Source organism: Pipistrellus kuhlii, unplaced genomic scaffold (genome assembly GCF_014108245.1).
Source record: "Pipistrellus kuhlii isolate mPipKuh1 unplaced genomic scaffold, mPipKuh1.p scaffold_m20_p_1, whole genome shotgun sequence".
Classification (NCBI taxonomy): domain Eukaryota; kingdom Metazoa; phylum Chordata; class Mammalia; order Chiroptera; family Vespertilionidae; genus Pipistrellus; species Pipistrellus kuhlii.
This window is the reverse complement of record NW_023425404.1, coordinates 23,966,939-24,039,027: the sequence shown is the minus strand read 5'-3', so window position 1 is coordinate 24,039,027 and position 72,089 is coordinate 23,966,939. Positions and strand designations below refer to the sequence as shown.

Sequence of the window (72,089 nt, the reverse complement as noted above, 5' to 3'; positions counted from 1 at the left end):
CATCTTTTCCATTTTTTCAAAAAACACTATTGAGATTTTGATAAGGATTTTTTTCAAACCTGTAGAGATAGCTTTGTATAGCATTACCATCTTAACAATGTCAAGTCTTCCAATCCATGCATAGGAAATGTCTTTCCATTTATTTGGTATTTATTTCAGTAATGTTTTTCAGTTTTCAGTTCAAGTAGGTTCTTAAGCTAACATTTTTCTTCCCTTCAATATGACACACTTGGATCATATAAGAGAGAAATTCAACTCATAAGAAGACAATCAGTATTCATTCATTTTTTTGGTACCAACTCTTGAAAATAAAAGACTTATATATTCCTCAGCATTAAACAAGCATTCATTGACTGTGATTTTTTTTATCTAAGTTCTGGACTAGGTGCTAGAGGGCACCTGATTTATGTAAGCTTAAATAGTATAACTATCAGATAGAACTCTAAACAGTGATGGTATAATGGGGATGTTAAAACAAAACAAAACAAAAAAACAGCCTTGTGTAGAAAGCTGAGGGCACACAAACAAAGCAAAACTCAGAGCCCATGAGGGGGTTGAGTTGGGGAAGGTGTCAAATAGGAGACTTTGAAGATAGAGCGAGATTTTGCCAGTCAGAAGAGAATAGGAAGAGAATGGCATTTGGGGAAAAGGATGAGATACATACAAGTGTCAACCAATGTAAGCATAAATGAGACTACAAAATTGGTCTTTCTCTCAATCTAGCTATCTATCTATCTCAAATCAATTTCAAAAAAGAACTTACAAGTTGTGTCATATAGACTTAAAAAAAAACAATAGAGGAACACCTTTCTATTGGAGAAGAGTTGGTAAGAAAAGATACTTTTTAGATAAAGAAAAATACATACTTTACATATATACATAAAGATCAACAAATATATGTCAATATGCAAACAACAGTTGGCATTTAATGAGAATAATATTTTTATGTCCATGAGAAGCTATTTTTTTTCTTTTTTCTTTTTTTCCAGAAACTGAGAGCCTGAAAATCTTACCACATTGTTCTCCCAGCCTAATACTACACTGGTAAGGAAAATCAAAGAAACTCTTAACTAATTAAACAAAAAGCCCACATCTTCACCTTAATCACTGCCTACATTTTGCCACAGGTAAGGTTGTTTCTGTTCAGAATGACTTCTGTGGGCTACATAAATAAAACCACAGGCTGTTATAGTTTCCTGAGCCCACCCACATGCATGACCAAACTGAACTAAGCACTCATTACAATCATGTACTTAAAAAGAGAGAGGAAAGAAGTCCCATTTATTGTGTGTTTGGATGAAAGGGGAAACATAAAAATGACACCAATCAGAACCCAATTTCCTATCCATGGTCCCAGAAGAGAAAATCACCGAGTCACGCTCTCTCCAGGGTAAAATATGGGCGAGAACAGACGTGATGTGGAAGCATCTGAACCACAGCATGGATGCCCCTCCATCCTCCCAGTTCAGGACAGGGCCAAAGGAGTCAGAGGGGAGTATCTGATGCCAACCTCAGAAACTGCAGCTGATCAGGGCTTGGACCTTTTACACTGTTTTATACTGTTATCTTCCAACTTACTCATCTCACTTCTGTGCACTACTGACACGGTCCCTCTGCCTCGAGGATCTAGGTACAGAAGCAGAGCCTTATCTGTTAACTCCCAAGACGCAGCAAAGGGGGCAGCCGGCTTGACTAATCTATCCTACTTAGGATCCTTTTAATAAATGAAAACATTCTTCTGGTTGGATTCTTTTTTAAAAAAATATATTTTATTGATTTTTTTTAACAGAGAGAAAGGGAAAGAGATAGAGAGTTAGAAACATCGATGAGAGAGAATCATTAATCAGCTGCCTCTTGCACACCCCCTACTGAGGATATGCCCGCAACCAAAGTACATGCCCTTGACCGGAATCGAACCGGGGACCTTTCAGTCCCCAAGCCGACGCTCTATCCATTGAGCCAAACTGGTTTCGGCTGGTTGGATTCTTTTGTATCCAAGTACAATATTATCTTTTGACTCCTGATATATTTTGCACTAAAATATGCTCAGTATAAACTCTGGGCATGATATGACCTATGTTTCTTTTTCTTAACAAAAGAAGAAGAAAAAACTAATAAAAAATATCTCAAATCACAGGTTGAAACCTACTTCACTTCTTAAAAATTCTAAATCCCAAATTTTAATGATTACAAATATGCCTGTTAAAATATATAGTCTACAGTGTGACATGCATCTAGTTGTTAAAAAATTATTTTTTGTCTCACGATGATGTTAAAGTATACTCCCTGCCTTTAAGACTGGTATACTCCAGGAAACTTCTTTTTTTAATTTTTAAAAAGAGGGTAATATAAAAGGACCTGAATAAATCATATTACTCTACCAGTTAGATGATAGATTCTTTGGGAAAGTTTGCTGACTGATGCAAAATTAACAGAAACTTGTTCTCAAAGAATTGTCTTGTGTTGGTGATAAAGTCCACTTCAGGTTGAACTACACTGTAAGTATATATATGGCCATTTTTGTATGTTGTTCTCCTGTGGCATCACTTTATCTTAGCAGCATTTAATTTGTGTTAAGGTGTTTTCTGAACCAGAATAAATACTGAAAAAGGAGTGTCTTCCCGAATAGCCACAGCAATCCTGAGAAAGAAGAGTAAAGTAGGAGGGATCTCAATACCAGACTTCAAACTGTATTACAAAGCCACTGTTCTCAAAAGAGCCTGGTACTGGCACAAAAACAGACATATAGATCAATGGAATTGAATCGAGAACCCAGATATCAATCCAAATCACTATGCTCAATTAATATTGGACAAAGGAGGCACGAATATACAATGGAATCAAGACAGTCTCTTCAATAAATGGTGTTGGGAAAATTGGTCAGATACATGCAAAAGAATGAAACTAGATCACCAACTTACACCATGCACAAAAATAAACTCAAAATGGATACAGGACTTAAACATCAGACGGGAAACCATGAAAATACTAGAAGCATCCACAGGCAACAAAATCTCAAACGTATGCCAAAAGAACTTCTTCACTGATACTGCCCCTAGGGCAATGGAAGCTAAAGAGAAAATAAACAAATGGGACTACATCAAAATAAAAAGCTTTTTTACAGCAAAAGAAACCATCAGCAAAACAACAAGAAAGCCCACTGTGTGGGAGAACATATTTGCAAATGTTACCACTGATAAAGGTTTAATCTCCAACATCTACAAACAGCTTATACAACTAAATAAAGGGAAGATGAATGATCCAATTAAAAAATGGGCAATGGACCTAAATAGAATATTTTCAAAAGAAGACAGAAGGAAGGCCAAAAGGCACATGAAAACATGTTCAAAGTCACTAATTATCCGAGAGATGCAAATCAAAACAACAATGCGGTACCATCTCACACCTGTCAGAATGGCCAACATCAACAAATCAACAAACGACAAGTGTTGGCGAGGTTGTGGAGAAAAAGGAACCCTCGTACACTGCTGGTGGGAATGCAGACTGGTGCAACCATTGTGGAGAACAGTGTGGAGTTTCCTCAAAAAACTGAAAATGGAACTCCCATTTGACCCAGTAATCCCACTCCTAGGAATATAGCCCAAGAAACTAAAAACACCAATCAGAAAGGATATATGCGCCCCTATGTTCATAGCAGCACAATCTACAATAGCTAGAATCTGGAAACAGCCTAGATGCCCGTCAGCAGATGATTGGATCCAAAAACTATGGTACATCTACACAATGGAATACTATGCTGCCATAAAAAAGAAGGAATTCTCATCATTTGCAGCAACCTGGATAGAACTAGAGAACATTATGCTGAGTGAAATAAGCCAGTCAATAAAAGAGAAATACCACATGGCCTCACTCATTTATGGACATTAAAAAACATTATAAACTGACAAACCAAAAGATAGATATAAAGACAGTAAAGCAACAAGCAGACTGTAAAATTACACCAGGGAGAGTAGGGAGATCTGGGGGAGATAAGAGATCAACCAAAGGACTTGTATACATGCATATAAGTACAACTAATGGACACAAAACTCTGGGGAGGGAGGGTATGTGGGGGGGGCAATGTTAAAATATGTACACAGATAATAATTTAATAAATAAAAAAAATTAAAAAAAAGAAAAAAAAAGAAAAAGGAGTGTCTTCATTGACAGGTTGTCAAGCAACAAAAACAAGTTCTGAGTAATTACAATGAAAGGAAGTTCATGTGTTTATTTCTCTAATTAGATTGTTAGAATATAAGAAGGAACTTTTTAAAAATATATTTTATTGATTTTTTTTACAGATAAGAAGGGAGAGGGATAGAGAGTTAGAAACATCAATGAGAGAGAAACATCGATTAGCTGCCTCTTGCACACCTCCCACTGGGGATGTGCCTGAAACCAAGGTACATGCCCTTGACCAGAATTGAACCTGGGACCCTTCAGTCCACAGGCCAATGCTCTATCCACTGAGCCAAACCAGCTAGGGCAGAAGAAATTTTTTTAAAAATTGTAAACTATATGGGACAACCAGATAACCATATTTTATAAAGCTGGACTTCTGCCCAGCCTGTGTGGCTCAGAACCCATGAACCAGGAGGTTAAGGTTTGATTCCCAGTCAGGGCAAAACTCAGGTTGTGGTCTTTTTCCCCAGTGTGGGGTGTGCAGGAAGCAGCCGATCAGTGATTCTCACTCATAATTGATGTTTTTATTTCTCTCTCCCTATCTCTTCCTCTCTCTGAAATCAGTAAAAACATTTTTTAAAGTTTTTAAAAAATAAAATAAGTAAAAAAAAAAAAAAAAGCTGGATTTCTGTCTTTGCTGCTGAAAAATATATTCCTGGTGGATCAGAAATTTAAACATAAATATATGACATCATAAATGTATGAGAAAAAATGGGCAAAAAAATTATAGTCTTTTATTATGGAAGCATTTTCTATATATGGCAGCTATTCCACAAGCCATAAAAATGATTAAATAGTTCATATAAAAAATTAAAATTTTAAAGGGTAAAAATTACTTTACACCGAGTTGAAAAAAGAACCAGGAAAAACATTTGCAACAAACATGACATAAAAAGGACTGATTGATTTAATAAAGGAAGAGCTCTTATAAAAATAAAAGCTGTGTTAAAATCAGGAGGGACTGGAGATGGGGACTTCCATCCCCTGCCCGCCATTCTCTGATAAGGACAACTGATGTTTTCTTAGACTTCTGTAAAGCACTATGCAATCACAATTTCAAGGCAAAGTCTTTAACCTTTCCAACAATGTTGCTTATTTTTAACATTTTTAACAAAGATTGCTTATCTTAAACTCTTTCTATATAGAAATTCTGGTGTTGCTGCTAATAAGATGACATTATCTCAATGGAATAATGGGCAAAGAACATAAAGAAGCAATTTTAAATACCCACATGAAAAGGTATTTAACCCCTGCCATAGTTATAGAAAGTTACATTAAAATAATAATGTGATACCATTTCAATACAGGGTAGAGCAAAAGTAGGTTTACAGTTGTGAGTATGTGTGAAACACAGAGTTCATCCTTATATTTTTATTGATTGATTATTGTATTATTTTCCATACCAACAACTGTAAATTTACTTTTGCCCCACTTTGTAGATAAAATGAGCAAAAATTAAAAAGACTGTTGATACCCTGTGCTCAAGAACATGAAACAATGGGCACTTGTATTTATACTTTATTTATAAACAGGTATAACTTTGGGGGCTGCATTACAGATATATAAAAGATATATACATACATTTGTATCCTTTGACCTAGCAATTCTATTTATTTTTTTTTCTGTTTTTTTCTTTTTTATTGATTTTTTAGAGAGGAAGAGAAAGGGACAGAGAGTCAGAAATATTGATGAGAGAGAAACATTGATCAGCTGCTTCCTGCACACCCCCCTCCCCCACTGGGGACATGCCCACAACCAAGATACATGCCCCTGACTGGAACTGAACCCACTCGGTACCCTTCAGTCCGCAGGCCGATGCTCTATCCACTGAGCCAAACTGGTTTCGGCACAATTCTATTTCTAAGAATTTATACAAGCCCTAGCCTGTTTGGCTCAGTGGATAAAGCAACAGCCTGTGGACTGAAGGGTCCTGGGTTTGATTCCAGTCAAGGGCGCATACCTTGATTGCAGGGTTGTAAACTCAATCCCCAGCCCTGGTCTTGTGAGAGGCAACCAATTGATGTCCCATCCATGTTTCTCTCTCTCTCTGTCTCTCCCCCTCCCTTCCATTCTCTCTAAAAATCAATGGGAAAATATCTGAGGGTGAGGACTAACAAAAAAACAAAATAATTTATCCGACAGATATGCTTGCCCAAGTATCCTATAGATATACTTACACAAAGATTTCACGTATTTTTTCAAGGATGTTCATTGTAGCTTCAGACAATAATGTAAGCGTATATGTACAGACTTAATTGGATTTCTAAAATATATCAAGTGAAAAAAAATAAATTTCAGAATATTTCTATCACCCCAATAAAATCCCAATGCCCTAGCGGTTGCAGGGCTTGGAGCGGCCAGGCCCGGAGCAGCTGGGCCCAAAGCAGCCGGGTCGGGTGCGGCCAGGCCCGGAGCAGCAGCAGCCAGGTCCAGAGCAACTAGGTCAGGAGCGGCGGTGACCAGATCTGGAGCAGCTGGTTGTGGAACGAACCAGAGCAACAGAGGCCAGGCCCGGAGCAGCCAGGCCCGGAACAGCTCGCTTCTCGCCTGCCCCTGCCCCACGGCTGCCTCTCAGACATGGCTGGAAACTTTTGCGGGAACTTGAGGGTCTGCTGAATAAAGTGATGAAGGCTTAGATCTGGATGTGTTGAGTTAGTATAGGGCTGGGGTGTTGATCTGGGAGTGCCTTGGGTGGGGCCTGGATGAGGCTGGTTGACCTATTTGGAAATGTCTTTTGTGTGAAATGTATCATTGGGCATGTGGTGGTATTATTGATATGAGAAAATGCTAAGTAACTGATTTACTATCTGAAAAGGGATTTACTATCGGGGAAAGGGAGGGAGGAAGAGACTGAACATAAACTGCACCTATGGATGAGGACAATGGGGGATGGGGAGGGGGCTGAGGGTGGGGTGGGAACCTGGTGGAGGGGGAAAGAAATGAGGAACCTTTGTAACAATATGAACAATAAAGATTGATAAAAAAAAAAAAATCCCAATGCCCATTTACATTTAATCCTGCTTGTTATCTCAAGCCCCAGGAAACTACTAATCTTTCCTTTTTTTTAATCTCTGTATATTTGCTCCTTCTGGATATTTAATATCAAATAAAACATACAATATGTGGTTTTTGCTTCCACCTTTGCCCCTGAGTGAGAGCACAGACTGACCAGTCCTCGCTTCTTTTTAATGTGTCTATTGACAACTTTTAACAAGGTGGCACATCATGAAGTGAGGCTTTGCCAAAATTGTTATAGATTGATGAAGACAGACAGAATGATTAAACCCAATCATTATATCAGTGCCTCTCAAATATTTCCAAGCTACAGACAGCTTCATATACCGGCCACCTCCACAGGATTATACCTCACACACTCCCAAATTGTTGCCCCTACAAAACAAAATATCAAAAAACAATAGAAACAATGACAATGGTGACCACTGCCATAAAACCTCCCAGGAAATAATGAGAAGAATGATGCTACTTTGGGTGACCCCCAATGAGAAAAATAACATCAAAATGTCTTGTTAAACATGGACGAGACATCAATTGGTTGCCTCCCACATGGTCAGGGTGGCTCAGATGGTCGTGTATCTTCCTGAAAGATTGCTGGTTTGATTCCCCATCAGGGCATATACCTGGGTTTCCAGCTCAGTCTCTGGTAAGGGGCATGCAGGATGGAAGGCGACCCATGTTTTTCTTGCTCTCTTTGAAAATCAATTTTTTAAAAATGTCTTATGCCGCCAAAACCAGTTTGGCTCAGCGGTAGAGTGTCGGTCTGCGGACTGAAAGGTCCCAGGTTCGATTCCGGTCAAGGGCATGTACATTGGTTGCGGGCACATCCTCGGTAGGGGGTGTGCAAGAGGCAGCTGGTCAATGTTTCTCTCTCATTGATGATGTTTCTATCTCATTGATGTTTCTAGCTCTCTATCTCTCTCTCTTCCTCTCTGTAAAAAATCAATAAAATATTTTTTTAAAAAGAGAGTTAAAATAAAATAAAATAATAATAATAATAAAATGTCTTATGCCAAAATAGCAATAAAAATGTTCTGAGCCCAGCTGGTGTGGCTCAATAGTTGAGCATCAACCTATGAACCAGGAGGTTCAGGGCACATGTCACACATGTCGGGTTGCAGGCTTGATACCCAGTGTGGGGTGTGCAGGAGGCAGTCAATTCTCTCTCATCATTGATGTTTCTGTCTCTCTCTCTCTGTCCCTTCCTCTCTGAAATAATGAAAACATATATAAAAAATAAAAATATGCTGAAATAGCCAAGACCGGTTTAGCTCAATGGATAGAGCGTCGGCTTGGGGACTGACAGGACCCGGGTTCGATTCCGGTATAGGGCATGTACCTTGGTTGCGGGCATATCCCCAGTAGGGGGTGTGCAAGAGGCAGCTGATCGATGGTTCTCTCATCAATGTTTCTAACTCTCTATCTCTCTCCCTTCCTCTCTGTACAAAATCAATAAAATATATTTTTAAAAAAAAATATATATATATATATATATATATATATATATATATATATATAAAAATATGCTGAAATATTGTCCTAGATGCACTGCTGCCATGGATAATAAGCAACACTCTCAGAACAGACTTTGAGAACTCTATGGTGGACTTAAAGGTAAGAATTATCATTAAATGAATATATATATCCCAAGAAGTGATTCAACCTTGGATTTTAAATTTCTTAGTGTTTGTTTGCTTGTTTTTTAACTTTTACTTTTTTGTTGTTGTTAACCCTCACCCAAGTCCCAGGCTTCTTGTTCCTGCATTAAGAGGATTCAGCAATCTGGAGAAGGCTGTATGTAACCGAAGTAAGAGTCCAGAAATGAAAGATAATTTTGAAAGGCATTTGGGGGGCGGGAGGGGGTCAGAGAAGCCTAGCTGAAGAAACCAAGTTCTCCTTGTCTCAGGACCCCTTGCTTTTTATTAACACAAATTGTCCTAAGGCAAGTTGGAGATACACACTTCAAAGGGTGTATCATACAGAAGCATTGTCAGAATGGGGAATTGCCTGCAGTTGTTCAGGTGTTTGGCCAGTAGGAGGCAATGCCATGTAGATTAAAATGCCCTGAGCTGTCTGGCAGCAAACAATCAATTTAATACATCATTTTCAGGTTTGGGAAAATGACTTTAGCCATTCCCAAGAGGTGATAAAATATGTGACTCAGCCCTTGTTGAATCCCCTATTTCCATCAACCTTTCGATGAAACTCTTGCAATTATGACATACTGAAACAGGCTTCCAGCACCTGAGGATATTTTTCAACTGATTTTTAGCGAGAGTGAAGGGGAGAGGGAGAGACAGAGGGAGAGAAACATGGATGTGAGAGAGACAGGTTGGTTCTTACTGCACATGTCTGGTCCAAGGCCAGGATTGAGCCTACAACCAAGGTACATGCCTTTGTCCAGAATTGAACCCAGGTTCCTTCAATCTGCAGGCTGACGCTCTATCCACTGAGCCAAACCAGGTAGAGATAACTTTTACTTTTTAATAGATAAAAGTATACAAGCGAGTGTAACCTCTAGCCCCCTCTTCCAAGTAGCTATCACCCAGGCCCAACAACCATAAAGGCATGGCCAGTCTGTTCCATCCACAAATTAAATCTGTCCCTCCACATTTTTGGAACAATCTTCAGACATCACATAATTTTATCCATCACATAATTTCATCATGAAATTCTACTATATAATGATTTTATAATAAAAATACCACAATACCACAATCACATCTAAGATATTTAAGTTATAATAGCTTAATATAAAATTTCTAGTGATTGTTTCTGTTATTTGAATTTACAACAAAGCAATAAGTCCCGGTGGCAAGTCCTGTCAGATAGAGGACTTGGAGAAGAGGGGCTTCATGCTCAACCTGATAGAATACACGTGGGTCCTAACTGGTTTGGCTCAGTGGATAGAGTGTTGGCCTGTGGACTCAAGGGTCCCAGGTTCGATTCTGGTCAAGGGCATGTACCTTGGTTGCAGGAACATACCCAGTAGGGAGTGTGCAGGAGACAGCTGATTGATGTTTCTCTCTCATTGATGTTTCTAACTCTCTATCCCTCTCCCTTCCTCTCTGTAAAAAAATCAATAAAATAAAAAATAAAAAGAATACATATGGTAATATTTCTTCACATTGCCAAGTGATGTTGTCAGGCTGGGAGTCAAAGGACCGAAAAGAATGCAGAAATAAGCTCAAAAAAGTATGCCATCTGGGAATCCCCTTTTGGTTATGAAATGATGAATTAACTACTAGCAGCTAAAATGTGTGGGATTTTTCCCCCCAGAAAATGGAATATCTTCCCCTTACTGAGCACATTGATTAGACACATAATCTAGACTGTCTGGAAATAGTTTCTCTGTAGATGAACAAATCACACCCTTCAATGCACTGTTTAATTTTAGATATATCTTGTCACATTTATTTAAATGCTTCGGGTCTGCATTTTTTTCTTTTAGGCATTTATAATTTAGCTATCATTTTTCTCCCAAGGCAGTGTGGGGCAAGAGCAAAAGCAATTCTAAGCTTTGTCACATACAAACAGTATGACCTTATACAAGTGACTTAACCTCTCTGAACAAGATTTTTTTCATTTGTTGACTAATGAGGTTTTTTGAGGATTAAATAAGATAATAGATTTAGTACTGTGTCTGCATGTATTAGATAATCACGAAATCATACCAGGTTTCCCCGAAAATAAGACTGTGTCTTATATTAATTTTTGCTCCCAAAGATGTGCTAGGTCTTATTTTCAGGGGATGTCTTATTTTTCCATGAAGAAGAATACGGTACATATTTATTGTTAAATGAAATTAAAGGAAATTTATTACCTGTATACGTACGGTACGGTAGTACGGTAGTTGTCAACACAAACCAGACAAACTGTGAATCCTACAGTATCAAGAATTGATTTATTCAATGACAATCATGTCATCATCTTCTGGAACATCATCATAACAATCCAATTCCTGAATTTCCTGGTGAATTTCTTGTGACTCCATTTCTTTCATAATCAGTGAACCAAATCTCTCATGTTTAGCAATAGCATTCTGAGACAGACCTAGGGGGGGGCTTATTTTCGGGCGGATGCCTTATATTTCACTCAGAAGGAAACCTGTAAATAGGTCTTATTTTCGGAGGATGTCTTATTTTCGGGGAAACATGGTAGTTATTGTTGCCCTGACTGGAGTGCTCAGTGGTTTGATTCCTGGTACCTGGGTTGCAGGTTTGATCCCTGCCCCAGTCTAGTTGCAACCAATCCATGTATCTTTCTCATCTCATATCTCTCTCTTTCTCTTTCTCTCTCTCTCTCTCTCTTTCTCTCTCTCTCTCTCTTTCTCTCTCTCTCTCCCCCTCCCTCCTTCCCTTCCACCCTATCTAAAAAAAATCAGTGGAAAACATATCCTCAGGTGAGGATTGGGGGGAAAAAATCATAGCTATTGTTAATACAAGAAAAAGAAAATTTTTCTATAATTAAAAATGTATAATTTATTAAAATTCCACCCAGAATGACTTTTTCTTTAGCGTTATTATTTCTAACTGATGCTTAAACAAAGCCATAATGCTACCACACATGGATGGGATATCTAAGGAATAATGTTCCTCCCCTCATTGCCTTAGATGTAAACAAGAGCTTAGAGTAAATGAACTGTAACTGATAAGACACTCAAACCATTTTATTTTTAATCTGTTTTTTCAATCAGATCAACCCAACCATTTTTATTGATTTTATGAGCTCAGAAAAAAAATATCAAACTATTGTGTTTAAAATTAACAGGAGAAAATAATGGGAAAAGGTCAAAAGACAAACAAATTAAAAAAGCCTCATTTCCTCCTTAGCGATAATACCAATAAATAAATAAATAAATTAATTAATTAATTAAATCAATAAAAATCCAAGTCTTTGGGTTCTATTCCAAATCTGACCTTGGCCTGAGGTACAAATGTGAAGAAACCAGAAAACATATTTTTCCATCCACATATACAATAGCATGAAAATCATTTATAGTGTAATATATGAAATAGGATGCCAGTTCAGCAAATACTTTGATGTTCAAAATATGGTTTATTAAAGCTTTGTTAAGTATTTTAGCCAATTTTCTTTGTCTTTAAATAAGTGGGTAACTGATTCTGTGATTGATGGTTCAGGTTCTTGCCATACCTCATAGTTAGCAATAAATTTTCATTATGGATTTCTACAGAAATGAAGAATGTAATAAATCAGCCCAAATCTGTCCTGACATTAACACAGTTCCTGGTACAATTCTCTGGTGAATTGCTTCACTTTCCAAAAGGGGACACTCCATCATAATCCCAGTACACTGTGAGTTCTGATGCATTATTTAAAGCTTCATTACATTGTCACATGAACATTCATGAAATGTGGCATGAAATATTCTTTGCGAGATCAGCTTGAAAAGCACTATTGTGGTCAGACACGCAGATGTCTAGCTACATGCTAAGTCTAAAGCAGTTTTCTATTGTCCCTGACCAACTGGCTGCAGGGGGAGCTGGGAGCAGTTCAGCTGACCCCCTTTCCATGCCACTGTCATCCATTCCAAAAATGACTCTGCCTGCCCCTTCTCACTCCTAAACCAGGTGCTGGTCTACAAAGTCCCTGCTCTCAGGGTGAAGGACTGTAAACAAGACACTACTTTGTATTAATATGTGTTAGTCACTCATCAAATACTTTCCCAGAACCTACTCCATATGAGGTGCTCTCTAGAGACACAACAGTAAGTTGAACAGACAAAAATATTTTTAAATATATCTTTATTGATTTCAAAGAGGAAGGAAGAGGGAGCAAGAGATAGAAACATCAATGTTGAGAATCATTGATTGGCTGCCTCCTGCATGGCCCCTACTGGGGATGGAGCCTGGACGTAGGCATGTGCCCGCCCAAGAATCAAACCATGACCTCCTGGTTCATAGGTCAACACTCAATCACTGAGCCACACCAGCCAGGTGTCAAAAATATTTTGTAATGTGCTGTAATGTACACAGGATGCCACTGGAGGCCAGATAAAGAAGATTTAAATAGACTAATAGACCAGTGGTCAGGGAAAGCTTTTCGGAGGTGATACTTTAACAGAGTTTGGGAAGACAAAGAGAAAAGATACTAAAAAAGGCGTTCTCAGCACAATGAGGGAGGTGTGAAGCTGCAGCTGACATTTGGGAAACTACAGGCAGATTACCGTAACCCCTGCTTTATCTGAACATTGCAGCACGTCATTGAAAGGTTTTAAACAAATGCCATGATTGAATTTGCATTTTCGAGTGCTCACTCTGCCTGCAATACAGATAATGGGCTGTGCAGAAGGCAGAGAAAACAATTAAGTAGCTGTTGTCATAATCCTGATTGCATAAGATAAGGTTAACACAAAACATGCTACAGGCCTTTGCAACTGATTAGGATAATGAGAGGGACCTAGAAGACTTCCAGGTTTCTGGCTAGAAAGACTACTATTTGGGTCCTTTAATGCTGATGAAAAGTACATCAGCCAAACACGGGGAAACTTTTACAGTGCATTCATGAAATCTAAGATTAGGTTACCTTCTCAGCCAAATGGACTCAACATTGACCTCCAAATTAAAGAAGGTGAGCCCTAACTGGTTTGGCTCGGTGGATAGAGCATCGGCCTGCGGACTGAAAGGTCCCAGGTTCGATTCCGGTCAAGGGCATGTACCTTGGTTGTGGGCACATCCCCAGTACAGGTTATGCAAGAAGCAGCCAATTGATGACTCTCTCATCACTGATGTTTCTATCTCTCTCTCCCTTCCTCTCTGAAATCAATAAATTTATATTAAAAAATAAGATAAGTTTAAAAAAAAGAAGTTGAAAAATAAGACTACATTATGAAAGCTGGAATTCTGATTAAATCTTGTACTTTACAAAGGATTAATTAGGAGGCACTAATATAACTGAAACTATAATACTCCTCAGAGCATGTATTTGAGTTGATTAAATCAGAATATTAAATATTTTTCTAACATAGTGCTCGAGAAAACAGCTCTAAACTGTGATAAAAAAAAAAATACTAAAAAGGCAGGGGGGAAAAACCTATGATCAATGCTATTGCAATTTTATTGTTTTAAATACAAATTTGTGTCTTCTCCCATATGGATGATATTTAAAAGATAACTTGTCACATATACATAATTATTCCCTAATTAAGGGTAATCATTTCTCTTATGGATTCTTGCAATAGCTTGCAAATTGGCTTCTTGCTACCTGTCTCAGTCCCCTCCCCTTTACTCTGGTCTGTTCTGCTTCAAAATCAGTGAACACAGACTGATCAAACTAAACACAAACATGACATTGTCTATCTCTTATTTAACATATTTTGAATGGTGACTACAACTAAAGGATAAAGTCCAAACTCCCCAGGACACCAGTTAGGACTTAATGATTTGAACCCATCACTTCCTACACATGACAGCATCTTACCACTCCCTCTAGTCTTACCAAGTTTCTTTCTTTTTAAAAAAATATATTTTATTGATTTTTTACAGAGAGGAAGGGAGAGGGATAGTTAGAAACATCGATTAAAGAGAAACATCAATCAACTGCCTCCTGCACACCCCCTCCTGGGGATGTGCCTGCAATCAAGGTACTTGCCCTTGACCAGAATTGAACCTGGGACCCTTTAGTCAGAAGGCCGACACTCTGTCCACTGAGCCAAACCAGTTAGTAGGGCCTTACCAAGTTTCTTATGTCTCAACCTGGAAATCCTTCCCTGTGGCTCTACTTTGGAAAACTGGCACTAAGCTTCTAGACAGAGTCCATGCATTGTGTCCTCTGTTATGTATTCCCATTCTCACCTGCCCTGGAAAAATCTCAAGTTGCACCCTGTCTCTGCCTCTAGAGCACCATGTTCATTCAAGCATTAGCTTTTTTTTTTTTAATATACATTTTTATTGATTTTTTACAGAGAGGAGGGATAGAGAGTAGAAACATAGATGAGAAACATCAATCAGCTGCCTCCTGCCCGCCCCCTACTGGGGATCCAGCCTGCAGCCAAGGTACATGTCCTCGACTGGAATCAAACCCGGGACCCTTCAGTCCACGACACATGTGTCAAACACAAGGCCCGCGGGCCAAATCCATCCCGCCAGGCCTTGCAATGTGGCCCGCACCGCGCTGTCATCACTGCACTCCGCTGCATTTCCATCACAATGACAGTTTATGACTGTTCAGTAAACCATTCGGCCTGTGATTTAGGCTGGATTTTAGATTTTGGCCCCTTCTCTGATTGAGTTCGACACCCCTAGTCCACGACCCAGCTGTCTATCCACTGAGCCAAAATAGTCAGGGCTAAGCATTAGCTTTTGTCAATAGTTTTAAAAGTTTGTTTACTTGTCTATAAATGTGACATTAAGCTCCTGAGGCTAGTAATTTTGTTTTATATTTGTGCTCCCAGCCCACAGAGCATCTCTTAAATCAAGAACAAATCAAGACCATTACCTAGGAAGTTAATTGGTCCCTTCCTGTCCTCCTTTAATACTTTTCATATATTCCCAGTATAGTACTTATTACTTTACATGTATATCTTCCCAATATAGTCTGTGAAAGAGATCATTCTTCCCTTTTGTTTTGTTTTTAGATCTAGCATATAACAAGCCCTCAAGAAGCACTAATTAAAATAATGAAAATCTTGAAAGCATGCCTCTCAAACTTGTAGATGGCACTATATTTAATATGTTTACTGCAAGACACTTGATTTAAAAAAGACCAAGATCTATTTTTTTTTTAAATTTTTACAGAGAGGAAGAGAGAGGGATGGAGAGTTGGAAACATCGATGAGAGAGAATCATCCATCAGCTGCCTCCTGCACGCCCCCCACTGGGGATGTGTCGCAACCAAGGTACATCCTCTTGACCCGAATCAAACCTGGGACCCTTCAGTCCCCGAGCTGAGCTAAACCAGTTTCGGCAAGATCTATCTTTCTTTCTCTCTCTTTCTTTTCTTTCCTCCCTCCCTCCCTCCCTCCCTCCCTCCCTCCCTCCCTCCCTCCCTCCCTCCCTTTTTCTTTCCTCATCTGATGATATGTTTACTGATTTTAGAAAGAGAAGAAGAAAGGGAGAGAGAGAGAGAAACATCAGTGTAAGAAAGAAACTTCAATTCATATTACTTTAACTCTTACTATGTTAAGACCTTGGCCTTGTAGGGAGGTGCAAACATCCACAGCACATAAGACGTGCTTAGTGAAAACATGTCATTCCTCTTCCCAATAACTTAAAGACAAGGCAGCACCCCATCCCAATAACTCGTTTCCATAGCAATTTCAGCAGGAAACAATAGAGCTGTCAAACGATAAAGTTGTAAACAACCTACAGTGTGGTGTGTGCATAGTGACCTACATAGAACAGTTAACTTTTCTCGGGTTACAGCTCCTCAGGAACGCTTGTTTCTCCACAGCTTCAAATGGTTTATTCCCTAATTGCCCTCCCAACCCCACCCCCGCTCATGCCCTCACACCCCTGGTGACTGTGTCCATTGATTATGCTTATATGCATGCATACAAGTGGTTTGGTTGATCTCTCCCCTTTATCCCCACCGATAACTTTTTCTTTTCTTTCTCTTTCTTCCTTCCTTTCTTCCTTCCTTTTTTCCTTCCTTCCTTCCTTCCTTCCTTCCTTCCTTCCTTCCTTCCTTCCTTCCTTCCTTTCTTCCTTCCTTCCTTCCGTGTCTCGGAGGATGTCCCTTTGAATGTTATCAGTGATGTTTCCAGATGTGTTTGTTTTTTAAATAATACACTTTACTACTTTTGTAGTAAAATGAAAACCTTCAGCGGAATGGCTATCAATTAAAAAGTTGCCTATACGTATTATTCTCTAAAACGTCTAAAGTATCAGTAGTCCGGGCTTTGAACTCCATATAGTTTTAGGGTCCAATTCTGGCTTCCCCGTTGGGACACCGGGAATGTCACTGAAACTGAGTTTCGGTTTGCACAGGTAAGAAAAACATCTATTCTCTGTATTTCTTGAGCAGCATAAGTTATAGGCAAACCAGCGAACACAACAACATGTGCTCATGACAGCCCGAATCAAAGTTTTTGAGCTTTTGCCTTCTTCTCTTTCCGCTTTTTTCAGCTTCCAAACCACCTGGCCTAGACTTGCAAAGAGAGACCCTCCAGCCCCAGAGCCCCTAGGGGGCGTGTCCGGCGGGAAGGACCCCAGAGGCTCCGCCCACCCGGGGCGGCCGGCGCGCCTGATCGCCTCAACTCAACTCTTTCCCGCGCCCCCCGCACCCAGACCAGCGGCGGAAGGCGCATTTCTTCCTCCTTCGTCTCACGGCCCGGGCCGCCTGCGAGGGGTGGGTCCGACGCGGAGGAGGCACAGCCTGGGGCAGCCCGGGGCAGCCCGGGTCCGGCACAGCCTGGGGCAGCCCGGGTCCGGCGCGCCGCGGCCACGCGAGGACCCCGCCCGCTGGCCGCCGCCCCGGCCGCGCCCCCTCAGAGCGAAGGAGCCGAGGCCCGCGGCCCCGCGTCCACCGTCCCGCCGTCCTCTCCGCAGCCATGCCGCTGTACGAGGGCCTGGGGAGCGGCGGGGAGAAGACGGCGGTCGTGATAGATCTGGGCGAAGCCTTTACCAAGTGAGTGGCCGCGGCGCCGGCTGCGGTCGCCTGGGGAGAAGGGCGGGGGGGGGGGGGGGCGACACCCAGGCCCGGTCCGGGTCCGGGCCCTCATTGCGGGCTCACGTCCCCACCCCCAGCAAACAGTGGCCACTATTATTCCGCCGTGGGCGATGCCAATACCGAGGATCCGGTGGGCGGCCGGGTTCTGAGGCCCAGGGAGGCCCAGGAGGCTTCGGGAGAACTGCCTTGGCCGACGCGCCGGGGAGGCGGGTGGTTACTGCAAACCCAGCAGACCCTTTGGGGTTCCCCTGCAGGGGTGACAGCGGTGAGCTAGACCCCCCTGCTCCTGCACGTCTCAGCTCAGGAAGCTAGCCTGATGACCACCATCCCCATCCTTAAACACTGATGGAACGTCTGTGGGCGCTGGAGATCCAAGCATGTCCAAGCCGGGGCCATTGCTCCCCAAGAGGAGGGAGTCAAATTAGGGAGACTGAACACATCCAAGGGGTGAAACCCTGTAGATGAGAGTCTAGAGATTGCAAACCCTTCCCCTTCCCCTCCAAAACACACACACACACACACACACACACACACACACAAAAGAAACAAAAAAAAACCACCTCTTAGCAAAATTAACATGTTTTATCGATAAAAGGCAACTTGTAAACACTAGAGTAATATTTCTCAACCTTTTGGATGGCACAGATCCCTTTGACAGCCGAATGAAAGCTACACAGACACAAACCTTAATGCACTTGGCCATAGTTTTAGGGATTGGTGGACATCACAGTGGTCCTTGGACTCCAGGTGGAGGGTTGCTTGTACTGGGCTCAAGACAGAGGAGAGTGACAGCCAGAATTGCATCTTGTGTAATTTTAAATGGGAACATAGGAAAATCTTCATGTACATAAAATCTTAATGCCTAACATGTAACTTTATTGAATAAATGGTCAAAAGAGCCTATTTAAGAATTGAACCTCAGGTGCACCAGAATTGGATTCAACAGTCCTTGGATTAAACAGTCCATTCTCTTCTTACTATTTGGTGCACTATCTTCCCTTGTTTACATTTTTAAATTTACTTTTAACTGTTTATTTCTAGCATAATAAATACCTTGGGGCTGACACCCAAATATAAATATGTTAAGGAAAATGAGAAGCAGAAAGCTGCAACACAGGAAGATGACTGTTGACAAAGTGATAAGATGAATCTATAAAGTAAAAGAAAAATTGAAGCTGGCTGATGAGTTGCATGCATCCTGGGAAATCTGAGGAGCACAAATGAGTAAACATGGAGGTGTGATTAGTAGAAGATGGAAAGATGGAGGTGTGATTAGTAGATAAATAGGAGGAGAGCAGTACTGCAAACTAGACAGGACAAGAAGAGACAATCTTCACACTAAATTTAAATGGTGATCACTTTTTAGCAACATTTTAAGCAAAGATGTGTTTCATTAACATGAAACAGAAATGGAAATACCTAAATACTCAAGAAAGGAGAATTGTTTTTTAAAAGGATAAAGTACTATGCACTATTTAAAATGATAACAATGGGGATTAAATATAGGAAGAAGCTTATTATAAGAGTTTATGATGTATGAATAGTGTGATTCTAACTATGTAAAATATTCATAGTTTAAAAATAGACCAAGAGATGCCGAAACCGGTTTGGCTCAGTGGTAGAGCGTCGGTCTGCGGACTGAAAGGTCCCAGGTTCGATTCTGGTCAAGGGCATGTACGTTGGTTGCGGGTACATCCCCGGTAGGGGGTGTGCAGGAGGCAGCTGGTCGATGTTTCTCTCTCATCGACGTTTCTGGCTCTCTATCTCTCTCCCTTCCTCTCTGTAAAAAATCAATAAAATATATTTTAAATAAATAAATAAAAAATAGACCAAAAGAGGCCACATGGCTCAGAGGTTGAATGTTGGCCTATGAATCAGGAGGTCACAGTTCCATTCCTGGTCAGGGCACATGCCTGGGTTGGCAGCTCCATCTCCAGTGTGGGGAGTATAGGAGGCAGCCGATCAATGATTCTCTCTCATCATTGATGTTTCTGTCTCTCTCTTCCTCTCTGAAATCAATAAAAATATATATATTTTAAAAATAAACCTAAAGAAAACATGACTGTGTAGAATCTAGTAATAGAATGATGCACTAATATTTAACTCATATGAATGAAATCACATAATACAGTACAGATCCAGGGTTGCTAATTTGAAACAATTTTTCACTTTCAATATGCAATTATAAATAAATGGGATTAGCTTTTTCTTGTGTTTTTGGTTTTTTTTGTCCCTTTGAATGTATCTGTGATGTTTTTCAGATGTGTTCGTTTTTTAAATAAACACAGAAAAACTTGTTTCTGTGATAAATATATGGAAAGACTTATAAGTTAAGTGTTTCAATATTCTGTTTATTTTCAGATGTGGTTTTGCTGGAGAAACCAGTCCAAGATGCATAATTCCTAGTGTGATAAAAAAAGCTGGCATGCCTAAGGTATTTTCTTAAATAAATTAGAAATAAACACTGTAATGTAAAATGTTTTTAAATGTGACCTCAAATAAGATTGATTAGAATAGTGCTAACTATATACCTTATTACTGTATTCTAAGAAAAATTTAAAAAATCTTTATTTAGTTTATGCATTCTGTAAATTTCACCTGTTTTAAGTGTAAAATTCAGTGATATTTTTTATTAAGTTCAATGATCGTCACTACAGTCCAGTTTTAAAACTTTGTCATCCCAGTAAGATTTCTAATGCCTATTTAGAATTTATTCCCATTCCCACCGACAGCCAACCACTCAGTCTTTTTGTCTCTAAAGATTTGCCTTTTCTGTACATTTTATATAAATGGAATTATATAATATCAAGAGAAAGTTTTTAACCTTAGTAAAATAATTTTCTGCGTTTTATAATGAATCTTTATTCTTACTCTGTTCAAAATATAAGATGGATCTTCAGTTCTTTATTTGTAATTCCTAGATCCAAAGAACTGTGAAAAACAGTTTTTAAAAGATAGTTGTTGTTTTTTTGCCAAAGCTAATTTGGCAAATTACCGTAAGAATTGTAGAACAGTAGGAAAAATAATTTTCTTTGTCATAAATTTACCTTTTAAAATCCAATATAGATATTTCTGCTATAACTTAATATTTATGTTCCTGCAAAACCTCACTTTTATCATAAACAGACTTATGGAAAAAAACAGTGTTAGGGTAGACCATATAAAACTCATGTAACTGTAATGAGAACACTAGCAAAAACGAGTAATTGATCCCTCAGTTGGGCTTGCAACTGAATGTGGCTAGAGGCTGTCTTGGGGATATTAAAAATAAAAAGAAATGATGGATTGAAAATGTTCTGTGGGTACTGAGAGGATGTAGATGAAACTGAGCTCCGAGCCAGCCAGTGGGGCAGTTGTTAAGGTGGGGCCAAGAATAAATGCAGCCCAAAAAGAGTAATGAAAGGGCCCTCGCTGTTAGATGCATCAGCCTGTGGACGGAAGGGTCCTGGGTTCTATTCTGCCCCAGGGCACATGCTGGACTTGCAGCTCAATCCCCAGCAGGGGGCGTGCAGGAAGTAGCCAGTCAGTGATTCTCTCTCATCGATGTTTCTACGGTATCTGTTCTCTCCCTTCCTCTCTAATATCAATTAAAAAAAAAAAAAAAGATAATGAAAGGGTCCACTCAGAAAAGGTCCCCTGATACATAGACTCATATAAACTTAAAACGTTGATCTGAACGGGTACCTACCTGTGTGGCCCCCCGAGTTAATGACTTGCCTTTTCTTTCTTTTCTTTTTTCTTTATTGACTAAGGTATTACATATGTGTTCTTATCCACTCATTGCCCCCTCACCCCACCCGGCTCATGCCCTCACCCCCCTGGTGTCTGTGTCCATTGATTATGCTTATATGCACGCATACAAGTCGTTTGGTTGATCTCTCTCCTTTACCCCCACCCTCCCCTACCTACCCTCTCAGGTTTGATGGTCTGATCAACGCTTCTCTGTCTCTCAATTTATTTTTGTCCATCAGTTTATGTTCATTATATTCCACAAATGAGTGAGATCATGTGATATTTATCTTTCTATGATTGGCTTCTTTTGCTTAGCATAATGCTCTCCAGGTCCATCCATGCTTTTGCAAATGATAGGAGTTCCTTCCTTGTTACAGCAGCATAGTATTCCATTGTGTAGATGTACCACAGTTTTTTATTTTATTTATTTTATTTTATTGTTTAAAGTATTACACATAGTACATATGGTATCTCCTTTTTTCCCCCCATTGACCTTCCCCCAGCCGCCCCTGTCGCATTCCCTCATCCCACCCTGCAGTGTCATGTGTCCATTGGTGTAGATGTACCACGGTTTTTTAATCCACTCATTTGCTGATGGGCACTTAGGCTGTTTCCAAATCTTAGCTATTATAAATTGTGCTATGACTTGCTTTTTCTTGGTGAAGATAATAACTCTGTTATCATATATTCAGTTCCTGTTGCTTAATATGAACTCATACAAATTTCACATTAATACTGACAGTATTATTAACAATCAACTATAAGCATGTTTGCTTTTATAAAAGCACATGGAGCAGAAGAGACTAGCACATCAGCTTGTATTTGGTATTGGGATGCATCATTAAGATCAACAACATATGAAATGTATGGATTCAGAAAATACATTGGTAAGATAATAAGCATGTTTTAATTTGAAATTATTTATTATAAATTAACAAGTTATTTTAATTTTTTTTAGCCTATCAAAGTTGTTCAATATAATATCAACACAGAAGAATTATATTCCTACCTAAAGGAATTTATCCACATACTGTATTTCAGGTATGATACAATGCTATTTGTTTCTTCCCCCAGCTTTTGTTATTAGATTTTCCTAATGCCAGTCATAGTGATATTAGTTGTATTATATCTGAAGGGGGAAAAAATTGACTCCATTGCCATTTTTGCTTGCTTATTTTCAACCTTTTCCAAATATATTTGAAACTAAAAAACAAGCATAAGAAAATGTTGAAAACAAATAAACTGTCCATTAATAAAAGGGGTTGGGAAATTAAATGATTGTATGACCTTATAATGAAACAGACTTCAGAAAAGAGTTCTGGGCCTATATGTACTGATACAAAAATGTATCTTATAATAGATATATTGGTAATTGAGAACACGTTGCAGAACAACTATGGAATGAATATTTCTGTTAAAATATATATGTACACTACATTATATTACATATTAATGAAAATATACAAAATGGTAACAAAAATATATACAAAATGGGTAATAGAAGTGTTTTAGGATATTTATATTTTCCAAGTTATAAACTTACATACTATTTGGAGTTTTGTGAGCATATTTTTTTTTCTTTTGTAATCTAAAGAAAGAAAATGTCTTTTTAATGGCTCAAGTTATTCAAAGTAGGTTGTTTTTTGTCTTCTGAGATAAGTTAATATAATAGATATGAAGTTTCTCACACAGTGCATGCAATGCAACAAGAGGTTAGGAAAGTTATTTTTTCTGGGTAATAAAATGAAGATATCTTTTTGTCATAAAGCATTTTAAACTAATTTAGTATAGTTTCTCTATTCTTAACAAATTGCATATGTACCAAAATAAATACAAGCTTCTATTTATTTAAAAACAAATTTTAATTAAAAGCCCAAAACTATTACTTTTTAGGCATCTGTTGGTGAATCCCAGAGATCGACGAGTCGTGGTTATTGAATCAGTACTATGTCCTTCCCACTTCAGAGAGACACTCACTCGCGTTCTCTTCAAGTATTTTGAGGTACCTTTTTTATATGTTGTCTTTGGTAGGTACTTACATTTATTTCCTCCATTGTCTGTACTACACAGTGCATTTGAGGAACCAGACGACAGAGTGTAAAGCAAAGCCTCCTGAAACTTCCTGTGTATAGTTATTTCATGCATAATTAGCATTTCATCCACTAATTAGATAAATGGGGATTTCTTATTGATTTATTGATGTTTCTGTTATTTATTTATTTTGTTGTTAACCTTCATCTGATATTTTTTTCCATTGGTTTTTAGAGAGATTGGGGCGGGGGTTGGGGGACTCGAGAGAAATACCTATGTGAGAGAGACACATCAGCCTTTTCACTCACTCTGCCTGAGCTGAGATCAAACCTGCAACCCAGGTATGTACCCTTGACAGGAATCAAACCCAAAACCCTTGGGTGCACGGGTTAAAGCTCTAACCATTGAACCATTTGGCCAGGGCTATTTATTTATTTTAATATAGCTTTTTCTGTTCCGGGTCTTTTTAATTTTTTTCCAGAATTTAAAGGTAAATTGTATACTGTGGAGTTTATGATGTGTTTCTTCCAGGTCTTTCTACATTCTTTTTTTTTTTTTTTTTTTTTTTAAGAAGTGACACTTCACAAGGGAGAAGACTTTTTTTTTTTTTTAAGTATATTTTATTGATTTTGTACAGAGAGGAAGGGAGAGAGATAGTTATTGTAGAAACATCAATGAGAGAGAGTCATTGATCAGCTGCTTCTTGCATACCCCCTACTGGGGATATGCCCGCAACCAAGGTACTACATGCCCTTGACCGGAATCGAACCCGGGACCTTTCAGTCCCCAAGCTGACGCTCTATCCATTGAGCCAAACCGGTTTCAGCTCTTCTCCATTCTATTGTTCAGTTATACTCTAAAGTCTTCAATTCTTTTATTTTAGGCTTTCAATTCCTATTAAATGGAATGCTCAAGTAATGTTTCCTTTAAACTGGGTAGGCAGTGCCAGGAATGACTCTTACGTGTTGATGTTAGTGATATTTCTTACAACTTTCATTTCATAGGAGTTAAGTAATTTTAAAGACCAAATTATGATTTCACATTATTAAGTTTCACATTCTAAGAAAAGATCATACAGATAATCTTCGTTAATAAATTTTTAAAAAATTTCTACCTTAGGAATTTAGGGTTTTTCAGCAAAGGAAACTAGAAGATTGTATAAAATGTGTTTAACATAGAAATTCTGTGCATAGTCCTGTGCACTGAAAGGTCACTGGTTCAATTGCTGATAAGGGCACATTCCCAGGATGCAGGTTCGAGTCTTGCTCAGGCCCCATGTTGGAGGCAACCAACCAATTTTTTTTTTTTTTCTCTCTCTCTCCCTCTCCCTTCTGTCCTCTCTCAAAAATTAATGAAAGGAAGGAAGGAAGGAAGGAAGGAAGGAAGGAAGCCCAGTGTGTGCGGCTCAGTTGGTTGGGTGCATCCCAGTCACTGAGAGGTCACTGGTTTGAATCCCCATCAGGGCACATGACTGGGTTTCAGGCTCCATCCTTAGTGGGAGGTGTGTAGGAGACAGCTGATCCATGTTTCTCTCTCATCAATGTTTCTATATCTCCATTCCTTTTTCTTAAATCAGTAAAAACATTTTTAAAAAGAAATTAGTCAAGTGTATTTTTTCACACATTCTACTGAGCTCAAAATATATAAAAGATCTTAGTGTCTTTATGACATTAATATTTCTAAGTTATTATGTATTAAGACAGAGAAACGGATTACCTTCCTCTTATCCTTAGATTTAGAAGTTTTGGTTTTCAGTAGGGAGAACACAGACAAAACGAGAAATCATGTCAGCTCTTATCTGAATAAAATAGATAATTCTCTTTGTTTATACTTAGAGTTTTAGTTGTGCTTGTGTATCCTTATATCATATATATTGGTAACTAGAATACCTGCTATCTCAATTTAAATAAGGGGAATGTAGCCATTATTTTACTTGTCACTTGGTTATGATGGACTTTCATGTGTTTTGTTTTTGTTTTTGTTTTTTAAATATATTTTATTGATTTTTTTTACAGAGAGGAAGGGAGAGGGATAGAGACTTAGAAACACCGATGAGAGAGAATCATCAATAAGCTGCCTTTTGCACACCTCCTACCGGGGATGTGCCCGCAACCAAGGTACATGCCTTTGACTGGAATCGAACCTGAGACCATTCAGTCCGCAGACCGACGCTCTATCCACTGAGCCAAACCGGTTTCGGCTGGACTTTCATGTTTTGATTGAATATTTATATAATACTTAGAGTGCCACCAGATCTGGCAAATTTTCACTGAACTAAGGATTTTTGTAGTTCTTCCATTTAATTGTAACTGCTATGTTGTAATAGTTTTAAAATATAGTTCATAGTACAAACTTTGTGGATAAAGGCAATCAAGAATTCTTTTTCTGTGTTTTCGTTTTGATGATAAAAACATCTTTTTTTAAAATTTAGCATTTTCCTTCAAATTTATGTTTCTAGACCTCTTCTTTTATCTCTCAGTTTTCCCTATAAGAGAGAGGACAAGAATTTTTTTTTCTTAAATATATTTTATTGATTTTTTTTTACAGAGAGGAAGGGAGAGGGAGAGAGAGTTGGAAACATCAATGAGAGAGAAGCATCCATCATCTGCCTCCTGCACACCCCCTACAAGGGATGTGCCCACAACCAAGTACATGCCCTTGACCAGAATCGAATCTGGGACCCTTCAGTCCACAGGCCAATGCTCTATCTACTGAGCCAAACCGGTTAGGGCAAGAATTTTTTTTTGTTATGCTTTTTTTTGGAATGAAACATCTTAGAGAATTTAAAGAATGTTTATATTTATTACACTGTATTTTGATTATGTGTAAATTCAAATATATCAACAAAGCAGTTCTTAATTTATTGCCACTAAATTGTTGACTAGATATCATAATATAAATAAATATAATGTTCCCTTGAGGGTTTTTTTTTTTTTTTTTTTTTTTAATATATTTGAGATGTAAAGCAAACACTTTCAACTACTGACACTCATTCTGCTTTTGTTGTTTTCTAGGTCCCGTCTGTCTTGCTTGCTCCAAGCCATCTAATGGCTCTTCTGACACTTGGGATAAACTCTGCTATGGTCCTGGATTGTGGCTATAGGGAAAGCCTGGTGTTACCTGTATCTTTTTTTGTCAACAAGCTGATTTTGCAAATTTTACTCTTCTTTAAAACAATTGGTCTAATTAAAAATGGTTTTTATTACATCAAGCTATTTTGGGTTATCATGTATAGACATAAATTATCACATGGAAAAAATTCACAAGATTGTGAGACTTAAATTTACTTTTTGTAGAAATTATTATTCTGACTAGGTCCCAGTATGTACTCCAGGGATTAAACATCATAAATATTATGTTCAGTTCTTAGGAGGAACATCAGCTAATTGGACATATTAGAGAACTTAATTAGGATAGTCAAGTTTTTTTGTTTTTTTTTTAAACGTATGCTTTATTTTCATTTTATTTTACTTTTAAATGTATCCATATATGTTTTTTAAAATATATTTTATTGATTTTGTACAGAGAGGAAGGGAGAGAGATAGAGAGTTAGAAACATTGATGAGAGAGAGTCATTGATCAGCTGCCTCTTGCACACCCCCTACTGGGGATATGCTTGCAACCAAGGTACATGCCCTTGACTGGAATCGAACCCAGGACCTTTCAGTCCCCAAGCCGACGCTCTATCCATTGAGCCAAACCAGTTTTGGCTAGGATAGTCAAGTTTTAAGAAAAGATCATACAGAGAGTAATTAGAGAAACTTGAAATGCGAAAGTTAAATCAAGAAAAATGAAAACATAATGGTGACATGAAATCTGCCCGCAAATAGCTGTAGGACTCACGGTGGGATATTGAATACCATTTTCTCTCTTATCTCCAGAGACTGTCATGGCAGCAGTATGGCATAGGATTTATGGGCTTGGGTTTTGGAATCAAATATGTGTAAATCTCGGCTATGCTTCTTTCTAGTTGTATGATACTGCTCAAGTACCTTAATCTCTTTGGGCCTTAGTTTCCTTTTCCATAAAATGGGAATTAATAATTCCAGCTGATAGGGACGTTGTGTGACTTGAGGAAGGTAATATATGTAAAGTATTTGCTCAGTAAATGCCATAGTTTTACGTCATTCACACATCAGGAAACACTCTAGTAATTCAAGCTGTCTCAGAATGGACCTCCTGACTGTAAACTGGTAAATTCCTTTTCATTAGAAGCATTTAAGCAGAGTATAGGTATCTCAGAAATATTACAGTGAATATTGTTAAATTGAAAAGGAGGTTGAAGTACGTTTATTTATTAGGAGAAATACTTAGGGAAAGGGAATCAAGAATCATTGACTCCTAAGGAACTAAATTAGGCAATAGCTTTTTAAATATAGAATATTTTATGTGTTAAGTCTCGTAACAGCACTGTAACAGCACTGTAACTTAAATAATATGTAAATGAGAAGATTAGTTTAGATAGGTTGTTAACTCAGGGTCATACAAAACATACAACCAACATATATACCCATGTTTGAAGCCAAAGCTAATGCTTTTACCAATATACTTTTTCCTTTTTATAAATATACTGACAGAACATCAGCAAAAACAGTATATAAAATAAGGTAGCAAATCCACAGTACAGTATTGTGCACTATTCTCCCAGCACTGTTTAATAGAAATATAATGTGAGACATAACTTAAAATTTTTCTAAGCTGCATTTATAAAGTACAAATGAAAGAGATTAATCAATATAAAAATAATGAGATATTTTACTAGGGGCTTTTTTTGTATTAAATCTTCTAAATTTGGTTATTTGGTGTGTAGTTTATTCTTACATCTGAATTTAGACTAGCCACATTTCAAGTGCTGAATTAGCCACATGTGGCCAGTGGCTACTTTATTGGACACCCCAGCATTAACTAATGAATTCTCTGCATGTTCGCGTGCGTGCGCGCGCACACTTACGTAACCTTTGTCTTTGGAGAAGAATATGAAAAAAGACTATGATTTCTCTAACTTTAAAAAATAAGAAGCGTGCCTGCGTGGCTTAGTCGTTGAGCATCGATTCCTGGTCAGGGCACATGCCCAGGTTACAGGCTCGATCCCCAGTGTGGGGCATGCAGGAGGCAGTCTGTCAATGATTCTCTCTCATCATTGATGTTTCTATCTATCCCTCTCCCTTACTCTTTGAAATCAATAAAAATAAAAAACAATTAAAAATTAAAATAAGAATTTGCTGATTTAAAACAATACTGCAGGTGTAGAAAATATCAAGGAAATCACATTTTATCTCCTAAAATAGTAATATCCTTAACTACCCTATAGATATATGAAGGAATCCCAGTACTAAATTGCTGGGGAGCACTCCCCTTAGGAGGAAAAGCTCTGCACAGGTAAGTTTCTTGGAATCTAGCACATTTTCTTTACCTGAGTCACAAAAACAGATGCTAATTTTTTTTACAGTGTTCAATAGAGGACTTATAACATGGACATTTAATGTTACTCATTTCATTCTCTGTTAGTCTTTAGTATATTTATCTTTTAAAAATAAAACCGCTTTACTTAAAGCATCATAATACATTATATAGTAAACATCCTATATAATAAAAGCCTAATACATTAAGTGTTTGGCCGTTCAACTTATCAAAGTGTAATATGCTAATGATATGCTAAAGCCGCTCAATCGCTCATTGTACGTGCACTAACCACCAAAGAGGAGACACTCCGATCGGTAGGTTAGCTTGCTGCTGGGATCGGCAGATCAGGACTGAGCTAGACAGACCAGACATGCCCTGGCGCCCTCCCACAGTCCCCAGCTGGCCAACCTCCCTGCCCCGATCGTGCACTGGTGGGGTCCCTCAGCCTGGCCTGCGCCCTGTCACAATCCAGGACCCTCGGGATGTTGGAGAGCCAGTTTTGATCTGATCTCACAGGCTAGCCAGGCCGAGGGACCCGACTGGTAAAGTATTAAATAAGAAAAGGATATCAGTTGCAGTATTTTAATTCCAGTAATTTTTTTTTACCTTCAGGGAGTTGGAAACTCAACTATTGGAGCAATGTACTGTTGACACAAGTGCTGCTAAAGAACAGAGCCTTCCCTCTGTGATGGGTAAAGTCATTTTAAACTATTTAAAAGTAGTTTACATTATTTGCTTTTCATTTTTCAACTTTTTTTTTTTTTTAATTGATTTCAGAGAGGAAAGAAGAGAGAGAGAAACATCAATGATGAGAGAGAATCATTGATTGGCTGATTCCTACTGGGACCAAGCCCACAATCCGGAATTGAACCGCGACCTCCTGGTTCATAGGTCAACATTCAACCACTGAACAATGCTGCCTGGGCACAACTCATGTTTTTTAACTCCATCGCATATTCTCTTTTCCCCTACATCACTAATGATATTGCTCTAACGGTAAGGTTATTATTGAGCTTTTCACCACCAAACCCCGTATAGTTTTAGTCATCTTTTCTAGAACTTTTGACATTGTTGATTATCATGTCTTCTTGATATTACCTCTCTTCCTTTGACTTTTAGGAATGCTGTTGATTCTCAAACATATCCCTGGGCCTGACCCTTCTAAACTTCATTGCGTATTTCCAACTGGCCATTAGATATAAACTAGGCATGTCTCTAGGCACCTCAAGACTTAAGTGAACATGTTATCTCCTCTAAATTCATTTCAGTGAATCATTCTTAGATAAGGATAACATATTTATAGCTTTCTTTTTAAAAAACTGAGAGTTATCAGGTCCTTTTGTTCTCCTTTAGAAATCTCTTAAATTGCATATTTTTTAAAATCATCCATCCCACTGAACATCTGAAAACAAGGCCATTGTAAATTAGGCCCTCATTATTGCCTCTGCCTACCAGCCTGATCACCCCCTAACCACTCCCCTGCCAGCCTGATCGATACCTAACTGCTCCCCTGCTGGCCTGGTCACCCCTAACTGCCCTCCCTTGCCAGCCTGGTCCCCCCAACAGCCATCCCCTGATGGCCTGGTCCCTCCCAACTGCCCTCCCCTGTTTGCCATCTTGTGGCAGCCATCTTGTGTTCTCATGGGGGTGGCCATCTTGTGTGTTGGAGTGATGGTCAATTTGCATATTATATCTTTATTATATAGGATATTTTTAAGGTATCCTGTTTTTGTCAAATTTATGAGTAGCGACATTCAGTAGTTCTTTGTGCACACCTGGCTTTAACTTCTGTGCTTTTGCTTAGCTTTAAATGATGAAATTTCTTCCCTAAAATAAAATTAATTCTATTTGTTTGTTTTAATTATAGTACTGCCTGGCTGGCATGGCTTAATGGTTGGGTGTTGACCTAAGCACCAGGAGGTCAGGGTTCAATTCCTGGTCAGGGCACATGCTGAGTTGCAGGCTCAACCCCCCCATAGGGGCATGCAGGAGGCAGCCGATCAATGATTCTCATCATTGATGTTTTTATCTTTCCTCCGTTCCTCTCTGAAACCAACAAAAATATATATATTTTTTTAATTATAGTACTTAAAATTTTGCTGAAATGGAAATGTGGATGCAATATAAGATACTGTTTTTGCTTATAATATTGTATAGTTTTAAATAAAATTTCTGTTTTAGGTGCAATTCCAGAAGGTGTCTTAGAGGACATTAAAGGTAAATTAAGTTCCCATTTTGTCCCTTTGATTCTTAAGTATTGGTTTGGGTGGCACGTGTTTTAAAATATTTACACAGACCTAACTGGTTTGGCTCAGTGGATAGAATGTCGGACTGAAGGGTCCAAGGTTTGATTTCAGTCCACGGCATGTTCCTTGGTTTCGGGCACATCCCCAGTAAGGGGGTGTGCAGGAGGCAGCTGATCGATGTTTCTAACTCTCTACCCTCTCTTTTCCCCTCTGTAAAAAATTAATAAAATATGTTTTTTAAAAATAAATAAAATATGTATACAGATACAAAATGTACTAAATTCATTATGTAATACCCAAAAATATTTCACATGTAGGATATGGAGTAATGTAAAATTTTTCTTTTTCTTTAGATTTATATAAGCTTTTGGCATTATTTATGATGTGTTATTGAAGAAACTTCTCAATTATAGATATAATATACTGGATTACTAGGAAATTAGTACTTTCCAAAGTATGAACTTACAGTTAAATTGCTTAAGAAAGCCACTGGTTTTATGTCATGTAGGTTTTTAAAATATATTTTAAAATAAATAAATAAAAATAAAGAAGGGCACATTTCTCTGACAACTATATGTTATCTTGAAGGCTAGCATTTGCCTTATTAGATAGTTCGTAGGACTTGAATAAAATATAACATATATAAGTAACTTGAGCACCTAGCTTATTGTCTAACATATTAACATATTGTAGATTCTTAAATATATTTTGAATTAGTGAACGAAAATAATTTTACATATGTAAATATATATTTAACATTGTTTTGTAAATAGTTAACCAAATCATTAGATTTCTTGCACTCAACATCAATTTTGTTTTTACAAAAAATGTTTTATTCTTTACCTGTTTCTGAGAATAACTTAATCAGCTTATTATAAAAGATACTTTGCAGTAGAAATAATCTTTAAAAGAAGAAATTTTAAAGTATAAAAACAAAAATGGTGCTATAGTAGAAGGAAAGTGATAGTACTGAGTTGTGGCAAGAGGCAGAAAATAATCATGCCAAAAAACTGAAAACTAAGGAATGTTACTATAACTAGGAGCAAAATTTGGCTTTGTGTTCTAACCAACCAAGATTTAAAAAAAAGAATCAGCTGGATACTTACATAAGATTAGATATAGAGATATGGATCAATCTTGTTCAAAGAAACATTCTGTTCAGTTATACATTTTCATGATGTAAAATTTATTTTTATTATGGTAATCTTTATATAAGGAATAGTTTCCTCAAAGGTGTTGGGTTTTTTCCAATGTGGTTTTATGTTAGATGACCACAACATGTCTTATGACTCCTCTATGAACAGCAAGGTTTTTTTATTTGTGAATAAATTGTTATAAGCTAACTAAAGACAGGTATAGTTTATACAAGTTGAATGAGTGGATAATTAGTATGTCTACTTGAAGAGGATTTTTTTTAACAGAGACATAGATTGACTCAACGACAAACCATAACTAAATCTCCTTTTCTCTCCAGTGCGCACTTGCTTTGTCAGTGATCTGAATCGTGGACTAAAAATCCAAGCAGCAAAATTTAATATCGATGGAAATACTGAGGTAAGTTCATAATAAATGTATATATTTTTTTCAGAAGCTTACTTGTATTTATTTATATATTTATATTACTTATATTTCAGCGTCCCTCACCACCCCCAAATGTTGACTACCCATTAGATGGAGAGAAGATTTTACATGTCCTTGGATCAATCAGGTTAGACCTTAATTTTTATAAGCAAAATAATGAACTAAAATAAATTGTTGGCCTTTCAAAGTATTTACTTCAACACATAGAAGCTTGTATCTCATTTAAGAGAAGTTCAGATGTAGACAGTCCAGGGAAAGTATGACAGCTCCCATCAGGGACCCAGACATTTTTTCTCTATTATCTTTGGAGTGTAGCCTTTTTCCTTGGGGTCTGGTATGGTTGCTGGAGTTATAGCTAATACATCAAGCAAGCATTTCTAGGAAGGGAAAGAAAAAGGCATCTTCCTCTTTTTTTTTTTAATGGAGACTTTCTAGAAGTTCCATATACCCCTTCTGCCTCCATTTTATTGTCTGGTACTTAGGAACATCTAGCAGCAATGAGGGCTGATAGAGTATTTTTACTTGAGGCATTATATCCACTATAAAAAATGGAGTCCTATCTTTTTTAAATTTTCAAATAATTATAGATTCACAGGAAGTTGCTAAGGTAATATAGAGAAGTCCTATATGTTCTTCACCCAATTTCTCTCAATACTTATGTCTTACATAACTATAATACAGTATCAAAACCAGTAAATTGGCATTGGTGTAATGTATATGAATAGTTCTGTGTAATTCTTAACACAGGTAGATTTAATCACCACCACCATAGTCAAGATATTGAACTATTCTATTGCCACAAAGATCTTCCTTGTTCTGCTCAAAATAGGGTTCTTTTAATTTGGTGGGGCAGGGGAGAAGGGGATGAAAAAAATGAAAAGTGGATTTTTTTTTAGGCAACTAGCAATGTTGGCTATGTATTATTATTTTTAAAAACAAAAAAATGCTTTGGGGGAGGAGAATTTTGTTTTTATTTTTAATTTTGCTTATTTATTTTTATAACCTTCACCTGAGGATATTTTTCCATTGATTTTTATAGAGAGTGGGAGGGAGAACCTCCCTTGGCTGGAATCAAACCCTGGACCCTTTAGTCCACGGGCTGCCGGTCTATCCACTGAGCCAAACTAGCTGGGGCAGGTTTTGTTGTTTTTAGACCTCTTCTATCACTACTGATCTGCTTGTTGAGTCTTACTAACTTTTATAGAATGCTGTTCCTTTTCTGTTATTAAGTTTAAGGAGGTATAGCTGGACAAAATATATGTAAATAAACATAATAATTGTAGATAGTACTTAGGGAATGCCTTCTATGTGCCAGGCACTGTTCTGTTAACTCATTGAATCATCACCTCAACATCTGTGAGGCAGGTTCTATTATTCTCATTTATAAATATAAACACATTGGTTGTATTTTAATAATTATCCTATATTAATAAGATATTGGTTCTTTAAAATGTGTCAATAAAGCTAATAGTATATTCTCTATCATTGTATGAGATGCCAACAAAGTACTCTGTTTTTAATCTCATTAGAGATTCGGTTGTGGAAATTCTTTTTGAACAAGATAATGAAGAGAAGTCTGTAGCCACATTAATATTGGATTCCCTTATGCAGGTATTTTTATTTAATAAAATGTTTAAATTTATGACTACAGCCCTTAAGAGAAAAACTTTAAGTTTATACTCTTTATTTTAATTTTAGCCATAAGTTACATTATTTTATTTTATGGTTGTTGTTGTTCGTTAGTTTGTTTGTTTGTTTTTTCTTAATCCTCACCCGAGGACATTTTTTCCATTGATTTTTAGGGAGAGTGCAAGAGAGAGGGAAACATTGTTGTGAGAGAAACACATCGATTGGTTGCCTCCTGCATGAGCACTGACTAGGGCCCCGGGCCAGGGAGGAGCCTGCAGCCTAGGTGCATGCTCTTGACTGGAATCAAACCCCGTACCCTTTGGTCCATAGGCCAATGCTCTATCCACTGAGCCAAACTGACTAGGTTTAGTTCTTATGTTAAATGTAATAATTATTTAGTTTTGCTTTGGCACTATGGTATAGTACCTTCAATATTTCAACCTAGGGATAGATAGTAAGTCTTATGGACATATTCATTTTTCCATAGCAGTAATACCAGATTTTTATTTTGTAGCTAGTATGGTTTATAGTTTTTTCAAATGCAGATTTGGGTAATGTTGAATTTTAAATTCCAGGGTGTATATGGTAGTATTTATTTTTTGTTTAATGATTGTGGAATTGCAGAACTTTATGTGAAATACATCACATTGGAAGATATTGTCTATCTCTAGAGCTCCATTTAAGGATTTTTATGAAAAATATAACATCAGTGGAGGATTTTAACATTTCTAATTCTTAGAGAGCGCTGATATGGAAACAGTTTTTCCCAAGAACATTATCTTTCCACTCAACAATTGGCTCTGGATATAATATTGTGAAGATAATACCTTTAGAAAATTTAAGTTTCCACACTTTCTTTACTGAAAAAGAAATTAAAAGTTACTTTTCATGTTCTTTGCTCAACTCATTCTATCCTGAAAATGAGAAAACTCATAATTACCACCATACGCCCCATAGAATTTATAATTCTATACTATTAGATTTTAAAACCTTTGAAGTTCTCTATGAGTATATGGCAATATTAGGGTGTTATATTTGCAGCATTAAAACTTCCTTATGAAAGAAACCTTTCTGTGGCCCTTATGTAATACAGATAATTACTTATTTCATGTGTAATACTTAAGCTGTGTATTTTCTTAAATCTAGTTAAACATTATTTATACAGTTAATGATAAATCCTTTTTTTTTTTCCTTTCTCTTTAATAACAGTGCCCAATAGACACCAGGAAGCAATTAGCAGAGAACTTGGTAATCATAGGTGGCACATCTATGTTGCCAGGATTTCTCCATAGATTGCTTGCAGAAATAAGATATCTGATAGAAAAACCAAAGTATAAGAAAACACTTGGCACCAAGACATTCCGTATTCATACTCCACCTGCAAAAGCTAATTGTGTGGCCTGGTTGGGAGGTAAGAATTTAGTTTTTAAAATATAATGATTATATACTAATTGGTTTCTGAATAGTATAACTAATGGAGATATATAATAGATGGTTCAATGTCCAAAATTGCCCACTTAATAAACTAATAGAACTATTAAAGAATTTTTTGTGAACATTCATTTTTTCCTTAAATTGTTAATTTTCAGAATTATACACCTATTTCTCTTGGCATTTGGATTTTGTATTTTTTATATATTTTTAAATATTTTTAAAACATTTTTTATTTATTTCAGAGAGGAAGGGAGAAAGAGAGAAACACCAATGATAAGAGAGAATCATTGATTGGCTCCCTCCTGCATGCCCCATACTGGGGACCGAGCCCGCAGCCTGGGCATGTGCCCTGACTGGGAATCTAACTGTGACCTCCTGGTTGATAGATCAACTGATGCTCAGCCACTGAGCCACACCGACCAGGCTGCACTTTGATTTTTAAAAAAATAAAATTCTTTGTCCAATTTGAATCATCCCTCATAATAGTAGGGGCTGTGCGTTTATTCCAGGGATGCTACTACCATTTCTTTTTTTCCTTTTTTTGTAAGTCCTCACCAGAGGATATTAGCCCATAGATTTTTAGGGAGAATGGAAGAGAGAGTGAAAGACAGAAACATCTGTGTGAGAGAAACACATCTGTTGGTTGCCTCCTGCACGAGCCCTGACCAGGGCCTGGGCAGGAGAGGAGCCCACAACCAAGGAACATGATCTTGATTGGAATGGAACACAGGACCCTTTGATCCATAGTCCGACACTATCCACTGAGTCAAACCGGCTAGGGGCCTACTACCATTTCTTAAAACATGTTTTAATTCCTTAGAGCCATGGTTCGCAAGCCTCATGTGGCTCTTCCACAAAATACCACGGCTGTGGGGCCCTGAAGCTGCGGGGATCTCCCTTTTCCGTGTCCCGCACGGAAAGAGAGATGAATGAACCGTTTCTAAGTGGAGGTGCTCAAGGATTGAGAAAAATTAGAAATAAAGAGAGAAAACATAGAAATAGATTGCAAGCTGGGAGCTGGGAGGGCCGCTGACCTCCTCTGCTGGAGAGACAGACTGACGACTCCTAAGCCACGCAGCACATCTATTGGATATTTATTCTCCAATCCAACAAGGGGTTTCACAGGAAAACAAGGAGCCTGGGAGAGCCCAGGTTCCACCCACTCCTTCCTCCTGGACAAACACAAGCCAGGAACTAAGAACATCTCAGCACTCCCAGGGTGGGAGTGCAACTGACGTGATTCTGTCAATATCCCGGGACCAGTGAACAACAATCTAAAGAATGTCCAGGTGTCTTCTCATTTGGCCCTCTACACATGGCCTGGGCAAATCTATTTTGAAGAAGTGGCATTAGAAGTTTAAGTTTAAAAAATTTAACTCTCAAAAGAAATTTCATTCATTGTACTGTTGATATTTGGCTCTGTTGACTAATGAGTTTGCTGACCACTGCCTTAGAGAAAGCTAATCTGTGAGCCATATGAAAATTGATTCTTTAGGCATAACACATGGACACAGACAATAGTGTGGTGAAGGCTGAGAGGTAATAGTTGTGGAGTGAGGGAGTCCATGGGGGTAGGAAAGAGGACATCTATAATACTTTCAACAATAAGGATGGATTAAAAAATTGATTATTTTATAATTATACTTTCTTTTGAGACAGTTCAGTGAACATTTTAGAAAAAAGATAGTTTTGTTGAAATAAAGAAATAGCCTAAGAAAGTGACTACTTTAAAGAGAAAAACAATCATGAATGTGTATTTTTGCATACATTCTGATTTGTGTTTAATGAGGCAGTTTCAGCTAATAGGTATCAGGATCTTTCTGAGAGAAAAACGAAATATTTGACATAATCAAAATGTAATTTTGATCTAAGACAACTGGATTTAGTTTCTAAATTATATTTTAAAGACTGCCTTGGGGTGTATTTATAAGGTCTTCAGCATAGATTCTTAGGGTATGACGATGCTTTTTTGGGTTTTGCAGTACCGTTTTATTTATTAACATATAATCTTAGAATTGTGGCAAAGAAAAACTAAGGGTATTTATTGTATTTATGGAGTTGAAAATACTTTCCACCCCTCTCTGCCTCACTTGCTTTTAAACTCATTAATACTTGTTACAATTTTTACTATAATCTGTTATCTATATATGAAAGCCTAAGCAACCGTTACAACAGAACAACCGAAACGACTGGAACACCAGTCTCTGTGACACGCACTGACCACCGGGGGCAATTGCTCAATGCAGGAGGCAGATGCTCAACTCCTGGTGGTCAATGCACTTCCACAGCCAACCTCCTATGGCCCCTTCCCTCCCAGCCTGCCAACCTCCCACAGCTCCTCCCCCTAGCCTGCTGACCCATGGATAGGCCTCAATCACCTGCCAGGCCAAGGGATCCCTCCTGTACATGAATTCGTGCACCGGGCTTCTAGTAGGCCGTAACACTGTAGTTATAGCTTAACCTATTATTTGAAATATAGGATATAGAACAACTTAACTGGAATTAATTTGAATTGCGTTGTTGAACTTTACCTTTTCTGTCCTGTGATATAATAAAGTGGCTGTATGTGTACATAAACTTTCCTGTAAAAGTTTTCATCTTAGTTATAAAAATATTTTTATCACCAGGAGCTATTTTTGGAGCACTGCAAGACATACTGGGGAGCCGTTCTGTCTCAAAGGAATATTACAATCAGACAGGCCGTATTCCTGATTGGTGTTCTCTTAATAACCCACCTTTGGAAATGATGTTTGATGTCGGGAAAACTCAACCACCTCTGATGAAAAGAGCATTTTCCACTGAGAAATAAATGTTTGAATAAATTCAACTGTTTCATTTCATCTATCAGACCAATTATAAGCAAATTGTACAAAGTATAAAAGACGCTGTTAGAGATGACTTTTGTGGAAGTGAAAGTATTTCTGTAATTTTCTCAATACTTTTGACTTTTGTTTTTCTTGTGTAGTGATAAAATGGTAGCTGATTCTTATGAAATATGTTGTATTTATATCAATAAAATATAGCAAAGCAGTCTTGTTTTGGAAGTTTGTTACATAGTACATTTTTTATTTGATTTTTGTGGGTATACATATGTACTTTATTGATTTCAGAAAGGAAGGGAGAGGGAGAGAGAGTTAGAAACATCAATGATGACAGAGAGAATCATGATCCCCTATTGAGCCCCCAACCCCGGGCATGTGCCATGACCGGGAATCGAACCAGGACCTCCTGGTTCGTAGCTGGATGATCAACTACTGAGCAATACCTGCCAGGCACATAACACATTTTTAAAAAGAGAGTAATAGCTCTAGCTCATTTGGCTCAGTGGATAGATCGTCGGCCTGTGGACTGAAGGGTCCCAGGTTCAATTCCATGAGCTCAATCTCCCATAGGGGCATGCAGGAGGCAGTTGATCAATGATTCTCATCATTGATGTTTCTATCACTTTCCTTCTCCATCTCTGAAATCAATAAATATAATTTTTTTTTTACAAAAAGAGAAAGGAACTATTAAAGGTTATAAAAAATTTTAAAACATATTTCCTCCATGATTCACATAATCTGTCCTAGGCATTGGAGATTACAATAATTTCATTATTTTTGGCAATTATTTCATTTAAAGAACAAATAATATAACCAATTAAGATATTAACAGTCTATTTCTTAAAATCCTTGTTATTGTATTTATGTGTCCATGTTAAAATAATGTGTTTTTCCAGAAATATATTTGACACTTTGGATTGAGAATGTTTGGGAGCAAAGGTAAGCATTTGTTCAAGTATGGAAGTAATCACTTCCTAACTTTATAATTTCTTTTATCAACCATTCTACATTTCTAAGAAAAAAAAATACTTGATTTTCTGCATTTTAAAAAATATATATATATTTTATTGACCAGAGAGGAAAGGAGAGAGAAATATCAATGATGAGAGAATCATTGGGCAGCTGTCTTCTGCAGGCCCCCTACTGAGGATCAAGCCTGCAATCTCAGGCATGTGCCCTAGACCAGAATCGAACCTGGGACCCTTCAGTCTGCAGGCCAGTGCTCTATCCACTGAGCCAAACAAGTTAGGACTGCTTTAATGCTCTGCTCCATAAACATGTATCATGACTTCTTTAATCTTTTGTGATTTTTATCTTCTCAAGATTGTGGTTCTTTGAAATAATGTACTCAGTCATTTTTTTGTTTTTGTTTTTGTTTTTTGGTTTCATTTCTTTTTAATGAACTACCAGTTACTAACATTTTGCTGGTTTCATTCTTCGTATGTACCTGCAAAGATGGGAAACATGTATATTCCTATGTACTCTCATTTCTGAAGACAGTAGGAATTGATATATTTTCTGGATTCTATCCAATATATCCCAAGTCTATTAAACCAGTGGGAAAAAAACTAAAAGTTCAAAATTGCCATCTATTTTTGTAATCATTTCTAAAACAGATTCCTGTGTCTTCTGTGCCTACCACTCTTCCACAACACCTTTTCTCCCAAAGTAATGATCTTTCCCATAAGCACGTTATTTATAACTGAGGTACTTAACAGTTTTCACCTTATAATTGTGTCTTCAAAGCTTTTATCTTCCTTTTGGGAATACAAGCTCTATAATAAGCCCCTTTATTTCGTGTTGTTGTTTTTTTTAATATTTTATTGATTTCAGAGAGTAAGGGAGAGGGATAGAGATACAGAAATATGATGTTAGAGAATCATTGACCTGTTACCTCCTTTGTGCCCAACACGGATCAAACTACCTGGCATGTGCCTGATGGGGATTCCAACCATGACCTGGTTCATAGATGGATGCCCAACACAGCCGTGCCGGCTGGGCCAAAGCCTATTTCTTAGCTTTGAAATTTCTCCTTGGGATTCTACTATTAATTGTCAATTATTATATATAGGTTTACTATTAACATTTATAGTAAAATTCTGTTTTGTTGAATTTAGATTATGAGAGGTTTTTGTTTTGTTTTAATAGTTCTTTATTATTGAAAGTATTTTTTTAATATATATTTTATTGATTTTGTACAGAGAAGGAGAGAGATAGAGAGTTAGAAACATCAATGAGAGAGAGTCATCGATCAGCTGCCTCTTGCACACCCCCTACTGGGGATATGCCCGCAACCAAGGTACATGCCCTTGACCGGAATCGAACCCGGGTCCTTCAGTCCCCAAGCCGACGCTCTATCCATTGAGCCAAACTGGTTTCAGCTATTATTAAAAGTATTACGTATGTTCCCGTCCCCCTCCCCCCCCATTGACCCCCTCTAGCCTACCCTTGCCCCAGCCCAGGTCTTCACCACCGCATTGCCTGTGTCCATAGGTTATGTATATACACATACATACAAGGTCTTTGGTTGGTTACCTCCCCCACCCACCCACCCTCCCCTGCCTTCCCTTCTGAGATTCAGCACTCTGTTCCAAGCTTACTTATGAGAAGTTTTTCATCGTGGAATAATATAAAAAATAAGATCTCTATCTGAAATAGAGCTTTATAGCTAGCTGTGAAGTGGCAGACACCTGGTAGCTGAGGTTAACAAATGGAGCCCACTGTTAGGGTTGAATTGTGGGCTTCAGAAAGATCCTGAAGTCCTAATCGCCAGTACCTGTGAATGTGACCTTATTTGGAAATAAGGCGTTTGCAGATATAATCACATTAAGATGAGGTCATTGGGGCGGGCCCTAATCCAATAAGACTGGTGTCCATATAAGAAGAAGAAAATGCCCTGGGTGGCAGAGCTACTGGAGGAGAAAGCATGGAACAACCGAGGTAGAGAAGAGTTACACAGCTGCAATCCAAGGAATACCACATATTGCTGGTGCCATCCAAAAGCTAAGAAAGAACCGTAGAACAGATTCTTCAATAGAGCCTTTGAGAGCATGACTGTCTTTACCTTGATTTCAAGCTTTTAAGCCTCCAGAACAGTGAGACAAATAAATTTTGGTTATTTTAAGCCATATTTTGTGGTGGCAGCCCTAGGAAACTTAATAACCCTACATAACTCACTAGGAAATTAAAACCTGAGGAGAGAGGTTGTGGGAAACTGATTTATAGTTCAGTGAATTAATCAGAAGGGCAAAGACCTGGACTTCAGATTAGCATCTCACAGAACATCCACTTTAGACAAACTGGTCACTGTCCAACTTAAAACACCAAACATCCTCTTACTCAATGAGTGTCTTTTACTTTACTAATTTCAGCTTTATGCCTGAAATGATAATAAACCAAACTTGTTCAATCACAGGTGATTTTTTTTTTTTTTTTTTTTTTTTGGTCTGGTTGAAGGCAATATCAGGGTTAAGAGATGCAAGTAGAGGAATCGTGCAGGCGACTGGGAGGGGATGACTTGTTTCAAAGGGGAAGAGAAACAGAAAGGCAGCCTATTTCTTTAAGTCTTGGAAAAGGTGCCAGAATCGGTGCTCATATTTTGTTCTGGTAGAAGCAAAAATTGCCCTCTACCTGTAACGAATAATAAGACTAAAATAGTAACACAGAAAACGAGTCTCAACTTTAAACAGTGGATTTTCAGTTTCCTATGTGGTTTAAGGAGGAAGTTGGGAAGAGACCGCAGAAAGAGGAACGTGTGCCTTCAAGTGCGCAAGCGCGGTCTGAGACCTGTTTCGTTTGCAAAATAAGCTTTTTTTCCGGAGATCTGGCTGATATAGAAAATAATTAGGTTTCAAGATCCCCTAGTTGGTCATAGTGCTTTGGAGAAACCTTAAAACGAAATTCCCTACGGAAGTGCAAAACAACCGCCCAACGTGGGGCTCGAACCCACGACCCTGGGATTAAGAGTCCCATGCTCTACCGACTGAGCTAGCCGGGCGCATGTAATCTAGTGGCGATTTTCTACTTCTTGATCATTGTTTAGCTACATTACGTTTTCTACGTATCTGATAAAAAATTTTATCACGCTATTAAATGTGCACGACCCGATTATTTACACTAATTCTTTAAAACATTTCTTTAATTGAACTGAAATTTAACAATTTATTTTGCGTGTGTTATATCAAGATCACTGAAAACATATACAAATCTTTATAATTACAGGTTCATTCACTGAATCTTTTCTCTGACGTGTTTTAAAATACTGCTTAATATGTTGACGATTCTCGGGGAAAAGGGGAGAGGGGGGTGTGGGAAGAGACTGAACATAAACTGTGCACCTATGGATGAGGACAATGGGGGCTGGGGAAAGTGCAGAGGGTGGGGTGGGAACCTGGTGGAGGGAAGCAATGGAGAGGGAGGAAACACTCTTTATCACCAATGTTTAGCAGAGTACTTGGAATATAGGAACATTTGTAATAATATGAACAATAAAGATTTATTTAAAAAATAAATAAAATAAAATAAAATACTGCTTAATATTTTATCTTCAGAAAACATGTATCAAGGCTATCAAATGATATACTGGATTCCTACAACGTGGGAGACAACATTAAAAAACAAAGTTTAGTCCACACACACCCGGACCTCCGCCACGTCGAGGCACACTGGAACCAAACAGAATTGATTAGCATAGCTCCGACGCCAAGGACATGTAAATTCTTTAAGCTTTCCATATTTAAAAACAATAACAACAACACAAACAAACAAATTCAACCACTAAAAGGTTACACTGAAAAAGAAAAAAAAAGAAAACCCAGCAGAGTTAGCTTTTTTTCTTTAATATGATCTAATCAAGGGAAGTTTAATTGAGGAAGGGGCTTCTGGTCCACTTAAAATGAGGCCTCTTTCTGATATCCGCCTGACAATTGAGAGATGCGACCCTCAGAAACAATTATCCAGCTCAAATAACAGAAGCTGGGAGGGTAGAATGAGTCATTGACTCGTATGGTAAAGAATGTTAGTTCTTAGGGGAAAGAAAAAAACCTGATTTTAATCAAATTATGACATTTGGAGACAATGGAATTATTAAGCCATTTATATTAAGCGATTATTTCCAGATTAAAGGAACATAAAGAACTGCAACTGAATGCAGTGTGGTGTTGGATTTGTGTGTGTGTGTGTGTGTGTGTGTGTGAAGGGCATTACTGAATTGGCAACATCTAAAAAAAATAGAATTGTTAATTTGCTGATTTTCATAATTGTATAATGACTACTTAAAATACTATAGTTTTTTGGGAAAATACACAGAGGCATTTAATAGTTTAAAAAGTGCTAATTGTCCTGATTTAATAATAAGACTAAAATCTAAACCACTACAGTATCTGGTTCCATGTCCACCTCTGTGATTTTACTTCCTGCCGTCTCCCCCACTTAATCACTGATAGGCCAGGCTGCCCTGATCGTTCCTGTAAAATGTCAAGCTTATATTCCCATAACAGTCCCAAGTTTCCCTTTAAATATCACCCATTCCGAAAGTCTTTCTACAATGTAAGTACCAGGTCTCAAGTTCAAACCTCCATTGTCTTCTGTGCCTTCTTACCACAAGGTCCAATTTATTTTGCCTATTTCGTTATATTGCATGTAGATTCCATGAGGGCTGAGGTTAGGTCTACTCCACCTCTTTATCGCCAGTGTTTAGCCGAGTACTTGGAATATATTAGATCTCAACCAATATCTTTAATCAGTTCTATCCTTAATTCCACTAAATAGTTCTTTTCACAAAAAGGGTACCAATGCTTCTGTAAAATTCCTGAGCTCAAAGGTGAGATACCTTTAGCGTGCAACTTCCAATGCTGTGAGGATGGGCGGGGTGAAGGGGACGCCCTCAGAATAATGGGGCAGAACCGGGCCGCCAGGTGTGGAGGGAGACATCTGCTCTATGGCTTTCTCTGGTCTTGGTGAGAACATCTCTGCTTTGCTCTAAGAAAGAACAAGGTATCAAGATAGAGGGATAACTTAAAAGATAAATAATTCCTAGGAAATGGAATAGAGCAGCTTCTCCACCCGATGACTCAAAAGGTCTCCACACCACTCAACGACAGAAACTGAAGAGGACGAACCCCTCTGTGGCCCTAACCCCACCTTCATTGTTTCGGCTTAGGCGCCTCGCCCGCCTCGGTCGTCCCCTGCTTTTCCTTTCCCACAATCCTCTGTTCCCGGAACTAAACCCCGAGGAACGAACCACAGAGAAGGCCATTGGTTGAGAGGTCAGCCAATGAGAGAGCCTGTTACTGGTCTGCTTGCCGCGGTGTAGCGGGAGCGCTTTCGGCCCAGAAACCCTGCACGTTCCGCTGGTTTTTTTAGCAGGATGAGCTCGATCGGCACCGGGGTGAGTTCCTTATCTCTCGGTGTGATCGTCTAGTCGGAAGGATTCGCGTGGAAGGGAGCTCGGGCAGGCCGCTTAGGGTGCGCCAGTCCGGGGTGCACTGGGGCTGCTGGTGGGAAAGCGGGCCGCTTCCAGGCTACCCCCCCCCTCCCCCACACACACACGCTCCTTCCTAGGCCGGAGCCCGCGGGGACGGCGACCTGCAGCTCCGCCGCTCCGGTGCGGCGGGCCCGGCGGCGCCGCGGCGGGGTTCGGAGCCGCCTTGGAGAGCTGAGTCACTTTCGTGACCGTCCCGGGGAAACCGAAAGTGGAAACTCGCGGGGCCCGAGGCAGACTGTGTGAGGGGTCTGGGCGTCAGCCCCTCTGGAGAACCACGGAGGCCGGGCGGCGTGTGGTTCCGAGACCCGGGCGCCGCTCTCCGTGGGCAGCGCCGTGCAGGTGCTCAGGGTGCTGCTGACTCACGGCGCCTTCTCCATCTTCCCTCCGCCTGGAGGCATCGCTCAGTACTCCTCTTTGGGAACTCTGTCGGGACAGGATTAATAAGAAAAAGTGGTCTGAAAAGTGAAATCTGAAGAATCCTTTACGTTTTTCCTTTGTCCCAGCTTTTTCTGTACAGAGAGTACTTGGTAAGCTACTGCAAACATTATTAGCTAGGGACCTCCCCGCTTCTGACTTTCCATGGACAAGACGGTTGAGGATTTTGAAAGTCCTGCTAACAATTTCTTGTTAAACGTACTGCAGATAGGCAGTCATTTCCTTACCCCTTTTATGTATTTCTCCATATAGAAAATGCAGTTTTGTTTAGACATACAGATTGGGTGTTTGCATTGAAGGCGTTGAATAATGGGTTTCTGAGTTCATCACATTCTACAGTTCACAGGATTTTGATACTCAGCATTAAACCCAAGTACTGGTTTTCCGAGTTTGACAGTAGTAGGCTTATGTTTGGTATGGTTTATTCCATTTGGTTCTGTGATGCTAAAGTGTGTGTGTGTGTGTGTGTGTGTGTGTGTGTGTGTGTTTTGGGGGGGGTAGTAGTTGCTTAGCAATATATATTATAGCAAATTGACTTTGCAACTGCATTAATATTACTTTGGATTGGTAGTGTTTCATTATCCAAAGAGACACAGGGAGGGAGGGAGGGAAAGAGAGAGTGAGAGAGATCTGTGAAAACACTTGATAATATAACCTTTTGTTGTTATAGTGGTAGAGTTAAGAATCTTTAACACATCAGGAAGCACCACTGTGAAGGGCTCATCTCCTGTTATCACTTTAATAAGATCTGTCTACTTGACATTTCTCTCCACTTGATTGTTTAACAGGCATTTCAAACTACATGTCCAAAGTAGAGCTCGTTTTTCTTGCCATTTTGCATGTCTTACAATCTTGAGTCTTCAGTGAATGGTCCAGTTCTAGATGCTCAAGTGGAAAAAAAAAAATGTATGATTCACCTTTAATTTCTTTTTTACTTCCGATTTGCATCTCCTATAATCTTCAGTTCAGTGAATGGTCCAGCTATAGTTCCTCAAAAGACAAAAGTCTGATTCGCCTTTAATTTCTTTTTTACTTTACTCCTATAGCCAATCCATTAGCAGGGTTTTGTTGTGGGGGAAGGGATGAGGTTCTCTACCCTCAAAAGATTGCTTTCCATCATTTTTTCTCTAGTCGAAGTACCACCTTTGGAATGCTGATCTCTGCTTCCACTCTTGTTCCCACTGCAATTCATTTTTCAAATTAGATTATATCACCCCCCCCCCCATTTACATTCCAATGACTTCCTATTGCATTTAGAATAATATATAAACTTCTTACTCTAGCCTGGAAGGCAGTAGAATTTTCCCCCACATATCTGATACCGTTTTCTCTCTACCACTTACAGTGCTCAAGATGCAGTGGCCTTACTTCTTTTCCTGGATTGTGCTAGGCTTATTTCTACCTTCAGGTCTTTAGGCCAAATGCAAGGATAGCTCCTCCATATCCTAAATGGCTAGTTACGACTGTGCCTCAGTCTAAATAACTAAGTATAACTAACTGCCCCTGCAAGACCTTTCCTGATCAGGTAGTCTGTAATAGTTACTCCTATTCCTTCAATCTGTTTTATTTTCATTATAGTACTTTTTTTTTTTTTAATATGGGTGTTTATTGCATTTATATATTCTTTTTTATTTTTTATTTTTTTTATTGATTTTTTACAGAGAGGAAGGGAGAGAGATAGAGAGCTAGAAACGTCGATAAGAGAGAAACATTGTCCAGCTGCCTCTTGCACACCCCCCAACGGGGGATGTGCCCGCAACCAATGTACATGCCCTTGACCGGAATCGAACCTGGGACCTTCCAGTCCGCAGACCATCACTCTACCACTGAGCCAAACCTGTTTTGGCTTTAGTCCTTTATAAAAAAAAAAATGTGTTTATTGATTTTAGAGAGAGAGGAAGGAAAAGGGAGAGGGGAAAAAATTTATATGAGAGAGAGAGAGAGAGAGAGGAAGAGGGAGAGAGAGATTGATTTGTTGTCTCCTGTATTCACCTGGGCATGTGCCTTGACCAGGAATGGAACAGGAGATCTTTTGGTGCATGGGGCAATATCCAACCAACTGAACCACACTAGCCAGCACTCATTGTAATCCTTTTTCTGGGTTACTGCTGTATCTCTGTCAGATTTGTGCCTGGTCTGATCTGAAATGAATGATTAAAGAATGAGTATTCTTTTTTTTCCCCTCATTTTTTTTTATTAAGGAATTATATGTGTACATATCTTACCAATGCCCCTCCCCCTTACTCCCATACATGCCCTCCCTTCCCAGAGTTTTTCGTCCATTGGTTATGCTTATATGCATGCATACAAGTCCTTCAGTTGATCTCTTATCTCCCCCATATCTCCCTATCCTCCCCGTTGTAATTTGATAGTCTGTCTCTTTACTGTCTCTGTATCTATCTTTTTGTTCATCAGTTCATAATGTTCCTTATTATCCATAAATGAGTGAGATCATGTGGTGTTTTTCTTTCATTAACTGGCTTATTTCACTCAGCATGATGTTCTCTAGTTCTGTCCAGGTTGCTGCAAATGATAAGAATTCCTTCTTTTTTATGGCAGCATAGTATTCCATTGTGTAGATGTACCATAGTTTTTTGATCCAGTCATCTGCTGGCGGGCACCTAGGCTGTTTCCAAATCCTAGCTATTGTAGATTGTGCTGCCATGAACATAGGGGTGCATATATCCTTTTTGATTGGTGTTTCTAGTTTCTTAGGATGTATTCCTAGGAGTGGGATTACTGGGTCAAATGGGAGTTCCATTTTCAGTTTTTTGAGGAAAGTCCATACTGTTCTCCACAGTGGTTGCACCAGTCTGCATTCCCACCAGCACTGCATGAGGGTTCCTTTTTCTCTGCATTCTTGCCAGCACTTGTCATTTGCTGATTTGTTGATGATAGCCATTCTGACAGGTGTGAGATGGTACCGCATTGTTGTTTTGATTTGCATCTCAAGAATGAGTATTCTTAATATTCCCTTATAGTGACTAAAATGCTTATTACCTGTTTTAATGCTAAATGATTTGTCTAAGGCTCTTCAGTTTATTTAGTGACACAATTATGAATTAAAATGTTCTGACTTCAGTGCTACTTCTGCCATACCATAGTAATTACAAAATTGAGTTTTGTGTTTTATTGGGAAAAAGTTACTCTTATCTGGGACTTCTAACTATTGCTTTCCAGTAGCAGAAATCTGAAGTGTATTACTTTTCCCTTAGCTTCTGTCGCTGCTCTGACATGCTAGAGCAAAGTCTTTGTTGAGAGTTAACACACATTTCTGATGTGTAAGCCATTTAGAAAAAAACAATTATAAGGCTATTATTGCCAAAGATACATAATTATAGGCTTATTGTTGCCCTTTTTCCTCCCAGTATGACCTGTCAGCCTCTACATTCTCTCCCGATGGAAGAGTTTTTCAAGTTGAATATGCTATGAAGGCTGTGGAAAATAGTAGGTAAGAAACATTGTTTTACTTGAAATTAGCATATTATTAAATAACTCCTTTTCTATATTTTTAATACTTAGCCTTTGTTACATTTACTCTGGTACAAAACATGTGTCCTAAAATAATCCCAATTTATTAATCATTTTCAGATCTCTTTTTAGGCCAGATCATTTCATTAGTCCCAGTCCTATATTTCGATTTGGACATTTTAACATGTCTCAAATCTACCTAATAAAAGAGTAACATGCTATTGACCATACCTTCGTGACGCCCACCAGCCAATCAGGGCTGAGTATGCAAATTAACCCAATAAAAGTGGTGGTTAATTTGCATATGCAGGTACCTAGCAGCCAGGGTGGTGTGGAACGCTCTAGACCTCTGGGCAGCGTGGGAAGGCGGAAAGGCAGCTGCAGCTAAAGTGAAGGTGGTGCCCACAGCCAGGGAGAGGAAGGCCCATTCTTACAGGAATCTTTGTGCATCGGGCCTCTAGTGTAGTGAATAACCAGTTCATTCTCATCTTTGCTAGCCTATTTCCTGGTTTATATAATTTTTTCTTTGGCAATTAGGTTTTGACTTGTATTTCTTTTTTTTTTCTTTTTTTTTTTAATATATTGTTTTTTTTGCAAAGAGGAAGGGAGAGAGAGAGAGAGAGAGCTAGAAACGTCGATGAGAGAGAAACATCTACCAGCTGCTTCTTGCACACCCCCTACCGGGGATGTGCCCGCAACCAATGTACATGCCCTTGACTGGAATTGAACCTGGGACCTTTCAGTCTGCAGACCGACGCTCTACCACTGAGCCAAACCGGTTTCGGCTATTTCTTTGTTTTTTAAATGTACTATGCCACTAGTCATGTGTTCCTTCGTGCAGGGATTTAAAAAAAATTCTGCTGCTGCCACACTCCAAAAGGTGTAGGATCACTAAGATATTTTCCTGTTGGACTCACTTCCTCTATTTATATTTTATTGTTTAGAATAATGCACTAAAACGATCCCTTGGCAAATTTTATAAACCTTTTATTGAAGAAATTGTATCAGTTATTTTTGAGTCTAAAGAAGCATTGGGATGAATTAAAAGACTTTTAAAAATGAAAAGTCCACATGCAAATACTGAGTTACTCAAATTTGTACTAATATCTTTAAAACTGGTATATGATTATGCAGACTGTTATTATCTTTGCATGTGCTAGCACCTAGCATGTCCTCAGGAGTTATTCCTGAGTAGTAGAAAGAAAGTATGTGGATTTCTAATGGTTTATGAAATATTTAAAAATGTTTGAGCAAAAATACATTTTAAGCCGAGGCCGGTTTGGCTCAGTGGATAGAGCGTCGGCTTGGGGACTGAAGGGTCCCGGGTTCGATTCTGATCAAGGGCATGTACCTTGGTTGCGGGCACATCCCCAGTGGGGGGTGTGCAAGAGGCAGCTGATCGATGACACTCTCTCACCGATGTTTCTAACTCTCTATCTTTCTCCCTTCCTCTCTGTACAAAATCAATAAAAAATATATTTTAAAAAATACATTTTAAGTCCTATTACAGGATTTGAAACAAAGTTAGTTTATTTTGTGCTTAAGTGTTGTATTAGATACATTGGTATATTTATAGGTTGTTGGTATCTGATACTGTAATAGAAGTAAAACTGTTAAGAATTTAGGCTAGCCAAAACCGGTTGGCTCAGTGGATAGAATGCTGGCCTGCGGACTGAAAGGTCCTGGGTTCGATTCCAGTCAAGGGCACGTACCTTGGTTGTGGGCACATCCCCAGTGGGGAGTGTGCAGGAGGCAACTGGACAATGTTTCTCTTTCATCGATATTTCTAGCTCTCTATCCCTCTCCTTTCCTCTCTGTAAAAAATCAATAAAATATATATTTTTTTAAAAAGAATTGAGGCTAAAATGTATTTGTCATTTTATACAAAGCCTGATACTAGGTGTACTGGTTAAAATATAGGATTTTGTAATAAAAGAAAACATGATATTTTCAAGAGAAACGTCAAAAGTTAGTTATTCAAAGTAATATCCATCGCTAGCTACACATTTCTCCCATCTTTCAGGTAATTTGTGGATACCGTCCCAATAGAACTTTTCTTGTTTTGAGGCAAAACATTCAGAAACCCACTTTTCTACTTCTTCGTATGTTTTCAAATGCTTCGCAGAAAGTGTGTGTACCATCGATCAGAACTAGTAGTAGTCTGAATTCAGCGAGTGGGTTAATACAATACTTCCCAGGCAAGATCTTTTAACGTGTCTTTAACTGGTTTTGAAGTGTGTGATGGTGCATCATCATGAAGCAAAATTACTTTGCTGTGTCTTCTGGCACATTCTGGTTGTTTCATGATGAAAGCATGGTTCAAATTGGTTATTTGTTGTCAACGATTTAAAACGGTTTCACCTAGTTTTAAAAGCTCTTAATACACCACGCCTTCCTGATCCCACCAAACGTAGAGCATTGTCTTCTTTCAAAGTGATTTGGCCTTGCAGTGGATGTTGATGGTGGACTTGGATCCACCCATTATTTTGTGCATTTATGTTTTAATATCCTTTTATGTTATAATAAAGATTTTTTTTGTCACATGATATTCATTTATTTGGCTATAATTTACTACACTTTAAGTAGCATATCTTTTTTAGTTTTCAAATGTGTTTTAAACTACCTGACATACTTTAAAAAACTAAATGTTACCTATTTTTGTGTTTATGAACTTTATTAAAAATTTTTGATTTTCCTGTGCTTGTTTCAGTACAGCTATTGGAATCAGATGTAAAGATGGTGTTGTTTTTGGTGTGGAAAAATTAGTCCTTTCTAAACTTTATGAAGAAGGGTCCAACAAACGACTTTTTAATGTTGATCGGCATGTTGGAATGGTAAGTTCACATTTTAAAATGTTTCCTTCTGCCTTGTCCAGTTTCTTGTAAAGTAACTGATTGGAATATATTAAGATGTGATTAAAAGTACCCATTTATTACTTTAGCATTGAGGTAGAAACAGATTAGAGAGCAGCAACAGAAAAATCAACAAAGAGTTACTGGTTTGTGAACAGTTTTCATAACATGATTGGAAATAGATATGAAAAACCAAGTTGCCTTAAGAAAGGGGGAGGGGAGAGGGGTGAGAAATTTGTGTAGAAAAGAGAAGTTGGGCTCTGGCCTGTTTTGGTTAGTGGTTAGAGAGTTGGCCTATGGATGGCAGGGTAACGGGTTCAGTTCTGTCAAAGACACTTGACTCAGTTGCAGGTTTGATCCCCAGCTTCAGTTTGAGAGGCAGCCAATGTGTCTCACATTGATGTTTCTTCTTCCCTCTTTCTTTCCATCTCTCTCCCCCGCCCCTTTCCCTCCCTTCCATTCTGTCTCTAAAAATAAATTGAGAAAATATCTTAAGGTGAGGATTTAAAAAAAAAAAAGAAGAGATGTTGGCAGCATAGATCACCGATGAAGGCATACCCTTGTGGGGATCACTGTCATACTGAATATATTACTAGATAGCAGATAGCTTTATAGGAAGGCAGAGCACCAGGAAAGGATGTTTAATTAAAGGAAAAGTGAACACATCTTTTTTAATAGTTCATAGGCATCACTTTTTTTAAGTTATTTCATGCAGCTAGTATCTAGTGACTGCTTTGCACAATTGCAAGGCAAATCATACATACATTATACTAGTTTATACTGAGTCATTTTATATGAATGTCAGACTTTCTTCAGTAAGAACAACCTAAAAAAGGAAAGAAAGATTCTAACCCTGTTTACTGAAAAGGCTAGGAAGAAAAGAAAACCTATGTTCTGGGCACTATACTAGAGGCTCTTTACATAAATTATTGTCTTTAATCCTGACAACCCAGTGAAAGTAATACTAATACCATTTTTTTAAATCCCCATTAGGATAATTTTCCCAATGATTTTTCTTTAATTTAAAAAAAATACTTTTATTGATTTCGAGGAGGAAAGGAGAGGGAGAGAAAGATGGAAATATCATCAGTGATGAGAGAGAATCTTGGATTGGCTGCCTCCTGTAAGTCCCCCACTAGGGATCGCGCCTGCAACTCAGGCATGTGCCCTTGACTGGAATCAAACCTTCCAGTTTGCAGGCCAACTCTTTATCCACTGAACCAAACCGGCTAGAACTAAATTTATTTTTTTTTTAGAGAGAGTGGAAGGGAGGGGGAGAAACAGAGAGAAAAAAACATTGATGTGAGAAAGACACCTTGATTGGTTGCCTCCTGCACATGCCCCAAAGGGGCCAGAGGGTCAGGGTTTGAGCTTGCAATTCAAGTGCGTGCCCTTGACCAAAATTGAACTCGAGACCCATCAGTTGGTGGGCTGATGCTCTAACGACTGAGCCAAAATGGCTAGGACTCTAATCCCATTTTTACAAATGAGAAAATAGATCCCTGCCGAGACTGGTTTGGCTCAATGGATAGAGCATCGGCTTGGGGACTGAAGGGTCCCGGGTTCGATTCCGGTCAAGGGCATGTACGTTGGTTGCAGGCATATCCCCAGTAGGGGGTGTGCAAGAGGCAGCTGATCGATGACACTCTCTCATCGATGTTTCTAACTCTCTATCTCTCTCCCTTCCTCTCTGTACAAAATCAATAAAATATATTAAAGAAAAAAAAAGAAAAAAGAAAACAGATCCCTATAACTGGTTAAAATATAAGCTGGGATTCAGACTTTTGGGTTTGCATGGCCTACATGTTACTCCAGAACCCATTTTGCAGGGTGAGATCCTATAAAACACATTCACTCTGCTGTTAGCCTTGGTATTTCCAAATGAAATGTGTTACACACAAACACAAAAAAGGACTGGTAAATACATCCAGTTAAACGTAAAGCTACAGATAAAAAATTTTTTTTGCCTTTATACCATTGTTTTTTCTGAATATTTTTCTCTCTTGAACAAATTTATTATTGCCAATGAAACTAATATGTTTTGATGAAACTTGCCATGTTGTAATCTAGCTGATAGGAGGGGAAGTAGTAAATTAGGCACTTATTCACTTAGTAAAGAATACTTTAACCGAAACCGGTTTGGCTCAGTGGATAGAGCGTTGGTCTGTGGACTGAAAGGTCCCATGTTCAATTCCAGTCAAGGGCATGTACATTGGTTGCGGGCACAACCAATGTGCAGGAGGCAGCTGGTCGGTGTTTCTCTCTCATTGACGTTTCTAGCTCCCTTTCCCCCTCCCTTCCTCTCTGTGGAAAATCAATAAAAATATATTTTAAAAGAATACTTTAGGTCAGGGTATTTTTTAAAAAATAACATATGCTTATATGCACTTTGTTGATGAAAAATTGTTATCCTAGAATTTTCAAATTTTTCCATTTGTTATTTAAAGCCAGAAAATGATGGCATTTCTTATAGCCAGAAATTGGCAAAACATTAAACATTGAAGAGGATTAGGAACAATGAAGGATTAATGTTTTGTTTCCACAATTGTCATCTTCAAGTGATTTGACTTTACAATAAGCTTTCTCCAAAGTAATGGATGACTTAAATAATAAAGTTTACTGGCTAGGTAACCTTTGGAAAGTCTCTCCAAAAACACTAGTTTTCTCAACTGCAAAACTGAGGTAATAGTACGTAGCAGTGGATAAAAGGCTATTAAAAATTATAAATTCTGCAAATTTTATAAACAAACAGTTTCCAGATTTTTTTTTGGTTTCTAGTACTTATGTCCTGGTAATTTTTTTTTCATGTCTTCTCTGGGCCAAAAAAAACCCCCAGTGGTTCTATTTATTATGTATTTAGGTCCAAACAACTTAAATGTTTATGTCCTAAAAACTAAGTAGCTATAAAATAAAATGACACATAGAATGAAAGGATTATGTATATTTTAATTTTTAAACAATCACAATTAATGTGAACTGTATAACTTCTAAAGTTTGGAATCAGATTACTTGCTGCCCTCCTCATTTCCTGCTACACTGATTTTTGCACAGTACGTATTTTTTATTAGAGCAACCCAGCTTCTCAATGATTTTATGTATTAAAAAGAGGGTAGAATGATTCAATGTTGAAATTGTGAACTGCTTTGACAAATGTTTCCCCCAAACTTCTCAACTCTTGAGAGTTCATTGCCGTGCTGTAGCTATCTCAGTACTTGGCTTGGTAACTGCAGTTATAAACCACTAATCTTGGAAGGTCTGTGGCTTGTCAAGTTTTGGTTTGGCATAACAACTTATTAGTCAATAGGTTGAAAAAGGAGATTTGAGGTTGTGCTGTTTAGATAAAAACTTTTAATAACTTTTTGAACATAAAACTGCTATAAATAAAGAAAAGATCTGTCCTTACAAAGACCAAAAGTTTTATTATTTTTGTTGTTTTAATCTTTATAATGAAGCGGAGGATTGATTATAGAAATAATCATTCAGAATGTGATCATTGGACAAAGCAATAAAGTCACATGTAAATTTCTAAATTGTAATTTCATATCAAGCATCAAAAGGCCAGAATGTCTTTTGAAGATCTTTAAACCAAAAAAAAACCTTATTTTTATTAGTGATGCTTGTTAAATATTTTTAAAGCCTATAGTAATTATGTACTTTCCCTGATTTATGTTAGTTATATCTATTAAATTGGTACTTATTTCTTTCAGGCAGTAGCAGGTTTGTTGGCAGATGCTCGTTCTTTAGCAGACATTGCGAGAGAAGAAGCTTCCAACTTTAGATCTAACTTTGGCTATAACATTCCACTAAAAGTAAGTTGATAACACCTTGGGGAGGCTTTTGAACAGTAATCGAGTTTCATTGATAAGCTCTTGTTTTCCTCCTTTTCCCCAGCATCTTGCAGACAGAGTGGCCATGTATGTACACGCATATACACTCTACAGTGCTGTTAGACCTTTTGGCTGCAGGTATGAAATTTTCTGATTTATATACCCAGATCTCTCCTATAGGTATCTGTTTTTCCCAGTATGTTAGCCTTTTTTTTTTTTTTTTATGTTAGCCTTTTATACATTAAAAATATGAGTAATACTAAGAGTAATGTATTAGAGCAGTGATTGAATACAATGTGCATAAAAATAAAAACTTTGAATAGTGAAAAACACTATACAGAGTTGAACTGGTGATTAAACATAGAACTCAGTAATAATTTTGACTGTAACAAAATCTCTAGAGGAAGGTGGTTTGGTCTAAAGGTATAAACTTCCAGTTATAGGTAAATAAACATTAGGGATATAATGTAAAGCCTTATGTCTATAGTTAAAACTACTGTATGATACTTAGAAAAGATGAGAGTAAATCCTAAGAGTTCTCATCACAAGTAGAAAAAATTTTTCCCTTTACTTATATGAGATGATGGGTGTTAACTAAACCTATTGTGGTAATCATTTCAGTTTTTGTATTCAAATCATCATGCTGTACATCTAAAACTTTGATACAAGGTGTATGTTAATTATTTTTCAATAAAACAAAAAAGCATTCTTTGATGTTAGCTTCTGACATTCCCCGGAAACTGCAAATTGATATTCCATGTTGCCATTATTAGATAGCCAACTATACTGACACCTTAGTTTTCTCATTAATTTCCATCTGTATATTGGGAATTTAGTAGTCAGTAATAAATGCATACAAAAATACATTTTAAGTTGCTGTTAGTTTCAGTTTGTTAAGGTGGAATGCTGGTATTTTTATTTGGGGGGCAAGCTGGGATTTAGTTTCATCAAAACCTAGAGTATATATTTACATGTGGCTTAGATGTAAATATGCAAATAGATTCTCAGAGATCTAAAATGGCTCTAGATTTCCCTTAAAAATGTGTTTCTGTATAATTTAAAAAAAAATATTGTTGAATGTTTTACGTATGTCCCCCCCCTTTCCTCCATTGAGCTCCTTCAGCTCCCCCTAGTTTATAACTTTTAAAAAAATAAACAAGTCAGCCCTATTCAGCACAATTTAATTTTTAGTGTGTTTTTAAAATATTTTTCCGGTATTAAGAACTGTGGTTTAAACAATTTCTTTTTATGAAGTTTCATGTTAGGGTCTTACAGTGTGAATGATGGTGCACAACTCTACATGATTGACCCATCGGGTGTTTCATACGTGAGTAATTTTAAATCATATGGAATTCTTAGTTTAATGGTATATTATTAGCATTAAAATCATATACTTAGATTACATAAAGTTTATTTAAAATTCATTCAAGGAATGTAACATTTTGTTTAGCATTAATAATAATTTATGGATATGAGGCAGAGGAAAGACTTGTAGTTTTTCAGTATGCTCCTATAAAAACTGCAGGCGAACATAAAGTTTTAAATATGTGGTATTTTCTTTATTACTATAAGAAGTAGCAGTGTTTTAAGACTGTATATATTTTCCCTTTAAAAAAAAAAGGACTTTAAATGGGATTTCTTTGACCTTGTACCATCTTGAGATTTTTTTTTTTAACTTTAAAAAATATTTTATATTCTGTCATTACATGCAAGTATAAATGGACATTTTTTTAAAAAAAATATATTTCATTGGCTTTTTACAAAGAGGAAGAGAGAGGGATAGAGAGTTAGAAACATCGATGAGAGAGAAACATTGATCAGCTGTCTCTTGCACACTCCCTACTGGGGATGTGCCCGCAACCAAGGTACATGCCCTCGACCAGTATCGAACTCGGGACCTTTTAGTCCGCAGGCCGATGCTCTATCCACTGAGCCAAACCCTTTTTGGCTAAATGGACATTCTTTAATTTAAAAAATAAAGTATAATAGGAAAAATAAAGAATTATGGTTAGAGTATAGAACTTATAGGAAATTCAGAAGTAACTTTTCATTGTTATAGTGCTAAAAAAATTTTCATTCCTACTCTCAAAAATGTCTCTAGTTCATGAAGTATACATAATATTTGTTTTTCTTTGGACGTATTAAAAATAACCCATATTCAAACTTTTATAATTAAGTTTGGTGTTTTAAATATTTTGAGCCCCTTGGTGTTCATTAGAATGTGTTTGACTGTATTTCTGCAGACTTTACTTTTGAGTCATTTAACATTCTTTCATTAACCTTTAAATATAAACAGTATTCATCAATAATTTATAATATATTAAATGAATATATGCATATATATATTTTGGTGTGTTGTTTTTAAATAGGGTTATTGGGGCTGTGCTATTGGCAAGGCCAAGCAAGCTGCGAAGACAGAAATAGAAAAGCTTCAGGTAGGTAATACATAATGCTTGAATTTTTGCTGTAACATTATTCTTAGGTAATGAAGTTTTATCATCACAAACAAAACCTTTTCAACCTAGTACTGGTATATAAGATGGTTTGTTGTTTTGAGCAGAACTTATTGAAGCTGCTAAGTAGCTGAATAGGAAAGCTGGTAACATATTACTTGTGGAATTGTGTTATGGATCCCTTTATGATTTTGATATCTGCTTATTGTACACCCTTAATCCAGAAAAATACAAAGTATCATGTAATTTCACAAAACCCTTTAAGGCCATTCATGGGAACCCTATGAGCCTTCTTAGGTTGAGAACTTGGGTGTTTTATTCTGTCATTTCTTTCTTCTCTGGAGCACTTTTGTCTGTGGATGTCTTACATTGAGTGTGCCTGCTCCAGTGCTTTTCTTTCCTTTGTTCCTACTTACATTAAAGCATGGAACTCTTCCTGTTCCAACTACCCACTTTTTCTACCCCCAAGAAGCGGAAATTCATCTTTAGTGTAAAGTTTTCTTAAAAGTTTGTTGGTTTTCCTTTTAGCCAATTTGATCAACTTAATATTGAAACAATATTACTAACTCTTTGTTGCTTGTCAGAAAGATCCTGAAAAGTCTAGCATATGACTTACCGTATTTTTCAGACCATAAGACGCGCCAGTTTTTAGAGAAGGGAAATGAAGAAAAAAAGATTCTGAAACAAATAGTGTCCTAAAATATTTTATGTGCATTAAAACCCAACATCACAGTCATAAACACATGTAATCAACCCTGTAAAGTAAACAGCAGCATTTAGAACCATTTTAGAGCCAGGCAAGTACATAGAGACCACACAGAGCCGGGCAAGTAAAAAAACTTTTTTTTTAAAGTATATGTGTAGGCTATATTTGGACCATAAGACGCAGGGACTTTTCCCCCCCACTTCTGGGGGGGAAAAAGTGCGTCTTATGGTCCGAAAAATACGGTAACAGTATTTTGGTAAATTGAGAAAAAAATTCATAAACATTTAATATTAATGCAGAACTTGGTTTACTCATTCAACATATTTAAGGCCAGGCTCTAGAACATCTTTTTAGTGCTTGAAATTTAATGCCACGTTCTAGACATACATATAAAACCGAATTCATGTTTTGTTGTTTTGTTGTTAATCCTCAACCGAGGATATTTTCCATTGATTTTTGGGGAGAGTGGGGGGGAGAGGGAAAGACAGAAAGAAACATTGATGTGAGAGAAACACACCGATTGGGTTGCCCTCTTGCAGGAGCCCTGACCAGGGAGGAGCCAGCAACCAAGGTATGTGCCCAGAATTGAATCCTGGATCCTTTGATCCTCAGGCCGATGCTCTATCCACTGAGCCAAACTGGCTAGGGTCATGCCTGTTGTTTTAATAAAACTGACAAAAGGACCTTAGGCAGCACTTAGCCCATGCACAATCATGGGTTAATACACTGGCTAGAATCATGGAATTACATTGGTTATGAATAGTTTCTAGACCTTATGACTGAGACCAATGTTCTTTTCCATCACACACTTCCTGATGTAGCACTAAGATCCTATCTTCTACTCATTTCTCTTTTGCTTTCATCTTTCCTTATTATTGTGTAGAAATTTGAAGAGAGTATGTAGAATAGTCAAGTATCTTTTTGTCTTTCTGAGGTTAAATCCTAGCAAGGAATTGAGAAAGATCACTTCACTTCAGGAACATGTATACCTAAATGCAAAAAGATGCTCTAAATCAGGTCAACAAACTATGGTTCTTACTTTTCAAAGTTTTATGGGAACACAGCCACATTCAGTCCGTGACTACTTTCACACTACAACAGTAGAGTTTGATAGTTGGAATGGAGACCATAGTCCATAAAGTCTAAAATACTTTCTGTTGGGTCCTTTACAGAAGTTGGCCAACCACCACTCTACATCATTGCTTTGCCCTTTTTCTTCTGTTGTTGTTTACCAAAATTATTTTTTTATGAAATTAAAACTTCACAAATATATGTAAAAATATGTCATTTAAAATGTGGCTTTTGCCCTAGCCAGTTTGGCTCAGTGGATAGAGCATTGGCCTGCAGACTGAACAGTCCCAGGCTCCATCCCAGAGGGGGGCATACAGGAGATAGCCAATCAATATTCTCTCTCATCATTGATGTTTATATCTCTGTCTTCCTCTCCCTATCTGAAGTCAATAACAATATATTTTTAAAAAATAAAATGTGGCTTTTCACAGGTGTTCAAGTTTGCCTTTATATAATAATTGAGCAAATATAGAATTTAACCCATAAGGAAAAATTATAAAGATCCTTTTATTTCACCCCTAACTTTATATAAAAAAATAAAAACATCAGAAAAGATATGACTAGTACAATAAATATCTGCATTTAGATTGCAGTTAATATTTTCCAACAGTTTGTCCATTTGTATGCTATTTTTCTAAATGGTTTGAAACAAAAATTGCCATCATTATGACATTGAATCTATAACTGCTTCAGCATGCATCTCTTTAGAATAACATTATCACCCATATCATCTAATATTCAGTACATAATCAAGTTGCCTCATTAATCTCAACTTCATATGTAACTTTTTCAAACCATAATTAAGGTTCACACACTGAATTTGTTTCCTATCTCTCTTATAATTTAAATCCTTCCCCTGCACCCAATACTAATTTTTTGAAGAACCCATGCCATTGCTTTTATAGTTGTACTGGAGGCCCGATGCACAAAATTTGTGCAAGGGGCTTGGCCCTCACACGAGGCTTCATCTGGAAGGTCGTTCATCTGTCCAGTCTAGTTAGCTTATTATGTTTTTATTAGATTGATTGATTGTTGTTCCTGCTTCCTCAGATGGCTGTGCAGGCACAGAGCATGTTTAAAATCTAAATAAATGCCAAAAATAAAATACTAATGAATCTAGTTTAGAGATAAAGTAATTGAATTACCTTAAATCTGTACTGTTTTATGAACACCTTTTATCTTTTACCATTTCCATCCTGCCCAGCCCAACATATCCAGAATATGAACACCAGTTTGCTCAAACGTGTTTTTGATCTTATCTTGTGCATTCCATTTATCTAAATCAAACCTAATCCAGCTCTGTTCTAGGAACCCTCAACTATGTTCTAGAACACTCAAAAATGGGGGGAAACTTTGAAGAACCACTTCAAAGTTTTCCTCAATTTTTGCATTTTTGTCATGTAAGGGACAATTTTTCTTAATCATTTCTGTGGGTCTTGTGTACAGTCATTTAAACGCCAGGGTCTGTTTGTGAATAATAGACTCAGAAAGGGTGTGGATTTTTAAAAAATAACCACTATCTTGACTTATTTTAAAATATATATATTTTATTGATTTTTCACAGAGAGGATAGAGTTAGAAACATCAATCAGCTGCCTCCTGCACACCCCCCACCGGGGAGCCCGCAACCAAGGCACATGGCCTTGACCGGAATGGAACCTAGGACCTTTCAGTCTGCAGGCCGACTCTACCCACTGAACCAAACTTGTTCCGGCTTGACTTATTTTTTTATTATTTTTAAAATATATCTTTATTGATTTCAGAGAGGCACAGAGACAGAAATATCAGTAATGACAGAGAACCATTGATCAGCTGCCTTCTGCCCGACCCCTACTGGGGATCGAGCCTGCAACCCGGGCATGTGCCCTTAACTAGAATCGAACTTGGGACCCTTCAGTCCACAGGTTGATCGATGCTCTAACCATGGAACCAAACCAGTTAGGGCAAAGGGGTGTGGATTTTTATAAATTTTAATACTTATAACAGAATTAGTGGTCCCCCAATTAGGGACATTAAGAATATCAATTTTGGCATAATAATTTAAAAACATTAAAATGAATCAAGAAATTTAGGCTCTTATCTTTTAGGGATGTTATTTTTGTTTTATATCAGAATATATCACAAAAGCATGGGTTATGAAAAGAATCTTAAAATAGTTACACAAGTGGAAAGTGTTCTTTTAACTCATAACTTAATGAATATATTTTATTTTTTGTAGATGAAAGAAATGACTTGCCGTGATGTTGTTAAAGAAGTTGCAAAAATGTAAGTTCAAATTTCCTTACCATTAACAAAAATCTTTCACTTTATCACAACCATTAATTCAAAAAGGCTGTTTTGTTTGAAGATAACAGTACATAATTTTTTTTGTGAATTTAATATTTGAAGAATTAAGGAAGACATTCATATTTTAAGTGATAATTAATGGAATGGAGAAAAACTATCTTTTGACAAACTCCTGTTCAGGTGACAGAATTCAAGGGTAGGAGGAATAGTAGACCTCTGGGGATTTTCATTTCATAGTTCCCAACTTCCCAAATGTCAAAATTCCCAATAATATTAATCTTAATTTACAAACTTTATTTTCAGTTTACAGCTAATTATTTCTATATGATTCATGAATTGGCTCATTTAAAAAAATATTGTTTTATTGATTTTTTTTACATAGAGGAAGGGAGAGAGTTAGAAATATTGACCAGCTGCCTCTTGCACACCTCCTATTGGGGATGTGGCCACAACCAAGGTACATGCCCTTAACTGGAATCGAACCTGGGACCTTTCAGTTGGCAGGCCACGGCTCTATCCACTGAGCCAAACCAGCTAGGGCAAAGTTGGCTCATTTCTTTGGGTAAGATAATGTTATAACAGTTCTTTTAAGATTAGGAGAACTATATTTCAAACATTTAAAAGCAATTGAAGAAAGCTTGAAATGATTCACATTATAGGTACAGAGTAGGTTGCTAAGTAATAGTTAATAGTAAGCAATAACATAGCCAGTAAACCTGAGTGACAGTGCTTCATGATTTCATAATTCTCCTAGATAAGGGTGTGGAACCTCTCGTCCTAGGACCATATTAGACCTGCAAAATCATTTGGTCTGGCCCTGCCAACGCAGCTGCAGGCGGGACTCAAAATTCAATAAACCTAGGAGCTTTTTTCATGGCAACATAAATTTATAATAAATGAATTGTATTAACTGAATGATGGTATAAATATCCAAATGGGCAGAAAAAAGGTTCCCCATCCCTGTTCTAGATCAGGGAATACAAGCATAAGAATATTTCATTTATTTATTTTTTAAAATATATTTTATTGATTTTTTACAGAGAGGAAGGGAAATAGATAGAAACGTTGATTATGAGAGAGAAACATCGACCAGCTGCCTCTTGCACACCCCCTACCTCTTGCACACCCCCTACCGGGGATGTGCCCGCAGCCAATGTACATGCCTTTAACTGGAATCGAACCTGAGACCTTTCAGTCCGCAGACCGACGACTACCACTGAGCCAAACCAGCTTTGGCAAGCATAAGAATATTTCAAAAAGTCCAATAAAATGTTAGTTTGAAGTCGTTTTCATATTTTAAAGTCATAAACAATACTCCAGAGAATTCACAGCATCTCTATAACTATTCCACATGAACATGGTCTAGTCCAGCGTTTTTCAACCGCTGTTCCGCAGCACACTAGTGTGCCGCGAGATGTTGCCTGGTGTGCCGTAGGTGCAGACAAGACAAGAATTTTATAATTTTTCACTATTTTGTTTACTTAATATTTCATAATAAAGTAATTATAAAATACTTTCTTTGTGTTTATTTGATTCCTATTCAAGAGAATTACTTTATATATAGTCAATATAGGCACAGAGTTAAATTTTTTAACATTTTCTAATGGTGGTGTGCCTCGTGATTTTTTTCATGAAACAAGTGTGCCTTTGCCCAAAAAAGGTTGAAAAACACTGGTCTAGTCAATCAGCTCTTTGTATAAATGTCTTAGGTTTTACATTTAATAATATATGCAAGGGGAAAAGTCCTAGAGAGCACTTTTATTATTTTTTTGTTGTTAATCCTCACCGTAAGATATTTTTCCATTGATTTTGAGAGTGGTAGGGAAAGGGAGAAACAGATGGAAACATCAATGTTGAGAGAGAAACATAGATTAGTTGCCTCCTATTCACCCTGACCAGGGCCAGGGCATCTGATACCAAGGTACTTGACCGGAATTGAACCCAGGACCCTTCAGTCTGCAGGCCAACACTATATCCACTGAACCAAACCCACTAGGGGTAGAGCACGCTTTATTAATATAACTGTACTAAATAGTACCCTTAATCTCTCAAACTGAGTTCTTGTAAATGAAATATTAAAATGGCAAAAGTATTTAAAAGTATTAATTCTCTCTCACTCATTCGCTTTTTTTTTTTTAGAAGCAGAACCCACTTTTAAAAATTCTCATTATAATTACATTATAACAGGCTTTTCAGAAATAAATTTTTAAGAGGAAAACATCAATGATGAGAATCATTATCAACTGCCTCCTCCATGCCCCACGCTGGATATTGAACTGTGACTTCTTGGTTTACAGGTTGACGCTCGGCCACTGAGCCATGCAGGGTGGGCTGCATTATAAGTTTGACATGTTAAACTCGATTTCCTCCGCTGAGAAGTGCTTCTGGAAACCGGCCCTTTGCTTATGTTTGGTGTAACAGCAGACACTAAGCAATTCCTCGCAGAAATGACATCCCTTTCGCGGCACTACGTATCTTATTAGTTTCAGAAAAATAAGATGTTTCCAAGTGTGTAAGGTTGTAGAAAGTATAAAATAGGAAAGCTTTGCTCTGATGCTTAATTTTTTATATTTTTACTTTAATGTTATGTGACAGTGCCTCCTTGTTTGCTGCAATTTGGCATGTTCAGTAATTCCCTGGGTTACAGGGAAGATCCATTCCTGTGGTGCGACATAGCGATTTTCGCCCTAAGCCAGAACCCGCCTACACATCACTCACATGGAGCACACACAGCAGTAATGAAGTGAAAGTCAAAAAAATTTAAAAGATAATTCCTGTCCTTTACTTGCAGTAAATACAGTGAATAATAAAAAAGATAAAACACATATGTACATATGTCAAAATGACAGAACTTTTTTTTATAAATAAATGGGAGATGGCAATGTAACCACCAGTCTGACCGTAACCCGAGGACTGCCTGTATTATACAATAATTTGAAGGCCAGGAGGGGAAAATGGACAAGGGGTTACAATGATTTCAGCCAAGAAGTTGCAAAGAGAAGAGACCATTAATAATTGCAAACTGAGAAATTAGTTTATTTTAAAAATAATCAGCTAAGGAAGAAAATAAATTATCTTGAAAAGGTACAGGTAATGATGGTTTTTCCCATTTGTATTCCTTATGAGGTATCTTTTTAGTTATGTCTCTAAATGAAACACTATATCAAGATAGATTTTGAAGGTATACTGAATCATTTGTAGTGTTTATCAATCCTGTGTAGTTGTATTTTCTAGTGTTCATAAATAGAAATTACATGTAATGTGTATATAATTTTCTATTTTCTGTTCTAGAATTTACATAGTACATGATGAAGTTAAGGATAAAGCTTTTGAACTGGAGCTCAGCTGGGTTGGTGAAAGTAAGTTATTTTTATGCATTCTCTCAAGTTGTATGTACCAAACCTATGTACCACTGGGTAACTTTTTAAAAATGAATTGGCAAATTATTACAATATGGATACAGTCATATAATCACTGCTCTGGTCAAAAAACAGACTAGCCTTCCTCCCCCCAACCCCTCCTTGGGTAGCTCAGTTGGTTAGAACATTGCCCTTGATACACCAAAGTTGTTGCAAGTTCAATCCCTTGTCAGGACACATACAAGCAGCAACCAATGAATACTTAAGCCAGTAGAACAAAAATCGATGTTTTTCCCTCTAAATAAATTAAAATTATAAATTTTTAAAAAGTATGAAAAAACTAGACTCGTTCCCAGATAATCTCTTATGCCTTCTTTCTTTTTTTGAAGTCAACCTTCTCCCCAAAAGTAATCACTGTTCTAAATTTTAACACCATAGTCTTGTCGAAGTTTTTATATAAATGGGATGATACAATATATATTCTCTTGTCCCTGATTTCTTCAACATTATATTTATGTAAGTCATTTGGGTTGCTGTGTATTTTAAATAATATTTGTTCATTTGACTTGCTGTATAGTGTTCTGTTTTTTAAATATACCACAATTTATGCAACTCTGTTGCTGGACAGTTCTGGGTTCTTTCCAATTTTGTTTCGTTTCCGTACTATAATGAATATTGCAGCTGTGAATATCATGCACAATTGTTTACATAAGAGAACTACTGGTTCATGAAATATGAGTATGTTTTATTGCAATAGGTACTGCCAAAATGCGTTCAGAACAAGGAAAGTCTGAACAACTTTACCAAGTAGTCTCCGAAGGGAAAGTTTTGCTTAATAATTAACTAAAGTTGTGAATTATTTAGTTTAACTTTTGAAACATCCATTTCATGTTTTTAAAAAATATCACTGAGAAACAAGTTTTTCTCTGTAGCTTGGTAACCATGAAGCTTCAAAGGCCTGTTTAAAAAATTAATCATGCTGACCATGAATGAATACTCAAGATATATCATAGTATAATTCATTGTTTCCATAAAAGCTAAATTTGGGCAGATTTAATTTCCCATGGAGAAAACACATAAAAATGAGTTCAAAGCATCTGGTTTTATTTAAAGTACAACTTTACAACATTAACCTTAAATGGACCATATCTGTGGATTGGTTAATTACATAGTCTTGCAAATAACAATATAGTCCTTGTTTTTATTTTATTTATTTTATTTATTTACCTACTTATTTGTTTACTTATTTTAGTCCTTGTTTTTAATTCATTTATATATATGGCTTAATTTCTAGTAACTAAAGGAAGACATGAAATTGTTCCAAAAGATATAAGGGAAGAGGCAGAGAAATATGCTAAGGTAAGTCACTGCATGAAAACTCCATGGAAATAAGGATATTTAATTCATATTAAATAACGAAAGTTGAGTTGAACTAAGGATAGAAATGGGGATAAAGTTACCCTGGCTCTCACTCCCTTCTCCCCCCCACACTCCCATTTTATTCTTTGTGAAAATGGCAGTGGTTTTCAGGCCATTAAATACTTTCATATTGTGTGTATTCTATCAAAAATAAGTCAATTTATCTTAGACTTAGATATATATAATTACCCCCCCCTTTTTTTTTTTTAAGTTGGGTGTCTTATTCTATTATAAACCAATAAGTGGCTAATTAGATTCAGGTGGTTGTGATTGTAATATTTGAAATTTATTTTAAACACCTTTTCTCTTAACAGGAATCTTTGAAGGAAGAAGATGAATCAGATGATGATAATATGTAACATTTACTTCAGCATTTATCTTAAATTTCTAATACAGTCCCAATGTAACTATTTAGCTCCTTGAATTATTAAATACCACTGACCATTTTTCATTAAATTTTTGTCTTGTAATCATTGAAGTTTGTTTTAATATCGGCTTGACAAAATTGGTGAGGGTAATTAAGCACATATTTATTTAATATTAAATTGTAGATTTATGCCTATTTAAAAATTTCTTAAGTTAAAATACTGCAAATAAAGGTTTTGGAATCCTATTTAAAAAGTACCTACTATTGCTTCTAGGCTGGCTAAGATCAAGTATAAAAAGTACCTATCAAGATAGTAGGCAAATTGATGCCATTGCCCAGTTTTGTATTTAGTGAAATGGCTGTTGGTCATCAACCACTTTTAACCTTTAGGTGTACACATACAACAGGAGAGTCAAGAATGTATTGGAGTGGATTTAAGTACCCACAAATTGCTATTCTGTCACATAAGAAATTTCTCAACCTATAAAGTTAATACTATAAAAAAATGAATGAGAATATTTGTGAAATGCTTTGTAAGCAGAATCGTTTGTGAGGAATAGTCAGAATTGTGCCCTATAAGAATAATTGTCATAACCTGAACAGTAGCATTCACAGCAGGAAGAAACAATGTGAACTCACTCAGGCCAACTATCCAGGTTACACACCTTTTATTGGGCTCATGTCAATCACTCCATTCAACTGTCATGCTAGGTAGGAATCTAGTCACCGAGTTTAGCAGCAGGATATTGCTGGACTTTGAACATCTGTGGTGTTCAAATAGCAAATCATTATACTTGAATAGCTAACCACTATACAAACAAGCCAAAACCAATGTCACTGCCATGGCTTCTTTTATATAAAATTATTTGTTAATTTTACAACTCATACATTTATTTCAGAATTGATACCACTGTTGGCCTGGGCCAAACATCTAAACAATATTAAATTGGATCTAGTTAGAGAGACATAATAATCTGACTATTCCCAAGCCAATCTATGGCCATTCTTTATTTTTCCAAACTTCCAAAGTAAGTATAGGACATGGACCTCCTACTACTGTTCTATGAGTACATGTGTTCTTATTCATATCAGTATAGCTAAAAACCCTTTTAAAAAAAGTAATTCTAAAGAAACCTATATTTGAGCAGCTGAGCCACCGAAAAATAGTATGGATGCCATAACAACAAACCTAAAAATATTTAAGCAGGAACACCCAGCACTTTAGCTATTTATGGAAGGAAAACAATTGAGTTTCATACATATATTTATATAGGCTCAATAATCTAGATTCAATTGTAGGGTCACTATGTATCTGCACCCCTTAGATTAGCCTCTGAGAAAATGAGAAAATAAAGCTTATACATTTTACTTTATACAAGACTACAAATTTATTTTCAGAAAAGACTAAGTACCTTGATTACTGTAAAACTTGATGCTGGCACCTGAAAAAAGAAAAGTGAAAAATGTTTTAAAGAATCAAGTTTTGGTTTAGAAATTTCAAATAATAAAATGTAATTAAACTATAAAAGCACTTATCTGGTAATCCGTTTGCTTTTATGTTTTATCATTCATAAAGGGACCTAAAAAATAAATGAGAGCGATCACATTGTAGGTCGTCAATACACCTAACTGACTGAAACAAAATACTGTTCAAATTAAGACTTGAAGAGCAAATTAAGATGACAAATTAACATTTCCTTTCTCATTTTGTAAAAATATCTACTTATCTATATCGAATTCACCATGTATAGGCTATTTCTTAAGTGGTCTTTCCTAAGGAATCAGACCACCAGCCAAAGAAAGCCTTCTGAAATGACTTCCGTTCCCATTAAATAATTGTCAAATTACTGAAAAAGAAAAAGGAAGTCCAAAACATGAATAAAAGTACTCAAGCCTAACAAAGTAAAAGCTTTTGTTCTACCACTGCCATGTTTATGCATCTATTATGGTGTTCAGTATCCCTCCCATAGATGGGAGTTGTTCAAGAAAAGAAAACATGTTTTTCCTCTTAACCAGTGAGAGCACAGTAGGCATTCAAATGCTAATGGTACACGTTTTTTAAATTTGAAATAATTCATACTAGAGAACTACAGCATAAGGTATACCAATTTTGGGTATATATTGAAAGGAACTCTAATTAGAAAGAATATATGCACTCCCCTGTTCATTGCAGCATTATTCACAAGAGCCAAGATATGGGAGTAACTCAAATGCCCATCAATAGGTGAGGAGATAAAAAAGCTGTGGTACATATATACAATGAAATATTCCTATCTCATCATTGATGTTTCTCTCTCTCCCTCTCTGAAATAATCAAGAATATACTTAAAAGTGTGCCCTGACAAACATGTGCATAGTGTGACAGTCAACTAACTAAGCCATATTGGCCAGGGAAGAATAAATTAATTTATAAAAGCATGATAACAAGATTTTTCTAGTTAAAAGAAGTTAGGGCTTCCTTTCTGTCACCATTGTTCAAAGGATAATTGTAACTACAACAATTTCATAATAAAAGTAACATAATTAAATCCAGATTAGTATAAGTTTCAAACTGGCTTTGTCTTTTAATGTCACCTTGGGCAAGTTCTTTCCTCCTCTATAAAATGATTATATACCATTAAAACTGCATAAGCTGGAACACTTAGGTATAAGTTTAAATTTATGAAAGGTATGTTGAAAATTTAAAAAATGGTGAGAGAAAATGAATAAGAAACTGATCAGAAGATTCAGTATTGTCAAGTCTCCCTAAAATGACTTATGGATTCAATGTAAACCCAATCAAATTCATAAGAGGCTCTTTTTGGGGAGTGGGGTTAGGGAGTGGTTAAGAAATCATTAAGCTATTACTAAAATTTATATGGGAAAAAGAATTATTAATAGGACAGCCAAAATACTTTTGAAAAATAAAGAGACTGCCACCTGATCAAATAAAGTTAATGTAACAGAATGAAGTCTTAAAATAGATTTAACAGCCAAAACTGGTTTGGCTCAGTGGATAGAGTATTGGCTTGCGGACTGGAAGGTCCCAGGTTCGATTCCATCAAGGGCATGTATCTTGGTTGCGGGCACATCCCCAGTAGGGGGTGTGCAGGAGGCAGCTGATCGATGTTTCTCTCTCATCATCGATGTTTCTAACTTTCTATCTCTCTCCCTTTCTCTCTGTAAAAAATCTATATGTATATATATATATATTTAAATAGACTTACAAATATGGTCACCTGATTGACAATGGTGAGAAAAAAATGCAAATCAATGGAAGATTAGAGCTTTTTCACAGATGACACTGGAACAATTGGACAGATATCTTAATGCAAAAACAGAAACCAATACCAAAAGCCAAACTATACCTTGGTACTATATACAGAAATGAATTCAAAGGATAAGCCAAAATGTAGCCCAAATTCTAAAGCTTTCTAGAAGAACACATGATTTGGTTTAAAAAGAGTTCTCACTATATCAAAACTGAATTTCATCCAAATTAAAAGCTGCTACTATCCTAATAACACTGAAAATGAAAAGATAAAAAAAGTTCTAGGGGAAAAATCTGCAAATCACTTAACTTTACAAAGGACAAGTGTTTAAAATGTACAAAGAGTTCTCAAAATTCAACAATAACCTAATTTTTAAATGGATAAAAGATTGAGACAATTCACATTACAAATAAAACTGATGTTCCTTCTTTGACCATCCAAATGTGTATCCTTCTAGTCCATAAATAACTCTTTAAAAAAGTAAACACTTGTAATGTGGTTAATATAAAACATTGAAGAGCAAGGGTCCTTACACATCTTGAGTTTATGTTTGAAGTGTATGATTTGGACTTTTAAATGTGGAACCATAATGTGGAATTTAAGGAAAATTCATTTAAAGAGCTGAACTGTACAGTTCATAAGAGAAGAAATAATTTTAAAACTTTCAGGAAAAGTCAATATCAAGACCAGTGTGCAATATGGGAGATTTAATCTTAAGATAGCACCAAGGAAATACTGTAATTTAAAGAAAGGAAAATGGTATATAAGGATTAGAGGTATACTAGGTGTACCAGTTACTGCAGATTTTTTTTCAATAGATGGAGTTATACATATGTTGATATACATGTGATTTGATATGTATGCTATTTTGTTGTATTGACAGGAAGCTTCAAAATTTCATATGTCAAGTATGTTAAAGGTGTTAACATCATATTTTTACATTTAAAAACGTCAAGTTTCGTAACAAAAAAAGATAATTTGTGGGAAGTTTTAATTCATTATTTTGAAGAAAATTGTATATTTCAGAAAGCTTATGGTGAACATGCTCCCTCTCAAGAAACTTGTGAATGCTGGTTTAAACTTTAAAAGTGATGATTTTGAGGTGAAAAGCGAAGACTGTCCAGGTCAAATGAAAAAGTTTGAAGATCAACAACTATGATCATTATTGGATAAAGATTCGTGTCAAACTAAAAAACAACTTGCAGAAAGATTAAATGTTGGTTGGCAAACAATTTCCGATTGTTTATAAGCAATGGGAAATATTTTATTTTATTTATTATTATTTTTTTAAATATATTTTAATGATTTTTTACACAGAGGAAGGGAGAGAGATAGAGAGCTAGAAATGTCGATGAGAGAGAAACATTGACCAGCTGCCTCTTGCACACCCCCTGAACGGGGATA

At 37.2% G+C, this 72,089-nt stretch overlaps 2 protein-coding genes and 1 non-coding gene across 4 annotated transcripts; 2 read left to right on the top strand and 1 right to left on the bottom strand.

Moving 5' to 3' along the window:
• Positions 1–17,620: 17,620 nt before the first annotated feature.
• On the top strand, positions 17,621–38,912 carry ACTR10 (actin related protein 10). The gene is made up of 13 exons (XM_036435379.2): positions 17,621–17,784; positions 20,188–20,260; positions 22,517–22,599; positions 23,452–23,560; positions 26,604–26,711; positions 28,901–28,968; positions 29,605–29,684; positions 31,174–31,209; positions 32,713–32,792; positions 32,873–32,946; positions 34,349–34,430; positions 35,658–35,859; positions 38,510–38,912. The coding sequence occupies exons 1-13, from the start codon at positions 17,708–17,710 to the stop codon at positions 38,689–38,691; spliced, it is 1,254 nt and encodes a 417-aa protein (XP_036291272.1). The 5' UTR covers positions 17,621–17,707; the 3' UTR covers positions 38,692–38,912.
• Positions 38,913–42,628: 3,716 nt separating this feature from the next.
• TRNAK-CUU lies at positions 42,629–42,701 on the bottom strand. The gene has a single exon. It is a non-coding gene; the product is annotated as a tRNA-Lys (tRNA).
• A 2,231-nt stretch (positions 42,702–44,932) lies between these two features.
• PSMA3 (proteasome 20S subunit alpha 3) lies at positions 44,933–67,523 on the top strand. 2 transcript variants are annotated; one of them, XM_036435395.2, is made up of 11 exons: positions 44,933–45,092; positions 48,992–49,074; positions 51,805–51,928; positions 55,654–55,755; positions 55,838–55,911; positions 57,028–57,100; positions 58,143–58,208; positions 62,222–62,268; positions 65,581–65,648; positions 66,943–67,007; positions 67,382–67,523. In XM_036435395.2, the coding sequence occupies exons 1-11, from the start codon at positions 45,072–45,074 to the stop codon at positions 67,424–67,426; spliced, it is 768 nt and encodes a 255-aa protein (XP_036291288.1). In that variant the 5' UTR covers positions 44,933–45,071; the 3' UTR covers positions 67,427–67,523. The 2 variants fall into 2 exon arrangements, with proteins under 2 accessions (XP_036291288.1, XP_036291295.1); XM_036435402.2 differs by lacking the exon at positions 58,143–58,208.
• The last annotated feature ends 4,566 nt before the right edge of the window (positions 67,524–72,089 follow it).

What these genes read in the sequence shown, in the direction of transcription:
- ACTR10 (XM_036435379.2), top strand. Translation starts at nt 17,708, where the DNA reads ATGCCGCTGTACGAGGGCCTGGGGAGCGGCGGGGAGAAGACGGCGGTC. An exon ending in ATATCGATGGAAATACTGAG is followed by an intron (nt 32,793 to 32,872) that starts GTAAGTTCATAA and finishes CTTATATTTCAG; the next exon opens with CGTCCCTCACCACCCCCAAA. An exon ending in TTGTGTGGCCTGGTTGGGAG is followed by an intron (nt 35,860 to 38,509) that starts GTAAGAATTTAG and finishes TTTTATCACCAG; the next exon opens with GAGCTATTTTTGGAGCACTG.
- PSMA3 (XM_036435395.2), top strand. Translation starts at nt 45,072, where the DNA reads ATGAGCTCGATCGGCACCGGG. An exon ending in GCTATAACATTCCACTAAAA is followed by an intron (nt 55,756 to 55,837) that starts GTAAGTTGATAA and finishes CCTTTTCCCCAG; the next exon opens with CATCTTGCAGACAGAGTGGC. An exon ending in AGGCAGAGAAATATGCTAAG is followed by an intron (nt 67,008 to 67,381) that starts GTAAGTCACTGC and finishes TTCTCTTAACAG; the next exon opens with GAATCTTTGAAGGAAGAAGA.